Source organism: Rhineura floridana, chromosome 3 (assembly GCF_030035675.1).
Source record: "Rhineura floridana isolate rRhiFlo1 chromosome 3, rRhiFlo1.hap2, whole genome shotgun sequence".
Classification (NCBI taxonomy): Eukaryota; Metazoa; Chordata; class Lepidosauria; order Squamata; family Rhineuridae; genus Rhineura; species Rhineura floridana.
In genome coordinates, this window is record NC_084482.1 from 217916301 (window position 1) to 217988389 (window position 72089).

General features: G+C 42.9%; 1 protein-coding gene across 1 annotated transcript; it reads right to left on the bottom strand.

Annotated features, from left to right (window-relative positions):
- Window positions 1–5439: 5439 nt before the first annotated feature.
- Window positions 5440–41601, bottom strand: LOC133378976 (vomeronasal type-2 receptor 26-like). Its single transcript, XM_061613590.1, has 5 exons — window positions 41362–41601; window positions 12504–12743; window positions 9538–9765; window positions 8368–8494; window positions 5440–6350 (listed from the first exon to the last, which is right to left on the bottom strand). The coding sequence occupies exons 1-5, from the start codon at window positions 41599–41601 to the stop codon at window positions 5440–5442; spliced, it is 1746 nt and encodes a 581-aa protein (XP_061469574.1).
- Between the last annotated feature and the right edge of the window lie 30488 nt (window positions 41602–72089).

Sequence of the window (72089 nt, forward strand, 5' to 3'; positions counted from 1 at the left end):
TTCCCTCCCTAGCGAGGTTCGACTGGCTGCCTCACTTTCATCCTTTCATGCCCAGGTTAAGACTATTTTATTCAGACGGGCTTTTAACTAATATTGTCTTTTTTAACTTTTACTGATTTAATCTATTTTTAATTGTTTTAAACTGTATATTGCTTGTTTTTAATTGATTATGGTTTTTATTTGTAAGCCGCCCTGAGTTCCTTGGAAATAGGGCGCGGTATAAATATTTTAAATAAATAAATAAAATCTCAGACTGCTGTTTCATCTAGCCATGAAGGGGAGACGTACAAAAGGAGAGTTGCCTTGGTTTTATTTTTTCTCCCCCAAGGGAACTACTCTCTCCTCTGTCTCAAATGCAAAAGCAGTGCTAGGCCTGGCCATAAATTCTGCCAATACCTTTGACAGGCCCCACTGAAATAAGGGCTATATCTGGGAAGTATTATTATTATTTATTAAATGTATATCCTGCCCTTCCTTCCAGTAGGAGCCCAGGGTGGTAAACCAAAAACACTAAAACACTCTAAGACATCATAAAAACATTAAAATATATTAAAACAAAACATCTTTAAAAACATATTAAAACGTCTTTAAAAAAAATGCTTTAAAATATCTTAAAAAGCAATTCTAATGCAGATGCAGACTGGGATAAGGTCTCTACCTAAAAGGCTTGTTGAAAGAGGATGGTCTTCAGTAGATGCCAAAAAGATAACAGGAATGGCACCCGTCTGATATTTAAGGGGAGGGAATTCCAAAGGGTAGGTGCCACAATGCTAAAAGTCCTCTTCCTATGTTGTGTGGAACAGACCTCCTGATAGCATGATATCTGCAGGAGGCCCCCACCTGCACAGCAGTGATCAACTGGGTATATAAGCGGTCAGATGGTCTTTCAGGTATCCTGGTCCCAAGCTGTATAGGGCTTTGTACACCAAAACTAGAACCTTGAACTTACCCCGGTAGCTAATGGGTAGGAGCAAGCTTTATAAGTGGAGATACAGGATTTGAAATTATTTTTATATGTGCTTTTATTATTGATGTTTTAATGATATTTCATTGTTAATTGCTTTGGAATGTTTCATGGGAAGCTTTTGAAAAGATAGATAGATAGATAGATAGATAGATAGATGGATAGATAGATAGATAGATAGATAGATAGATAGATAGATAGATAGATAGATAGATAGATAGATAGATAGATAGATAGATAGATAGATAGATAGATAGATAGATAGATTCCCTCCCCTTAAATATTAGACAGACAACATCTCTGTTATCTTTTTGGTGCGTAGTGACGACCTTCCTCTTTCAACAAGCCTTTTAAGTAGAGGCCTTATTCCAGTCTGAATCTGTGTTGGGACAGACAGACAGACAGACAGACCGATAGATAGATAGATAGATAGATAGATAGATAGATAGATAGATAGATAGATAGATAGATAGATAGATAGATAGATAGATAGATAGATAGATATAGATAGATAGATAGATAGATAGATAGATTCCCTCCCCTTAAATATTAGACAGACAACATCTCTGTTATCTTTTTGGTGCGTAGTGACGACCTTCCTGTTTCAACAAGCCTTTTAAGTAGAGGCCTTATTCCAGTCTGAATCTGTGTTGGGACAGACAGACAGACAGACCGATAGATAGATAGATAGATAGATAGATAGATAGATAGATAGATAGATAGATAGATAGATAGATAGATAGATAGATAGATAGATAGATAGATAGATAGATAGATAGATAGATAGATAGATAGATAGATAGATAGATAGATAGATAGATAGATAGATAGATAGATAAAATTGGCAGATAGATGAGGAAGCATAACATCAGCCTGTAGCTAATTACTTACTCCTTTACCCTGGTTAAGGGAGGCTTGCAAAAAATGTACGGAAGTTGATTAGTATTAGTTTTTGGAGTTATGATCCCAGTAACGAGGAAGACTCCAGGCCTGTAATAATTCTGTGCTCCATTTTCATCCTTGATCAGATTCAAGGGGCATTTTGCCTTCTCCATCCCACAGACTCCATGAGGCATTACCAGAAGAAGCAGAAGCAGCAAGGATATAATTCTGGTTCTTTCTGCCAGTGGTAAACCTCTCCTGTGAGTGCTCCTCTCACCTCCATAGCCTTCAAAAACAGTTGCAAGACCAAAACTGAAATGGCTTTTGAAATATAGCTGGTATCCAGCTATGGCTTCAGAGCCAAAAAGAAACCCATTAAATTCTGGCAAATACATCCCATCCTCTCAACTTTCACCAGTCCTAAATCTTGGCCCAAGCAATCTCTGGCACAGGAGATATTCTGTGCACCAACCTTTTCAGGCGCAGTGGAATAAATAACTCTGTGTTGCCTTTCATTGTGATCTTTAGGTTACATGTCTCCAAGGCCATCTCCACAAATATCGTTTGAGCTTTGGCAAGAATAAATCACTATGATTTTGATAATTATAAGGAGACGAAGGTTCACCACAAAGGATGGATGCAGAGCTGAAGAAAAGTTGTTTGTGAGAAGCCACAGATGTGGCGGCAAAGTTTGACATGGATTGATGGGGGGCGAGTTTGGCTTGAACTTTTCTGACAAGAACATAAGAAGAGCCCTGAGGCTGGATCAGGCCAAAGGCTCATCTAGTCCAGCATCCTGTTCCCCTCAATGTCCAATCAGGCCCATCTGGGAAGCTTAGAAGCAGCAAGCATCATCTTGGCCATGGTGGTACCTTTCCTGATCTGCAGTATACACTCCAGGTGAACTTCCAACATTGTTTAACAACACAAGCATTTTGGAGCAATTTGACCCTCTTGACTTTGCCATTCAATTTCCTTTTTACCACCCCCCATTTTTTTTGAAGTTGCCTCTTTCGAAGTCAAATATGGCCATGTTGGACTTCTTTGGCCATTGGCCATTGACATGTATGTTGAATTTAATAGCACTATGGTCACTGCTCCCAATTGGTTTGATATCTCACACTCTGTCCTGGGCACCATTTAAGATTAACACCTTGGTCACCGCTCCTCTGGTCAGTTCCATGACCAACACTTTTAGGGCACAGTCATTTAGGATATCTAGAAATTGGACCTCTTTGTCGTGACTAGAAGACATATGTAGCCAATCTATGTAAAGGTAGTTGAAGTCACCCATTACTACAACATTTCCTAGTTTGGATGCTTCCTCAATTTCATTTTTTATTTCAATATCTCCCTCAACATTTTGATCAGGAAGATGATAAAATGTCCCCGGTACTAAATTACTCCACCCACACTGATTCTATGGAGGAATGTGCCTTTTTTGGGTTTCTATATTGCTGGATTCAATGACCTTTTTCACATATAGAGTGACTCTACCTCCAATACATCCTTCTCTGTCCTTCTGATATAGTTTGTATCCAGGAATAACCGTGTCCCACTAGTTTTCTCCAGGTTTCAGTTATGCTCGGTGTATCAGTGCTGTCCTCGAAGACCAAGCACTCCAGTTCTCCCATCTTGGCTCGGTGACTTCATGCATTAGCGTATAAACACGTACAAAGTGTCTTTGGCACTGTTGGTTTGGCCTGTGAAACTTTGGCCTCACTGTATTGCTGTCCTGTGCCCCTGTACTCATAATGCCTAGTTCCAGGTCTACTCCATTTAATTTTCCATCATTTTTGTGTCCCTCTACAGCTCTTGTCATCTTTTCTCCTCAGTCTGTTCAAAGCTGCTCTGCCATTCCATCCCAGTTCAAGCAGTCCCTTTTGCACAGGCCTGAATTCTCCCAAAATGTCCCCCAGTCTCTAACATATCCAAATCCCTCCTTCTAACATCTCACCCACACATTGAGCTACAACGCTGTGCTTATCTAGCCTTGTACATGGAACAGATAGCATTTCAAATAAAGCTACCTTGGAAGTCCTGGCTTTTGGCATCCTACCCAGCAACCTAAATTTTGCTTCCAGGACCTCACAACTGCATTTCTCCACATCATTGGTACCAACGTGTACCAACTGCACTGATTTCTCCACAGCACTATCTACCAAGCTATCTAGATGGCAGACGACACATGCAACCTTACAATTCTCTTTTCGAAGTAAATAAATTAGCTAATGGCCCATCAACATGTCCAGTGGACTGTAGATGCACAGGCTGCAATGCCTAAACACTGACAATGATATACCCAGGTCTGTCTCCTTGGGAACAGCATTCCACAGATGGGAGGGACACCAATTAAAAAGCCCATTCTCATTTAGCCATTCTCTGAACCTCCCTCAGATAAGGCCCATAGCCATCAGCCTCAGGGCCAAGTCAAATCCACACAATTCAAGCAAGGAGAAATCAGCCATCTCAGAATCTTCAAAATGATATTACTTAAGGAAGACGCACACAGGTACACAGCCAGTTGAGAACACAACACATTGTCAAGGACCACACAGATCTCAAGCTCCCATATCCTTTAAAGGCTCACTTCAGTGAGGGATCAGTTTAGTCACACCTTGGTTTTCTTCCCATCAAGGAACCCTTTGAACACCCAATTTCTCTCACATTCATTCTCAGTTTATTCAGAAACATCATTGCCCAAAACCTTCAACTTTTCTTTTTATTGAAGGTGCTACTCCTCAGTTCTACACCTTAGTTATATTTTACTGTAGCATTCTTAATCAAATTCCTCAAAAAAGCCACATTTCACTGAAAAAGTGAAAAACAAATTTAAAAGGACAACACAGCCACTAGTATAGACAGAAATAGCATTAGAATGCATGTGTGATCCATGGTTGGAAATTGGGTTTCCAAGGAGACCTCTCCCTTTTCACATACTATACATTAATAAAGAGGTTGCTCTGGGTGGTAGGAACCCCCCACATCCCACAACTCTAAAAGTACCTGCTGTGGAAGCCTCGATCCAAAGTCCCAGGAATGGGGAGGTTCAGAGACATAGTTCAGTGAAGCACTCATCTTTTTTTTAAGGTAGCTTATTCAAATTGTTTTATACAGTGCTGAGTGGATTGTTTGTATGCATTTACTTATGGATATCATGATTATTTCTAATTGTTTCTAAAAAAAATCAATTCTAATACTTATATTTCAATTGATATGTTGTCATCCTCTTTGGGCAAAAATTCGTGGAAAAGTGCCACACAGATAAACAGGTGATGGTGGTGATGTTAAAATGCGACAACTGTACAATATTTGCTAGAAAATAAGACTGCAAAACCAGTGAGGGCAACTCAGTATGAACATTAGCAGAACAAGGGCCAGTATGGTCGATCAAACATCTAGTGGGAATCACATGGTGATATAACAACGCATGTAGAACATTAAGTCTACAGGGAGTGTGGCCATTGCAGAGTTACTAGGTATTCATTTTCATCATTCATGGAAGAGATTTATATCTAAGGAGCTAAATTCCCAACACAAACATGTGGATTTCATTACTCCTGTGATGAACATATATTGCCAGAAATGAAGCATCAGATGCCATCTTTAGTTTTTGTTGTCACATACTCCTTTGTATTCAGATCAGGCCTGAGTACAATAATGTAGCACTTGGGCATGAAGATGCAGCCCAGGAGCCCAGCACTGGAGGCCAAGATAGAGAAGACCTGCACGGCTACCATGTATTTCCCCTTTGTGCTCAGGTAGGTGGGCACAAAGGAGACCCAAACACTGCAGAAGACCAGCATGCTGAAGGTGATCAGCTTGGCTTCATTGAAGGCTCCAGGAAGCTTCCTGGCTAGGAAAGCCACCATGAAGCAGATGGCAGCCAGGAAGCCCATGTAGCCTAGGGCACTATAAAACATGGTGACAGATCCTTCGTTGCATTGCAGAACAATCGCTCCAGGCTGGGAGTGCATGTCAGCATCTGGGAATGGGGGAGAAATTACCAGCCAGATGGTGCAGATGACAATTTGCACACTGGAACAGAAAATGACAATGGTGTTGGTCAGACTCTTCCCCAGCCATCTCCTCACCCTGTTCCTTGGCTTTGAGGCCAAGAAGGCCAACACCACAGTGATGGTTTTTGCCAAGACAGAAGAGACAGCAGCTGAGAAGATGATGCTGAAGGCAGTTTGTCGGAGAAGGCAGGTGGTTTTCCTTGGCTGGCCAATGAACAGGAAGGAAGACAAAAAGGAAAGCAGGAGGGAGACGAGGAGGATGTAGGAGAGGTCCTGGTTGTTGGCTTTGACTATCGGAGTCTCTAGGTTTCTAATGAAGATTGCTAACAGAAAGCCTGTGATTAAAGATAAGAACAAGGTCAAGGAAACCAGGAGGATCCCCAAAGATTCTTCATAGGCCAGGAAGCTGATAATCTTGGGTACACATTGATTTTGAGCTCTGTTTGGATGCTGGTCTTCTGGACATTTGCTGCATTGGTCTGCATCTGAATGGAGGAAGAGAGACTTCAGTAACTTGAATCTGTTTTTATGTTCTATCACATTCCATAAAAGAGATATTTGGGAGGGGGAGCTTACACTCCAGAATAAGCAGAGTGCAAACAGGACTAGGTATTTAAAATAACATATAAGCAAAAAAAAATTTTTTAATCTTTTTTAAAAAAGGTTTTTTAATACATACAATAACAAACACTAAATTCGTACATATAAAGTTTGTAAAGAGACAGGAAGAGTATCTCCCGAATCAAAAGTGTGTAAGTCTTTAGTCCATACTCATGAATGAATACATACATAGCTGCTATAGTGCTTTTTATATAAACTGCTGGTACTCTTGCTCGTAAACTTTAAATCTGTATCTCAATGGAGCAAGATGCTTATATTATGGCCAGATGCGTTTCGACTTGTGTGTCTTTCTCAATGGCCTTTCAAGCACGAGTAGAACCCCCATGTATTTTGAGGGGTTTTCTATATGAATGCTGCTGATAAAAACTGTCCAGAGGAACTGGATAAAAAATGAACTAATGGAAATGCATCTATCCTGCACTTATTACTTTTCATCCTAGTGAAAATCTGTTAATATGTGCTTGAAAGGCCATTGAGAAAGACACATAAGTCGAAACACGTCTGGCCATAATATACGCATCTTGTTCCATTGAGATACAGATTTAATAATAATAATAATAATAATAATAATAATAATAATAATAATAATAATAATAATAATAATAAATTTTATTTATTGGTCGCCTATCTGTCCAGGTTAGTGGACTCTCTAGGCGACTTACAATGGTAAAAAAATACATAGTATACAACATAATAAACCAATAACATAATCATAATCAGTTTAAAACAAATCCAGTTAAAACCACGTAAAAATCAATCCTCCCCCATTCCATAGGCCCGCCTGAATAGCCAGGTCTTTAAGGCTTTGCGAAAACCTGTCAGGGAGGGAGCATGTCGGAGATCGAGAGGAAGGGAATTCCAGAGGGTGGGGGCCACGCTCGAAAATGCCCTCTCTCTGGTCCGCACCAGTCTAGCTGTTTTAACTGGTGGGACCGAAAGAAGGTCTTGAGAGGCTGATCTTGTCAGGCGGCATAATTGGTGATTCTGGAGGTGCTCCTTCAGATAGACTGGGCCGAAACTGTATAGGGTTTTAAAGGTCAGCACCAACACCTTGAATTGGGCCCGGTAAACAACAGGTAACCAGTGAAGATCTATTAATACTGGCGTGACATGGTCACGACGACGACCGCGCTTAATCAAGTGCGCTGCCGCATTTTGTACCAGCTGTAATTTCCGGACCGTTTTCAAGGGTAGCCCCACGTAGAGCGTGTTACAGTAGTCTAGGCGAGAGGAGACCAGGGCATGTATCACCTGTGGGAGAAGATGAACAGGGAGGTAGGGTTGCAGCCTTCGTAGATTTAAAGTCTACAAGCAAGAGTACCAGCAGTTTATATAAAAAGCACTATAGCAGCTATGTATGTATTCATTCATGAGTATGGACTAAAGACTTACACACTTTTGATTCAGGAGATACTCTTCCTGTCTCTTTACAAACTTTATATGTACAAATTTAGTGTTTGTTATTGTATGTATTAAAAAACCTTTTTTAAAAAAGATTTAAAAAAAATTTTTTTTGCATAAATTGGAATTGTAATGACCATATACCCTAACTTTCTGTAAGACACAGTTGTATCTGTTACGGTTGATTTTGAACTTCAGATCCTATCAATAACGTATAAAGCAGAATGTGTGGATGCTGTGATTAAAACCAGAAAAGGGGCAGCATCCGTCAAACCTCTCCTTGCTTGGTCTCTTGAAGTTTGTCTGTCAAGGTCACATCTATTGACTGTGTGAAATTAATGATGAGATGAAAAATACAGTAGCCAAGGAAGGATCCACAGTCAGAAATGACCTTGGAATGTTGATAGCAAATGCTTCCTAGCGAGTCTTTCCCTTATTTATATTCTCCCAAGGAATGCCCTCTCCCTAGGACTCACCCACCTTCCTGAATGGAGATGGTCCCTTCCGCACACGGAGCACAAGCATAGCAGCAAACCAGCTCTCCTTCCTTAGCCACCTTCCGGTAACCAGGGCGACAGCTTTCAGTACACCTGGAACGAGGCACAGTCTGACCATAAGGAGAAGGAGCACAAAGGGGAAAGTTCTGGGATTATTTATGTCTGTAGAAATAGTTCATAGAGTCTGGAAAGTCCCCAGCAGGATCTTGAGTTCCAGGGTCCTAGCAGAGCTTGGAAAAGTTACTTTTTAAAACTACAACTCCCATCAGCCCCAGCCAGCATGGCCACTGGAGTGGGCTGATGGGAGTTGTAGTTCAAAAAAGTAACTTTTCCAAGCTCTGGTCCTAAGTTACCCCAGACCCCCTTCTGATGGAGTCACTTTTAATGCAGAAGAGCATGGCAGGGAAATCTCTTTGGTGTGCATTGAATGGCTGTCAACCTCAGGGGAAAGATAAGAGGAAGGGCCAGAGGCCTGGTGCCACAGGTAGGAAAGACTTGTTGAGATGAATGGGGGTACGTGGAGGATGTATTAGCAGTGGATGAGTGATTGCTGGGTTTTTTGTCAGATGCCAGCATGCCCAGAGCACTGTGTATCACACATTATTTCACAGGTTTCAAGCTGGAAATAAGGATCAACCGGGATGCACATTTGTGAAATACGGATTGATTTTTATCCTGCGTTTTAGCAGTAGCCTAAAATGTCATAACGCTGGGGCAGGGGATTGCATACTGGGTAACTTAAAATGGCAGGCAGCTGCTGCTGTATGAATCCGAAATGGGCTCCTTGTTCAAAACCGGCAGCACCACTGCCCAAACAACACTAAAACAGCTCTCAGAGAAGGTGGCATGGAGAGCAGTAAAGGCAGCAGAGCTGGGCTGGACTGGTGAGAGGCCCTTCTTTCTGGAGCCTTCAGCTCATGTTCAGCTATGGTGCCAGGCTTGCTATAAAATCTGGTTTTCCAGGGTTCCAAAATTCATCAGAGTTGTGTATAGGGTGAGGCCTCTTGGGCTGCAAATTCTCAGCTCCTGCACTGTATTCCACAGGACACACTCCATGGCAAGTACGCAAAGGGCTGTAGTTGAAATCCAATGTGAATCATGCAACAAATAATAAGAGTTTAACAGATATCAAGTGCAATAAAATTTCCCCTACCTTGTTAAACCACTCAGGCCACACAATGGCTTCAGGGTTAATGGTGAACTTGATGTCAGTGGATGCCTCTCTCTCTGTGCTCGCAATTTTCACCCTGCAACGAGACGCATTGGGAAACAACACCCAGTTCTCAATATCATAGTTGGATGGCAGCTTCCCGTTCTCATCAAAATGCAGCCCGCTGATTGAAGTATTAGAAAACTGGATGTCTCTTAAGAAAGGGTGAAGCTGGAATGACAGGAAAAACACCAGCCTTAGGAAACATGAAACCATGTTGGATATCTCAGCCCTGTTCACATTGAGCATGAATCTCCTCTGAATTGGGACCAGTGCACATCTCATCTGGACCTGTAAGCCCTATTCAGGCATTCTATTGTATTCATTGAACATTTCACACACCAGCTTTCAGATAAAATAACAAGATATTTTATACAATAAAACCAATTAAAAAGACAATAAAATTGTAGAATGCAAGGACACAAACACCCCAGAAATCCAAAGGGTGCCAGTACTAAAAATCAGTGCTCAGGAATACCCTTGCGAATAGATATGTTACAATGAGTTGGTGCAAGACCATCACCATAGATTTCTGCCATATCTCTAGTGGAAGGTTATTCCATGGTCTCAGGGTCCCTGCAGAGAAGCCCCCCATACTTCTGTTCATAGTTAACATTAGCAAAGGAGCAGGGGCTGTCCTGAGCAGATCCTCTTTTTGGTTCAAACAGCTGAAAGGAGAGGGAACTTTCTCATATACAGTCTTCCATGTGATCTGGAACCGCAATTGCTCAGTGTTCCAGATAGTGTGGAAACTGGAAATGCGAAGTCTTCTCCTTCAGGCTGGGGTGGACACTTACATTTCACCCCAAAAGAGGACACAATTTTGAATAAAATTGGCAAGTGCTGATTTATGCATATTAATTTTAATGAATAATTTAAATAAAAATACAGTATATCTTGCCATAGTAGGGAAGATTGTGACCAGAAAATCTTTGCACTTGCTCAGTCTGTCATCCAGAGGCTCACTGTTGACGGGCACCTTCAAGGTCCAGCAGAAGCAGAGGGGGAGATGAAAAGATCCCAACTTCAGCTAAGAAGACAAACTCTCAGGGCACCAGTGGAAAGCAGAAGATTCTTCTGACATAAGCATAGTGTGTTGGGGGGGGTTGGCCTCCTCCTTGAACCTCACATATTGGATTTGCCTCAGAAATAAGCAAACACTTTGCCTCACTACAGTATTTGAGTTTGGCTACAAGATAATGATGATTCCAAAGTTGGGACAATGGAGTACAGTTTGCAAACAGGGAAAGGAAATACCTGCCATGGCTGCAGCCTTTCAAGTTCCAACCTGCCTCTTCCCACCATCAACATCTGCTTTGATCTGGATGAATATGCAGCATTTAAGGCCTGAGCCACAGCTTGGATGCTATGGTACGTTCGGAAGCTGTCTTGAGAGAGGGCTCTCTCCAGCTCCTCTTGGGGCAGCAGCTCCAGGTCCTCCTTCTCTGTGCATCTTGTCCAACCTCTCATGGACAACAAGTGCTTTGAATATGAACAATGAAAAGCTTCCCTCCAAAACTGGTCAAGAGCAGGTGAGAATGGACTATAGTAGTCATGTTTTGTTCCCATTTGGGACTCCATTACAAAGGACAGAGAACCGTGGATGAACTGGAAGCTCTCAGGGAGGAAACTTAGGTTCAAGTTGATGTCCTGAAAAGCTGTTGAGATCCAGACTTTCCCCCCAATTTGTTCATCAAGTGTTATTTGTAGTGTTATGATTGGACCCCATCCCCCCTGAATGTGCTCATAATATACAAATACATTGACTTGTCTCCATATGACATTTGGTTTACTCAAGAGGGGCCTTTCATACAGATTCTTTTCTGGTAGTCTTTTTGATAATGCAATGCAAATGCCACTGTTGATCATCAGAGATGTCAAGGCATTAATGAATCTTTCCCCACTATCATTGTCTGGAGCAATGAGACCGATCCATGTCCATTCAAAATACAGGAGCAACTTGACAATCCCTGGGTACTGAGTTTCTTCTTTGGGGACCATCCGATAAACAAAAGGGAACTGGGTTTTATCATCAAGAACCTGATCAATAAAGCCATAGCTGATCTAGTGAGGAAAAGAAGAGAATACTTTTTTCCCCAACAGGATTTAACAGAAATACAAACATATCTAGCAAAGGGCACTTCCAGACTGTTGCCGTTGTCAGGTGGGATTCAATTGCATATTGTAGAATCATAGAATCACAGACCAGTAGAGTTGGAAGGAGCCTATAAAGCCATCCAGTCCAACCCCCTGCTCAATGCAGGAATCAAAGCATACCCAACAGGTGGCTATCCAGCTGCCTGTTGAATGCCTCCAGTGTCGGAAAGCCCACCACATCCTTAGGTCATTGATTTCATTGCCGTACTGCCCTAACTGCTAGGACGTTTTTCCTGATGTTCAGTCAAAATCTGGCTTCCTGTAATTTCAGGCCATTATTCCATGTCTTGCACTCTGGGATGATCGAGAAGAGATCCTGGCCTTCTTCTCTGTGACAACCTTTCATGTACTTGAAGAGTGCTATCTTATCTTCCCTCAGTCTTCTCTTCTCAAGGCAAAACATACTCAGTTCTTTCAGTCTCTCTTCATAGGGCTTTCTTTCCAGTCCCTTAATCATCCTTGTTGCCCTCCTCTGAACCAGTTTGTCTGCATCCTTCTAAAAGTGTGGTGTCCAGAACTGCAGGCAGTACTCAAGATGAGGCCTAACCAGTGCCGAAAAAAGGGAACTAGTTCTAATTCAACTAAGTCTTAGTTACAATAAACCCACTGAAATTAATGAAGAAAAGTTATCATGTTTATTAACCTCAACGGTTCTACTCAGAGCAGGACTAGCACTGAATACCACCAGAGAAAAAAAAGGAACTTTATGCAGCTGAACTTCTCTGCCCCCCAGGCTGCCCCTCCATTCATACCTGTGGGACTTTGTATATGTCTGATACGGTTGAAATCTCCTTTGAGATCACAGAATCAGCCTCTTCAAGAACAGCCAGCAGCCTATTCTGATTTCCACAGTTATAGTTTGGAATATTGCTTCCTCCGCCTGCAAGGAGGTCTATCATGGCATCAGAAGTCATCCTTGCATCTAAATTGTTCTCATAGATGTTGTATCCCAGGGTGATGTTGGGTAAGAGCTTGAGATCCCGGTTGATCTCCTGGATGGTGAATATGAAGGACAAGATGTGCCAGTATAAGCTAGAAGTAAAACTGATTGGGAAAAGAATGGGGGTGTCACACTTCTATTCATAACTCAGTGGAAACAAAATGTCACATTCATTATTTTATAAAAGTAAGGGCCTTACGAGGAAATCTTACAAGAACTGATATCCATATGTTTATATGTTTGTAGAAGGATGGGGGGTGGGGAGGACATATCCTTCTTGCAAGGTCAATATCCTTTTGCCTCTTAAGAATTAGATTGGGAGATGTGCACTCTGTTGTTCAAGAGAGAAGGCACACAATCTTCAGAAAGAAAATCAACAAAATTCCTTCCCCCCAAAGTTTGTGAGACATTGGGAAATTGCTGCAAAGGCTGTAGTAGCTTTATTGGTCTTTGCTGCTTCAAAACTATGTGTGTGCAGCAATGTCCCTGTGCTGAAACTGAGAGGTCAGCCTGCATGCTGGAAGGAGAATAGGTCAATAAACATCCCTTTCAGCCTGATGTGTGGGGAGTCCAGCCTTTGGGTGAAAGAAACCATCAGGAGGTAACAAAGATGTCTTGAGTCCTTGAGTCTCCCTTCTTTGAGATAAATCAGTTGAGGGGCACAACAGTGAGGAGGTCATCTTAGGGATATGGTAAAGTTATGCTGGGAGCCAGAGAAAAACTCCCTGGAGTCAAATTGTCACTTCAGATGCACCACACTTGCCTGAGCTTGTGATTGCATACATGGTTTGGGACCTGGGGAAAAAAATAGTTGCATAGTTTCTGTTGAAAAAAATGTTATTTCAAACTGTCATTGCATCCAGCTATGAAGGGGTGATATGCAGAAGGAGTGCCACCTTCTTTTTCATTTTTGTCCCCAAGGAAGCCACTCCTTCCTCAGTCCCAATGCAAGGGCAATGCCAGACAGGGTACTCTAATTCTGCTAACACCTTCCACAGGCTCCCCACTCCTGAAACAGAGTCTGTCCCTGATAACGAGGAACTAGTTTTTTAAAGTGGAGATTCTTATCCCAGGTTTTTTTAAAAGCTCAGAAACAGTTTTCAGTATAATACAGCAATAGGTAACTGAGGTTCATCATCACTTATTTTATTTGATTTTTGTCATTGCTATTATAACTGTTTATTTTGTTATTACTGTTATAGGATAGTGGGGGTGGGTTTGGATGATATCAATGAGACTCTTCTATCTTATAATTGCGTGGCCGTAAGAGATACAGTCTGCAAAGGAATGAACCTGCTCCACTGGTCAGAATAGTTTGTCAATCTAATAGTTTAACCAAGTCAGCCTGTGAGCTAATGGGCTTTTTGAGTGGTCAATCTGCATATCCAAAGGGATATGGCCAGGAGAAATCCTGTTGCTATTGGAACTCTTTCCAGGGGAGAGACCCTGCCCCCCCCAGGCCCAGCCTGGAGCCAAGGCAAGCCTGATGTCTTTTAGCTCATCTTGGGGGCAAAGGTGATGGACTGCTGAATGCTGTGAACCTCTCCATCTTAAGCTCAGGTTGTGCATATGTGTAAATAAACCACATCTCATAAAGACACCACAGTCTCTGCCGACCTTCTCTCCAAGGAAACCAAACCCTGAGTAAGCACTGACACCCCTTGAAGTCTTGCAGCACTTGGAAATTGGGGTGGTGCACAACACTACTATTACTATTAGTGCTTTTTTCTCTTTCCCCCTCCTTCTCCTCTACTTTTTCTTTTCTTCCCCCCCTTCTTCTATCTTCCCCTCCTCTGAGATTCTTATCCCAGTTTCTATATGCATTGGATTTGAAATTGTTTCTATATATGTCTTTATTGTGAATCTTTTGATCGCATTTTCATTGTTAATTGCTTTGGGATGTTTCATGGGAAAGGATTAAATAAATAAATAAACGTTGAAGTATAGATGAGGAAGAATAAATTCCACCTGCATGTAATTACTTACTCCTCCACCCTGGTTAAAGGAGGCTGTGAAAAGACATATAGATGTTGTCGATGAACATATCTTGGTGATATGATCCCGCTAATGAGGAAGTCTCCAGGCTGGTAATAATTCTGTGCTTCATTTTGATCCCTGATCAGATTCAAGGGGCATTTTGGCCTCAGCATCCCACCGACTCCATGAGGCATTAGCAGAAGAACCAGGAAAGTTGTCATTCTGGTTCTGTCCGTTACTGGTAAACATCTCTTGTGAGTGCTCCTCTCACCTCCATAGCCAGCTAATCAGAAGAAATCAAAAACTCTTGCGAGACCAAAACTGCAGTGGCTTTACAAATATAGGTGATGTCTCGCTATGGCTTCAGAGCCAAACAGGAAACCCATTAAATGCAAGCAAGCATATCCCTTCCTCTCAACTTTCACCAGCCCTAAATCTTGATCCAAACAATCTCTGGCACAGGAGATAACCTGTGCATCAACATTTTCAGGTGGAGTGCAATAAATAACCTTGTGATGACTTTCATTCTGATGTTTAGGTTATATGCCTCAAAGGTAAACGCAAATAACTTTTGAGTTTTGGCAAGAATAAATCACTATGATTTTGATAATTATAAGGATAAGAAGCTTCACCTCTTCAACATCCTGGAGTCTCTGGGTGGCTCGTGGGGCAGGTGCAGAGCTGGAGAAAAACATGCCTGTGAGAAATCGCAGATGCTGCTCCACAGTTTGACATGAATCAATTGGGGGGGTGTGGGTGGGGGGGTGAGCTTGGTCTGAACACTTCAACCTGTCCACTTTGTCCATGTTATTCATAACCTTATGCATCTCTATCATGGCCTCACTTATTTGTCATTTTTCTAAGTTAAAAAGGCTCAGACATTCTGACTGTCCTGTTCTACACTTGTCTGGAATGAAGTCTGCAATCAAAAAATATTCTTAAGTAGTTTTACAGTTTCCTTCCTCATTGTCCCGAACAGCAAGCACAGGAAAAATACCTTAGAAGGAAGCGTGCATATTTTACCATCTTATCGGTCTGGGGATTTGCTTGCTGGCCCTGATCCACAAACATTCCATCAAATTGGAATATGTTTTCAGCTGCCTTTGTCCCCCCCCCCAATAGCTTCGGGTTTGATCCAGTTCGGGTGACGGAAATAGGTTGAAAAGGCATTTAACAAGTTAATACTATAGAGACTGATTGGGAAGCCTAAGAGAGGCTTGCCTTAACATGGAGAAACCTATCTAGACTTCCCTTTTAATCTCTTTAATTAACCCTTTACTTCTCCACCATTAAAAGCAAGAGGGGGGGAGGAGGAAAGGATGTGTTCCCCCAGCTGAAAGGCTGCAGCTCCTTTGCAATGGGCTTGATTCCAGGCCCCCATCAGTGAGGTAAGAGTGGGCCCAGGCAAGGGAAGGAAAGGGTGCCCAATGATGTGGAAGTGGAGGCAGCAAATCCAGTGTCATGAAAAAGCTGATGAGTTTGTGGCAAGCATGTCCACTCTGCACCTAGACTGAGCATTCAAATTCTGTTTTTAAATCTGAAGTGGGTGGACTTCTACCCCATCACTACTGTGTTATCATGGAAGCTCCAGGGCCCAATCACTGATAATAGCCCTGTGCCTCCTTTCCTTTTCTCTCTTTGTCCTGGTCCAGCAGTCTGAGCTTTTAATTTTTCACAATGCCCCTGTCCTAGGGATGAAAGGTCTGTCAATAGTGATTCTCTCAGTTTCTCAGTTTTCCCAATCAATTTCAGTTCTCCACATTTCTACTAGATCAGTGGTTCCCAACCTTTATGAGCACGGGACTTCCTTTATAAGCTGAAATTTTTTTGTGGCCCCCTCCCCCCAGGGAGGCAGGCTGGCTGCCAGGAAGGAAGGGGGAAAGCAGCCTTTCTTTGCAGACTTGCTCCTTTTGGCTTCACAAAAAGCCCTCTCATTCTAAGGAAGGGCGTTGCCAGTAGCGGCAGTGCAAGGAGATGGGAATCAGTGCTAGTAATCCCCTCTTCTTCCTGGTAGCTCCACCCTCAGCCTCCTTCGGCATCTGCCATGTATTTTATAGGGAGATGCCTGCCCTTAGTGCACCTGAAAGAAGCTCTGGCGCTTCAGCAAAAGGCCTCCCCTCTTGTTTGGAGCAAGGGGGAGGTGTCATCTGCAGCACTAGTGGGAAGCAGACAGTGTAGGAGTGAAGACTTTTTAAAAATAATAATAAATAATTCATTTCTCTACTGTTCACGGCCCCCTCTGGATTACTTCACGGCCCCCCGGGGGTCCCGGCCCCCAGGTTGCGAACCACTGTACTAGATCTTGCAGTTATCCAAGGAAGCTTCAGGACAGACAATATTTCTTCCCACAGCACATAGCTTAACTATAGGTAGTGATGGCCACCAACTTGGATGACTTTAGACAAGGATTAGACAAATTAATGGAGGGTGAAGGTTATCAGCGGCTGCTAGCCAGGATGTCTATGTTCTAGGGATGGAAGGATCTGTCAGTTTCTCTCCATTTCTCATTTTTTCTAATCTTCAATTCGGTTCTTCACATTGCTGCAGCAATTTTTTTTAAAGAAAATACACAGTTTTGAGCAATGTACACATTTTTCACAAGCAATTTATCCTAATACAATGCATTTTTGCATGTTATTTTCACCAATATATTCATTTTGTGCACACTTTTCCCTAACATGCATTTTGTAGTGCTTTGTTGGATAATGGCACTGCAAAATTTGTATAAGTGTGAATTTTGAAGGATTGCTGTGTTTCGATTCTCATATTGTTTCAGAACATGCAATTTTGATAGGTTCGGCTTTAATGCAAACTGAATCAAATTTGTTCGCCATTCCCACTCTGTTCTACCTATCCAGGATCACACACTTCTGAATTTCAATTGCTAAGGAAGATGAAGGCTATTGCCCTCATGTCCTGCTGTGCAAACAGGAGCCAGGAATAAACAAGCCTTTGGTCTGATTCAGCAAGGCTTTTCTTCTGCTGTCTTTCCCAAGGAAGACTTTGACGAGCTCATCAATAGTGTTATTAGGCAGAGAATGGATTTTACCACCATCGATCGATTGATTGATTGATTTTTATTTACGGTCACAGACCAAACTGATTTTACCACCATCCCACATTTCTGCTTCTCTGACATAATCTTTCCCAATTGCACCAGCAACGGAGGTGCAATTACAAGGGTCAAAAAAAGGAGTGAGGTTGGGGAAAATCCTTCTCAATTGGAGCTCTTGAACAGTTCCTGTCTGTCAGAGTAAACAATACCGATCTTGGCATTTCCATGTTCTGATGCAGTCACATGCTCAGAATGTCCAGAAGTAAGTATTCCAGGGGTGGGGAATCTTTTCTGGATGGCAGGCCACATCCTTATCTCCACCCTCTTAGTTGGCCAAATTTGACAGGTGGAGAAAGCCATCCACCTGTCAATCTTCTGATGTCGCTATGACATCAGGTGATATTGTGCTTTGAATCCCTGATTGTCATTACTTCAAAGCACAGCCTTTTTGCCACTAGACCCATGCTACACCTCGGACCTCTGGTTTTCAGAGATTTGTGGTGCAGTGCTGGAAGGGAGAGCTACTATCCATTGAGACTGATGCTAAAATGAAGATTTTTCACCTCCATTTGAAGAGCTTCCCCCTGTAGGAGAAGGTGCACTCCTACTGCCCTTTGGCTGGTGAATGGTGGAAGCACACTTTGTTCTAAGAAAGGAACAATCAGGACACAGTAAGCTCCTGATTGTTCCTTTGAAGCCCTGCCCTTACCTGCCCCATGTCTGACATCATGCATGACATCAGGTATCTCCCCCGCTTCCCTCCTCCTAGCAGAGTGGGGGGAGGATTAACCTGGTAAAAAGGCCGTGAGGAGTGGGACAGGGAATTGTAAGAAGCCATAGCCAAGTCTAAAGGGGGTGGGGTGGGGAAAATAGAGGAAGCCTTAGCCAGGTCTAAAGGGGGAAACAGGGATGGCTTAGTCTGGTCTAAGTCTGTGTCTGTGTTAGAATTGCTTAATATGTTTTTAATAATGTTCTTAACCCTTTTTAAAGTTTTTAAAATATTTTAATGCTGTTTTGTTTTAATGTATTTTAAGATCTGTTTGCATGATATTCTAAAGTATTTTTAGTGCTTTTTTGCTCCCCTGGGTTCCTGCTCGGAGGAAGGGTGGGATACAAATTAAATAATAAATAAATAATAAATAAAGGGGTTGGAGGGGTCTAACCCCCACTTCCCCCTTTAGGATGCACACCTTAACATGGTGAGGGGGTTAGAGAGTGTTGAAGAAGCTGAGAGCAATGCCTTTAGGAGTCTAGACCAAGAGGCTAGACTCCTAGCAGGGGCACCCAAGGAGGAATGGTCAAAGCTGAGACACCAAACTAAGATGCATCCAAACTCAGAGGAAGACAATGGTAAACCACCTCTGAATACCTCTTACCACGAAAACACTATGAACAGAGTATCCAAAAAACAACACGAGATAGTGCTGGAAGATGAGACCCCCAGATCAGAAAGCACTCACTGAGCTACTGGGGAAGAACAAAGGACAAGTACGAGTAGTGCTGTGACTAATGATGCAGCTGGGTCAAAGCCGAAAGGAAGCCTAGAGGCTGATGCGCACAGATGCAAAAGGAGAGTCCAGAGTTGTATGACACGCACAATAGGAACATGGAATGTGAGAAGCATGAACCAGGGAAAGTTAGAAATTGTCAAGCAAGAAATGGAACGTATCAACATTCCAATACTTGACGTGAGTGAACTAAAATGGACGGGAATGGGACATATTCACTCAGGCAACTACAAAATATATTATGCAGGAAATGAGAAATCAAGAAGAAACGGGGTTGCTTTAATAGTGGGAAGTGATGTAGCAAAAGCAGGAGCTACAACACAAGGTCTGAGCTAGTTATATCAATGAGATTAAATGGGAAACCTATTAACATAGCCATCATCCAAGTCTATGCTCCAACGGCAAATGCAGAAGAAGAAGAATTTGAGAGATTTTATGCAGAAGTACAGGAGGAAATTGATCACACACCAAAACATGATGTGCTGATAATCATGGGGGACTGGAATGCAAAAGTAGGGAACAGACAAGAACTAGGAATTGTGGGGAAATGGGGCTTAGGAGACAGAAATGAAGCAGGAGAAAGACTTATTGAATTCTGTGAAGCCAATGATTTGTTTCTTGCAAACACATTTTTTGAGCAACCGAAAAGACGACTGTACATGTGGACATCACCAGATGGTCAATATAGGAATCAAATTGATTATATAATTGGAAACAGAAGATGGAGCCTGCTCCACGAGCTAGAGGGAGCCCCAGCTGACAAAGCGTCAAGGCGAGTTAAGCAGCAGAGCGAGTTCGGCAGCAGGGCGAGGAGGCCAGGGCCCTCACTCTGCCCGTCTGTTCCCTGACCTCAACTAAACCACAGTCTCCAACCCATTGACGTAATAAACCTTAAACAAAACTATGCAGGTAAGAAGCCAGCAGGTGTGTGGGGGCTTTCCACTGTTTTGCACCGCCTGCAGCATGTACTATCTGCCTGTTGGACAGAAGTCATGGGTATGCTCTCGGTGCAATGAGCTCCTGGCTCTCCGGGAACGACTTCATTTCCTTGAGGCCAAGGTGGCGGACCTGGAAAAGCTGAGAGAGGCAGAGAGGTGTGTGGAGGAGGCCTTCAGGGACGTTATAGCTGTGTCCCACTCCAACGATGATAGCTCTCCTGCTATCATGGAGAACGATGGTCTCGGGGAAGGAGAGCATCCAGCTGAGGAAGAGGGAAACGATCCCTTAGAAGGGACCCATTCCTTGGGGGATGAGCAGCTATCCTCTCGTGCCGAGGATATATCTCCAGGGGGTGGAGGGATCCTTGTAATGGGTGATTCGATCATTAGGAACATAGACAGTGGGGTGTGTGATGGGCGTGTAGACCGCAAGGTGTTTTGCCTGCCTGGTGCGAAGGTTGCGGATATCGCCCGTCGTTTAGATAGTTTGGTAGACAGTGCTGGGAAGGAGTCAGTGGTAGTGGTGCATGTTGGCACCAACGACATGGGGAAATGCAGCCGTGAGGTCCTGGAAGCAAAATTTAGGTTGCTAGGTAGGATGCTGAAAGCCAGGACCTCCAAGGTGGCTTTCTCTGAAATGCTACCGGTTCCACGTACAGGACCAGCCAGACAGGCCCAGCTTTGCAGTCTCAATGCGTGGATGAGACGATGGTGTCGGGTGGAAGGGTTTGGATTTGTTAGGCACTGGGGAACATTTTGGGACAAGCCGGGCCTGTACAAAAGGGACGGGCTCCACTTGAACCAGAATGGAACCAGACTGCTGGCACTTAAAATTAAAAAGGTGGCAGAGCAGCTTTTAAACTGACTGAGGGGGGAAACCCGACAGGAGCTGAGAAAGGTCCGGTTCGGAATAAACCTCCCCCCTGGGATAAAAACCAAAGAAATGATGAAATTTTAAAAGGGGTAGGCCTAGAAGTAGGCATTGTGAGAGCAGGGGCACAGGATATAAATTCAGAAGAGCAAAATTACCACAGGCCTAACCACAAGTGCCAAAGACACTTGAAGAGAGACACTGCTTACAAGTGCCTGTACGCTAATGCTAGGACCCTCCGAACCAAGATGGGAGAACTGGAGTGCTTGGTCTTAGAGGAGAGCATTGATATAGTGAGCATAACGGAGACCTGGTGGAATGGAGAAAACCAGTGGGATACGGTTATCCCTGGATATAAACTATATCGGAAGGACAGGGAAGGACGTATTGGTGGCGGAGTCGCTCTATACGTGAAAGAAGGCATTGAATCCAGCAAGCTCGAAACCCCAAAAGAGGCGGACTCCTCCACAGAATTGTTGTGGGTGGTGATACCATGCCCCAGGAGGGATTTAATTCTGGGAACGATCTATCGTCCCCCTGATCAAAATGCTCAGGGAGACCTTGAGATGAGATATGAAATTGAGGAAGCATCCAAACTAGGAAATGTGGTAGTAATGGGTGACTTCAACTACCCGGACATAGACTGGCCACATATGTGTTCCAGTCATGACAAAGAAGCAAAGTTTCTAGATATTCTAAATGACTATTCCCTAGACCAGTTGGTCATGGAACCGACCAGAGGGACGGCAACCCTGGACTTAATCTTCAGTGGGGACCGGGACCTGGTGCAAGATGTAAGTGTTGTTGAACCGATTGAAAGCAGTGACCACAGTGCTATTAAATTAAACATACATGTAACTGGCCAATTGCCAAGAAAATCCAACACGGTCACATTTGACTTCAAAAGAGGAAACTTCACAAAAATGAGGGGATTGGTAAAAAGAAAGCTGAAAAACAAAGTCCAGAGGGTCACGTCACTCGAAAATGCTTGGAAGTTGTTTAAAAACACTACATTAGAAGCTCAACTGGAGTGCATACCGCAGATCAGAAAAGGTACCGCCAGGGCCAAGAAGATGCCAGCATGGCTAACGAGCAAAGTCAAGGAAGCTCTCAGAGGCAAAAAGTCTTCCTTCAAAAAATGGAAGTCTTGTCCGAATGAAGAAAATAAAAAAGAACACAAACTCTGGCAAAAGAAATGCAAGAAGACAATAAGGGATGCTAAAAAAGAATTTGAGGAGCACATTGCTAAGAACATAAAAACCAACAACAAAAAATTCTATAAATACATTCAAAGCAGGAGACCATCTATGGAGACAATTGGACCCTTGGATGATAAGGGAGTCAAAGGTGTACTAAAGAATGATAAGGAGATTGCAGAGAAGCTAAATGAATTCTTTGCATCTGTCTTCACAGTGGAAGATATAGGGCAGATCCCTGAACCTGAACTAACATTTGCAGGAAGGGATTCTGAGGAACTGAGACAAATAGTGGTAACGAGAGAGGAAGTTCTAAGCTTAATGGACAATATAAAAACTGACAAATCACCGGGCCCGGATGGCATCCACCCGAGAGTTCTCAAAGAACTCAAATGTGAAATTGCTGATCTGCTAACTAAAATTCCATGCTAGCGATAATTAGGAAAGGTATTGAAAATAAAACAGCCGATATCATAATGCCATTGTATAAATCTATGGTGCGGCCGCATTTGGAATACTGTGTACAGTTCTGGTCGCCTCATCTCCAAAAGGATATTCTAGAGTTGGAAAAGGTTCAGAAGAGGGCAACCAGAATGATCAAGGGGATGGAGCGACTCCCTTACGAGGAAAGGTTGCAGCATTTGGGGCTTTTTAGTTTAGAGAAAAGGCGGGTCAGAGGAGACATGATAGAAGTGTATAAAATGATGCATGGCATTGAGAAAGTGGATAGAGAAAAGTTCTTCTCCCTCTCTCATAATACCAGAACTCGTGGACATTCAAAGAAGCTGAATGTTGGAAGATTCAGGACAGCCAAAAGGAAGTACTTCTTTACTCAGCGCATAGTTAAACTATGGAATTTGCTCCCACAAGATGCAGTAATGGCCACCAGCTTGGATGGCTTTAAAAGAAGATTAGACAAATTCATGGAGGACAGGGCTATCAATGGCTACTAGCCTTGATGGCTGTGCTCTGCCACCCTAGTCAGAGGCAGCATGCTTCTGAAAACCAGTTGCCGGAAGCCTCAGGAGGGGAGAGTGTTCTTGCACTCAGGTCCTGCTTGCGGGCTTCCCCCAGGCACCTGGTTGGCCACTGTGAGAACAGGATGCTGGACTAGATGGGCCACTGGGAAAGGAACCGTGTCAGAGTACACTAACGCCTTTAAAATTCTGTCCCAGGAAACTGGTTATAATGATGCAGCCTTGATGTTTATGTATAGGAGTGGACTGAGTTCTGAAATCTTGGATGACTTGGCTAGAACTACCCCCCCCAAATAATCTGCCTGGACTGATTAGGCTGTGCCTGTAGATCGATCACCAGTTGGAAGGAAGGAGCCTGGAAAAGAAACAGGAGGTCCAGAGATACTCAGTTTCAGCATCTCGCAGCAAGACCCATTCAACCCCAGGAACATCAGGCAATGCGACCAAAGGACGGGAGGGGCTAGGCTGAAGCTGTCGGAAGAAGAAAAGGAGAGGCAACTGTGATGTTCCTATATATTAGTGTATATATGGTAAGTGCTGGTTGTTTAGAGTATACATGGTAAGTAGTGAAAGAGGAGGGGGAGTGAATGGGCAATAGAATGCTTGATGATTGGCTGAATGTTTAAAATGGCTGACAGTATAAATGAAAGGATGACAGGTAAATTTGGGTGAATGTGAGGTGGTAAATTGTGGAATCTGGGGGGAGAAGAGAAAGAGTGGATTGCTTGGTGGGGTTTGAGAGAGTTGTTTGCCAGGAGAGAGTGAAGAAGGAGGGGGGTGGAGTTCAGATTAGTATTGAGTAAAACCATATGCTTATGTGCCTTAAGAAGAAATCTTGTTAATCTTGTTAGCTTTGTTATCTTTAATAAATACTTAATTTGGTTTACCAAAGGCCTGATCCTTGGCTGGGGTTTCACAGACCAGAAGGGAGGGTAAGGTAATGACCAAGGCTGAAGGGGAACTGTAACAAATGGTGGCAGCGGTGAAGAGAATAACAATACCAGTATTCAGAGTCTCTGGGAATACTAGTATTGGGACGTTACTGGTGGTTGCCTAGCAGGGGAATCTGTTGAGATCTGTGCTAGAGCGGGGAGAGAAATCAAAAGAGAGAGCGGTCCGGACTGGTGGAGTCCCTGGTGGTGCCTAGAGACAGGCAGTAACCACAAGCAGGTAGGAACCTGACAGGGAGAGCCAGGGAAGGACGCCTCACAGCGACGTCGAGAACGTCTATGCTTCTACTGTTCAAAGCCGGGCCATGTGGCTAGGGATTGCAGACTGAAAGGGGGAAAAACAGAGCCGGCGGGAAACTAACGAACCCAGTCCACGTACAGGCTGGTGGACTGGGGGCCGCGTTGTACAAAGGGCCTCCGGTGGCAAAACCTCCTTCAAAAGGAGTCTTGGTGCTACCAATTCGGATTATAACTCCCAAAGGAGTAATGGTTAACTCCACAGTGTTAATTGACAGTGGAGCAACCACAAATTTTATTGATGCAGAGCTAGCAAAGCATTATGGAATTTCCCAATGGAAATTGGACACCCCCTTGTCGGTGGAGACCATAGATGGGAGACCCTTGAAATTGGGAGGGGTAACGTGAGCCACGGAGGAATTGAAACTACAAATCCCGGGGCATGAAGAGTTCATTTCGCTGTATGTGTCAGACCTCTCGAACTTTGATGTGATCCTGGGAATGCCCTGGTTAGTCAAGCATGATCCAAAAATAGCATGGAAGGATGCGGTGGTGTGGTTCACTTCTCAGTACTGCCAGGAAAACTGTCAGCCAGAAGGAACCACCAACACGCTGGCAGGGGCAGTGCAGGAAGCCGAGCAAGTGACCCTTCCCTCAAAGTATGTGGAATTTAAAGATGTATTTGATGAAAAAGAGGCAGAGATCTTACCCCCCCACTGCCCTTATGACTGTGCAATTGACTTAGTGCCAGGAGTAGCATTCTATCGGGAAGAATTTACTCTCTCACAGAGAAAGAGAGAGAGGCACTGAGGGAATTTCTGGAGAAAAACCTGAAGCGAGGATTTATACGTCCCTCGTAGTCCCCCGCTGGAGCGCCCCTGTTGTTCGTGAAAAAGAAAGGAGGTGAGCTCAGACCCTGTAATGACTACTGTGCCTTAAATCAAATCACTATTCCTAACAGCTATCCGCTGCCCCTGATTTCGGAGTTGTTAGACCGACTGCACTCTGCAAAAATCTTCACGAAACTGGACTTAAGAGGAGCATACAATCTGATCAGAATGAAGGAGGGAGATGAATGGAAGACAGGATTTCTGACCTCCTATGGTCAATTTGAATATTTGGTAATGCCATTCGGACTTTGTGGAAGTCCTGGCGTGTTTCAAAATTTCATGAACGAAGTGTTTAGAGACCTCCTGGACAAGTATGTAATTTGTTATTTAGATGATATTCTGGTGTTTTCAAAGAACCAAGAAGACCATGATCAGCATGTGAAAACTGTGTTGGGAAGACTGAGAGAGAACCATTTGTATGCTAAGTTAGAGAAATGTGGGTTTGACCTATCATCTTTGGACTTTCTTGGATATCGCATCTCAGCAGAAGGAGTGGAAATGGACCCAGAAAAAGTGAGTTGTATATTGGATTGGGGGCAACCGGCCACTAAAAAGGATGTACAACGTTTTTTGGGATTTGCCAACTACTACAGAAAGTTCATTCCAGGCTTTTCCAAGTTAACAGCCCCTCTCACTGACTGTTTAAGGGGAAAAAGGAAATTTCAATGGATAGAGGACGCTGCAAGCGCCTTCGAAGAGCTGAAGGGAAAGTTTTCCTCTGAGCCCAGTTTGCGTTTTGCCGACCCTACCCATCCTTTCGTTGTGGAAGCAGATGCTTCGGATTTTGCCATTGGGGGGGTTCTCTTGCAGCTGAATGGGGAAGGAACGGAGCTACACCCCTGCACGTATTTTTCCAGAAAACTAAAGGATGCTGAAAGAATTACATAGTGTGGGAAAAGGAGTTACTAGCCATCAAGGATTCTTTTGAGAATTGGAGACAGTATTTGGAGGGAGCTCAGCATCAGATAGAAGTGCATTCAGACCACAAGAACCTGGAGAGTCTACAGACGGCCCGAAAGCTGAACCAGAGACAGATACGCTGGTCGCAGTTCTTTACCAGGTTTAACTTCAAGATTACTTACCATGCCCATGCCAAAAACCAGAGAGCAGATGCTCTATCCAGGCAACCACAATGCAAAGGAGGTGAAATTGACAACCAACCCCAGTACGTTATTCTGCCAGAGAAGCTGATGTTGGGATCATGTCAGCCTTCTTGGGAAGAAGAGCTCAGAAAGGCTCAAGAGGAGGATCCATGCATGCAACAGTATATTCAGGAGATGGAACAGAGCCAGGACCCAGAAGTAAACTTCCATTGGAAAGATGGACTGTTGTGGTTTAAAGCCACCAGATATGTGCCAAAGGGGGATCTAAGACTCAGAATCTTGTGTCAATGTCATGACTCTATCACAGCTGGGCACTTTGGCATCTTTAAGACCATTCAGAATGTAGTCAAGGACTTTTGGTGGCCCCAAATGCGCAGAGACATTGAGAATTATGTAAAATCCTGTTCTGTCTGTATGCAGGCGAAAACAGACATGGGAAGACCACGAGGACTGCTGGAGCCTCTCCCTATTCCAAACGAACCCTGGAATGACCTATCCATGGATTTTATAACTGATTTACCGAAGTCGCAAGGAATGATGGCCATATTGGTCATCGTGGACTCCCTTACAAAGATGGCACATTTCCTCCCTTGCCCAGGGGCCTTAGAGGCTAAAGAGACAGCCAAGCTGTTCATAAAGGAAATCTACCGGCTGCATGGTTTGCCAAATAGCTTAGTCTCGGATCGGGGAACTCAATTCACAGCTAAGTTTTGGAGGGCAGTTTGGAGACAGTTGCAGATGGAGTTAAAACTTTCTTCGGCTCATCACCCCCAGACGGACGGGCAGACGGAGAGACTGAACGCTGTTTTAGAGAGGTATTTACGCTATGTGTCCTATCAACAGATTGACTGGGTTTCCTATTTGTATTTCGCAGAGTTTGCCTATAATAACTCCTTGCATACCAGCACTGGGCAAACACCCTTCTTTGCTAACTATGGATTCCATCCCAAAGCCTTCCCCAGTAGTACAGAGAGTGTGCTTGTGCCTGCAGCAGGGGAATTTCTGCAGGAACTACAGGCCGTGCAGCAGGTACTTAAGCAACAATTAAATGATGCCAAAATTGAGTATAAATGAATTGCTGATCAGCATCAAAGAGAGGGGGGGCCCTCCAACCAGGAGACCAGGTGTGGTTGTCCACTCGCTTCCTTCAGATGCCGGGCAAGTGTAGGAAGCTGCAGGATAAGAGAGTGGGGCCCTTTGAAGTAGAGGCACAAATCAATCCCATGGCTTATAGACTGAAATTGCCAGCTACTTTCAAAATACATCCTGTGTTTCATCGCTCCTTGTTAACGAAAGCAGCCCCTTCCAGCAATTTACGACCAGTGGAGGTTCCGGGGGCACCCATTCTAGTGGATGGACAACCAGAATTCGAAGTAGAACAGATTCTTGATTCCAGAAAGAGGCGTAATCAATTACAATACTTAATTCACTGGAAGGGTTATGGGCCAGCTGACAGATCATGGGAAAATGAGAGGGATGTGCATGCTCCAGATTTAGTGAAAGAATTCCATCAACGGTTTCCCCATCGCCCTACACCGACCAGTGGGGGGAGGGCACAGCATGAGAGAGGGGATGGTGTCAGGATGCAGGATTGGGATCCTGGCACTTCAGAGGATGAGGAGGGGGACGAGATCATTTTCCCAGAGTTCTGTGAAGAAGAACCAGAGGAGGGGGGAGGAATCCCAGAGTTAGTGTTGCCCAGCAGTAAAGACCTTGAAACTCTAGCCGACACAGACACAGACACAGACTCTTCCCAGGAACTTCCCACGCTCACCCCCTTCCCAGGTCAGAGCAGTTAGACACGGAAGGAGGGGGAATTCAACTCCCTCCTCAGCCAGAGAAAAGCCCGCCTGATGGGCATGGCGTCCACCCCCTCTTTCCCCAATACCAGAGGTAGAATCCTCAGAAGGGGAGGGGGCAGCGCTTCCCCCTTCACCATGAACCCGGAGAAAACAAAAAAGAGCAAGGGGGAGAGAGAGGAGGGGTGTGGAAGAGAGCACCTTGAGGCAGAGTGAGAGAATTCACGCCAGAGAGCCCCCTTTATAAGAGTCAGGGGGAGCAGGGATTCCTTGTTCTGTCAACTCTCTTGCATGTCGCAGGACACGTGTATTGTGTTGCTCCATGAGAAGGCGTAGCTTCTGTTTGGATATTACTTTAATAAAGACTGAATTGCTTTCACCAACTGGTCTGGTTCCTGAGTCCAGTCCTGGACACGAGAGCCAGCCTCGTGGAGCACCTTGAAAGTTAAAGCCAGGATCTTAAATTTGGCCCTAGCAACCACTGGTATCCAGCGCAGTTCCTTAAGTACTGGGGTAATATGATCAAGGCGGCGGCAGCCCTTAATCAGGTGAGCTGCCACATTCTGCACTAGCTGCAGCTTACGGACCGTTCTCCAGGGAAGACCCACATATAACACATTACAATAGTCCAACCGGGACAGAACCAGAGCATGTACCACATTCGGGAGCAGGTGGCTCAGGAGGTAAGGGTGCATCCTATGAACGAGGTGAAGTTGGTAAAGTGCCACCAGACTAACAGCTGCTACCTGTGCCTCCATGGATAGCTGGGAGTCAAGAATGACCCCCAAACTCCAGACCTGGTCTCTTAGGGGCAGTTGTATCACATTAAGCACCAAATCCGTAATCCCCAGCTGCTCTTTATCACCCACCAACAGAACCTCAGTTTTATCGGGATTCAGTCTAAGTTTACTCCTGCTCATCCGGTCCCTCACAGCCTCCAGACAATTTGATAGCCTTTCTATCACCACCGGTGGAGGGGACTTAAATGAGAGGAAAATCTGGGTATCATCTGTGTATTGATGGAATTGCAGTCCAAATCTCCTGATGATATCTCCCAGTGGCCTTACATAGACATTAAATAATGTCGGGGAGAGAATAGAGCCCTGTGGTACCCCACATGTAAGAGGCCAAGGTTCTGAGACCTCCTCTCTGAGTACCACTCTCTAGTTTCTCCCAGAGAGGAAGGAGCGGAACCACCATAAAATGGTGCCTCCAATCCCCAGAGCCTCAAGGCGATCTAACAAGATATCGTGGTCAACAGTGTTGAAGGCCGCCAGAAAAGGTCCAGGAGAACAAGGAGGGTATGCTCCCCTCTATCTAGTGCCCTTTGCATGTCATCCACCAGGGCTACCAGGGCTGTTTCTGTCCCATGTCTGGGTCGGAATCCTGATTGAAATGGGTCAAGGTAGTTCACTTCATCTAAGTACGCCTGTAATTGGATCGCCACCACCCATTCGACCAATTTACCCAGGAATGGCAGATTTGAAACTGGGTGGAAGTTGTTTAAATCCTTTTTCAAAATTGGGGTTATTACTGCCTCTTTAAAGGCAGATGGCCTTCATCAAGAGACACATTCACCATTGCCTTAATCCACTTGCCAAGTTTGTCTTTACAGCTCATAAAAAGCCACACTGGGCAAGGATCAAGTATACAAGAAGTTGGTTTAAGTGAGGATAGGGCCCTGGTGATTTCCTCAGAGGAAGGAAGCTGGAAACTATCCCAAGGCCCTGAGAGTTCAATGGCCATTTCTGGTTTCATTACTGAGGCTGTGGCAGGGGGAATAGAACTCTAGATGTAATCGATTTTGTTCCCCAAAATGAACAAAAGATTTTTTGTTAAGAACAAAACTGGGGAGATGTAAGCTCCATTGCTGGAGAAGCACAAATCCTTCAAAGAACATATAAAATAAACAAATAAAAATCTTTCTTTTCAGAGGCTTGTGGAATTCTGGGAAATTCCTGCAAAGGATGCAGCTGCTTCAGTGGTCGTTGCTGCTTATGAATACTTAAAAATATCCCTGTGCTGAAAATCAGCCCTTTATATTGTAAAGAGAGAGAAAAGGGCTGCAATCCTATCCCCCACTTACCTGGCAAAAAGCCCCACTTAATTCAATAGGACTTACTTTTCAGAAGACATGGTTAGGATTGAGCTGTAAATCAGTAAATGGCACTTTCAGCCCAGCTAGTTATGGACTGTCCAGCTCTGGAGCGAGCCAAAGCATCAGGAGGCCACAGGAACTTTTTGTTGTGCCCTTTCTGCGAGTGAAATCATTTGGGAAAGGGTTGCAAGATTGATGTTTACTCTTAGGCTTGTGCTGGGGGTCAGAGAACGAGTCTCTGGATCCATAGAATCTTAGAATAGCAGTTAGATGGGGCCTATAAGGCCATCAAGTCCAACCCTCTGCTCAATGCAGGAATCCTAGTTATTTATTAAAATTTATTATTTATTTATTATTCTGGGCACCAACTTTTTCAGGCACAGTGGGCAATACATTCTCTCTTTGTATGCTCTTGATTTTGATGTTTAGGTGAAAAGTCAAACTCCAGAAATATCTCTTGTACTTTGCCCAGGATCTCGGGGTAAACCAACACTTGAATTTCTGTACCTTCAACAATTTGTTACTTTTTACCCATAAATTTTGTAATCTTGCTTGTTTGACTCTCAGGATGATGAATCTGATTAATATATCTTGAGGTTCATTCGGTTTTGGACAAACTATGGACTTGGGCAACCTATTCTACATGCCATTTCTGTAATGTGAGTAGGAACTCAAGTGAATTAGAAATAGTTGTATGGGGGAATCAGTTGGGGTAGGGACCAGCAGGAAAATGAAAGAAGAGCTCTCTGTCTGGGTTGGAGCATTACAGCTCTTGATTCTGCAGCAACACACTGTTAAGTAAAGTTTGTTCCTTCTAACCAGTATTTGTAGTTCATTTCAAATCTTGTAAATATTACATGGTGTCAGAAGACTACCTAAAAACATAAGGCAGTGAAAAAATGGACAAGCTGAAGCCTCCAGGAAAGTTGGTGTTTGAAGGAAATGCAGCAGAGAACTGGAGAAGATGGAAGCAAGGGTTTGAATTGTACTGCATTGCAGGTGGAGCAGATAAGAAAGATGAGAGACTCCAGTCAGCATTATTTCTGCATGTGGCAGGTGAAGAAGCAAGAGAGGTATTTAATACTTTCCAGTTTGAGGATGATGCAGATAAATATAAAATTCAAGTTTTGATGAATAAATTTGAAGCATATTGTGTGCCCAGAAGAAATGTTACTTATGAAAGGCACAGGTTCTTCACTAGAATACAGAGTGAAGGAGAAAAGATAGACCAATATGTGACTGAGTTGAAGCTTTTGGCTCAGACCTGTGAATTTGGGGAGCTGTGTGATTCTCTTATTAAGGATCGCATAGTGTGTGGCATTCAGACAGACAGATTGAGAGCCAAGTTACTGAGAGAGAGTGATTTAACCCTTGAGTGTGCAGTGAATATATGCAGGGCAGAAGAAGTGGCTGCAAAACAGAAGAAAGATTTTGGGGCAGCAGAAAAACAAATGGATGCCTTACAGGGCAAAAGTACCTTTGAAAAGCCAAAAGTAAGCCAGTCTCAGATGAAATGGAGCTTTGGCACTACTACATAAGAACATAAGAAGAGCCTGCTGGATCAGGCCAGTGGCCCATCTAGTCCAGCATCCTGTTCTCACAGTGGCCAACCAGGTGCCTGGGGGAAGCCCGCAAGCAGGACCCGAGTGCAAGAACACTCTTCCCTCCTGAGGCTTCCGGCAACTGGTTTTCAGAAGCATGCTGCCTCTGACTAGGGTGGCAGAGCACAGCCATCATGGCTAGTAGCCATTGATAGCCCTGTCCTCCATGAATTTGTCTAATCTTCTTTTAAAGCCATCCAAGCTGGTGGCCATTACTGCATCTTGTGGGAGCAAATTCCATAGTCTAACTATGCGCTGAGTAAAGAAGTACTTCCTTTTGTCTGTCCTGAATCTTCCAACATTCAGCTTCTTTGAATGTCCACGAGTTCTAGTATTATGAGAGAGGGAGAAGAACTTTTCTCTATCCACTTTCTCAATGCCATGCATAATTTTATACACTTCTATCATGTCTCCTCTGACCCGCCTTTTCTCTAAACTAAAAAGCCCCAAATGCTGCAACCTTTCTTCGTAAGGGAGTCGCTCCATCCCCTTGATCATTCTACTACCAGCCCCCAAGAAAAGGAACTGCCACAGAGGCCTGTAGAAGCAGCAAAGGCATGCTGCAAGTGTGGTATCAGTCATCATGACATAAATGTTTGTCCTGCATATGGGAAGGAATGCAGAAGATGTGGCAAACTTAATCATTTTGCTAAAATGTGTAAAAGTAGAGATAGAAAACTTCAACGCAGACAAATGTTCTCAGTAGCAGATACAACTAAAAATGCTCATGATTTCTTCACTGGCACATTGAATTCTACAGCTCTGGAAGATGAATGGTGTGTGGATCTTCTCATAAATGATCACAAATATGTGACCTTTAAGATTGACACAGGAGCACAGGCTAATGCAATGTCTTTAGAAACATACAAAGCCTTGCAAGCTGAACCACTTCAGCATTCAAATGCCAGATTAATAACCTACTCTGGAGAAAGACTACATGTGTCTGGTAAATGTAACCTGGATTGCAAATATAAAGATCAAAGAGTTGAGTTGGAATTTCACATAGTAGACTTTGATGCATGAGCTGTACTCAGTCTCCGGGCTGTGACTAATTTAAATTTGGTGCAAAGAGTTAATTTAATGAAAAGAGCTCCAGTAGATCAATGGGACATTGCAGTTGAATACAAAGAAGTATTTGAAGGCTTAGGTTGCTTACCAGAGAAATATGCCATCAAAATCAACCCACAGGTTCCACCTGTAATTAATGCACCTCGGAAGGTTCCAGTGGCACTAAGGGATAAAGTCCAAAAGGAACTGACTCATATGGAGCAATTAAAAGTCATAGTTAAGGTAGAAGAACCTACAGAGTGGGTGGATTCCATTGTGGTTGTAGACAAGCCTGGCTGGGACCAGATAAAAATATGTTTAGATCCAAGAGATATGAACAGAGCAATTTTAAGAGAACATTTTCAATTGCCTACTGTAGAAGAAATTACCAGTAAGCCAGCAGAAGCAGAATTGGTTACTGTACTTGATGCCAGTAGTGGATTCTGGCAAATTCAGCTAGATGACAACAGTTCCAGGCTATGTACATTTAATACACCTTTTGGCAGGTACCAATTTACAAGAATGCCATTTGGTATCTCTTCAGCTCCTGAGATCTATCAGAGGATGATCCAAAAGACATTTGAGGGTATTGATGGGGTCACATGCTACATAGATGATATCCTGGTGTGGGGGAAGACCAAACAGGAACATGATGAGAGACTGAAGAGAGTTCTGGACAGGTGCCGAGAGAGGAATCTGAAACTGAACAAAGTGAAATGCAAATTTGCCATCACTGCAATAAAATATCTAGGACACATCTTAACCAAAGAAGGACTAAAACCTGATTCATCTAAAATAGAGGCCATCACTGAAATGCCCATCCCAAGTAACAAAGCTGATCTTCAAAGATTTCTAGGAATGGTGACTTACCTAGCAAAGTTTATCCAAAATTTGGCAACAGTAACAACCCCTTTAAGACAGCTGTTGGCCCAAGATTTTGGATTTTGCTGGATGTCACTTCATGAAACAGCATTCACACAGTTGAAAGAACTATTAACAAAAACTCCTGTTTTGAAATATTATAATGTGAAAGAACCTGTAACTCTGTCAGTGGATGCTAGTTCTACAGGCTTAGGTGCTGTACTGGTGCAAAGAGGTGCACCTGTTGCCTATGCTTCTAAAGCAATGACTGCAGCCCAACAGAATTATGCTCAAATAGAAAAGGAAATGTTGGCAATAGTGTTTGGATACACAAGATTCTGTCAATTTCTCTATGGCAAAAAAGTGACTGTGGAAACAGACCACAAACCATTGGAGGCAATTTTCAGAAAACCTTTGCATACTGCACCTCCAAGAATTCAAAGATGGCAGTTAACACTGCAGAAATATCAATTACAAGTGGACTATAGACCAGGCAAAGAATTAATCGTTGCTGATACCCTGTCCAAGGCATATCTTCAACAGAGTGAAGGAATAAGTTCTGAAGAAGCTGAGGTTGCTGTTAACCTCATGTTCTCTTATTTACCAATCTCTGAATCAAAACTGAAAGAATTTCAGGTGGCTACTGAAAATGATAGCATTTTGCAAATCCTGAAAAATGCCATTTTGCAGGGGCGGCCAGATAGAAGAGTAGAAGTTCCAGAGTGTATACGTGTTTATTGGAATTACAGAGTGGAATTAAGTGTTCATGATGGACTCATTTTTAAAAGTGATAGAATCGTAGTACCATGAGATTTGAGGAAAGAGATATTGAATATTATACATGAGAGTCATCTGGGTGTTGAATTATGTAAAAAAGCAGGCACAAGAAGCTGTATATTGGCCAGTCATGTGTGCCCAAATTGAAGAATTGGTGCTGTCGTGTACCACATGTCACACCTTCAGAAATAAAAACCAAAAAGAACCAATGTGTCGTGTCCAGGACTGGACTCAGTAACCAGACCGGGTTGTGAAAGCAGTTCAGTTTTTATTAGAGTAATATCCAAACAGAGGCTGCACCTTCTCATGAAGGAACACAGTACACATGTCCAGCGACATGCAAGAGAGTTGACAGAACAAAGAATTCCTGCCCCCCTCATCCTTATAAAGGGGGCTTTCTGGCGCGAATTCTCTCACTCCGCCTTAGAGTTCTCTCTTCCCCACCCCTCCTCTTTGCTCGTTTTTGTTTTCTCCGGGTTCTTGGTGAAGGTGGAGGCTCTGCCCCCTCCCCTTCTGATGATGTTACCTCTGGGATTGGAGACAGAGGGAGGTGAACGTCATGCCCATCGGGCGGGCTTTTCTCTGACTGTTGAGGGAGTTGAAGCCCCCCTCCTTCTTGTTCTAACTGCTCTGACTCGAGAAGGGGGTCTGGCGTGAGAAATTCCTGAGAGGAGTCTGTAGCTATGTCTGATGGAGCTCCAAGGCCACGGCTGCTGGGCAACACTATCTCTGAGAGTTCTCCCTCCCCCTCTTCACACAACTCTGGGAAAGTGATCTCCTCCTCATCCTCTGAAGTGCCAGGGCCCCAATCCTGCATCCTGACACAATGTTACCTCATGAAATTCCAAGAAGAACTTGGCAGAAGCTAGGAATGGACGTGTTTGAATTTCAAGGAAAGGACTATCTACTTTTGGTTGATTATTATTCAAAATATGTGGAAATATGTTTTCTTGAGGACACTACAAGTAGATCAGTAATTTTACACTGCAAATCTATATTTGTAAGACATGGTATACCTGAAGAAGTTGTCAGTGATAATGGCCCTCAGTTTTGCTCTAGAGACTTTAAAATGTTTGCCAAAGATTGGGATTTTGTTCACACAACATCCAGTCCACTATTTCCTCAATCAAATGGAATGGCAGAAAAAGCGATCCAAACAGTAAAGAGGATTCTTAAGAAATCTAGTCTGAATAACACAGATCCTTATCTTAGTTTATTGGATTACAGAAATATGCCTACAGTAGATACAGCCTCACCTGCACAACTTTTAATGGGGAGACGTTTAAGAACGAGGTTGCCTACCTCAGCACCATTGTTACTACCTCAGATATTTATCTCAAAGTGCTAAATTGCCATGACAAATATATGGGTTCCATTACTCCTGTAATAGACATCTACTGCCAGAATTGAATATTTTAAGAATCAGATGCCATCTGTAGTTTTTGTCATTAGGTGCTCCTTTGTATTCAGATCAGGCCTCAGGACAATAATGTAGCATTTGGGAATGAAGATGCAGCTCAGGAGCCCAGCACTGGAGGCTAAGATAGAGAAGACCTGCACGGCTACCATGTATTTCCCCTTCGTGCTCAGGTAAGTTGGCACAAAGGAAATCCAAACACTGCAGAAGACCAGCATGCTGAAGGTGATCAGTTTGGCTTCATTGAAGGCCCCAGGCAGCTTCCTGGCTAGGAAGGCCACTGTGAAGCAGATGGCAGCCAGGAAGCCCACATAGCCAAGAGCACCATAAAACATGGCAACAGACCCTTCATTGCATCGTAGGATGATCTCTCCAGGCTGGGAGTGCATGTCAGAGTCAGGGAATGGGGGAAAGATTCCCAGCCAGAGAATGCTGATGACAACTTGGACACTGGAACAGGAAATGACAATGGAGTTGGCCAGACTCTTTCCCAGGCATCTCCTCACCCTGTTCCCTGGCTTTGTGGCCAGGAAGGCCAGCACCACAGTGATGGTTTTTGCCAAGATAGAAGAGACAGCAACTGAGAAGATGATGCTGAAGGCCATCTGTTGGAGAAGGCAGGTTATTTTCCTTGGCCGGCCAATGAACAGGAAGGAAGTCAGAAAGGAAAGCAGGAGGGAGACGAGGAGGATGAAGGAGAGATGACGGTTGTTGGCTTTAACTATTGGAGTTTCTTTGTATTTAATGCAGATTCCTAAAATGAAGCCTGTGGCTAAAGACAAAAATAGAGCAAAGGAAGTCAAGAGGAGCCCCAGATGTTCTTCATAAGCCAGGAAGGTGATAATCTTGGGGACACATTGATCTTGGGGTTTGTTTGGATGCTGATCCTTTGGACATTTGGTGCAATGTTCTTCATCTGGGAAGAGGAGAGAGTTTATCAGTCCAGACATCAAACTTATATGAATACTATGCCACGTACTATTCCATTCCATAAAAGAGATGTGTGGGAGCTAAAGTTTATAGTCCAGAACAACCAGAGTGGAAACATCTTAATCTGTCACAAACATCTACATCTTAATCTGTCACAATCACTGAGTATGAAGGCTGTGATTAAAACCACAAAAGGGTTGTGCAGTATGGGTGGTATCCATCAAACCCTCTCCCTGATTTTCATCGGGCAGTTTGTCTCAGATTTATGTCTGACAACTGACTGTATGCAATTAATTATGGAGGTGTGTGATGCGTCCTTCCCTGGCTCTCCCTGTCAGGTTCCTACCTGCTCGTGGTTACTGCCTGTCTCTAGGCACCACCAGGGACTCCACCAGTCCGGACCGCTCTCTCTTATGATTTCTCTCCCCGCTCTAGCACAGATCTCAACAGATCCCCCTGCTAGGCAACCACCAGTAACGTCCTAATACTAGTATTCCCAGAGATTCTGAATACTGGTATTGTTATTCTCTTCACCACTGCCACCATTTGTTACAGTTCCCCTTCAGCCTTGGTCATTACCTTACCCTCCCTTCTGGTCTGTGAAACCCCAGCCAAGGATCAGGCCTTTGGTAAACCAAATTAAGTATTTATTACAGATAACAAAGCTAACAAGATTAACAAGATTTCTTCTTATGGCACATAAGCATATGGTTTTACTCAATACTAATCCGAACTCCACCTCCCTCCTGGCAAACAACTCTCTAAACCCCACCAACCAACCCACTCAGTTCTCTTCTCCCCCCAGATTCCACTCTCACTCTTCCTTTTATACATTCAGCCATTTTAAACACACAGCCAATCATCTCGCATTCTACTGCCCATTCACTCCCCCTCCTCTTTCACTCCACTTACCATGTATCTTCTAAAACAACAACACTTACCATATATACATTAATATAGGAACATCACAAGGTACAAAACACAAGCCAAGAATGGATCCACATTATCATTCATTTTCATTCATTCATTCATTCATTGGACTTTATGCAATTAATTTGGAGTTTAAAAATACAGTAGCCAAAAAAGGATACACATTGAAAATTTGTCTTTAGAATCTTCAGTGAAAATGTCTCTGAGTGAATCTGAGCCTTAATTATATTCTCCCAAGGAATGCCCCCTCACTTGGAGTCACCCACCTTCCTGAGTGGAGATAGTCCCTTCTGCACATGGAGCGCAAGGATAGCAGCAAACCGGCTCTCCTTCTTGAACCACCTTCTTGTATCCAGGGCGACAGCTTTCACTACACCTGGAGCGAGGCACGGTCTAGCCATAAAGAGAAGGTGCATCAAAAGGAATATTTCAGGAATGTTTGTGTCTATAGAAATGTCACACAGAGTCTGCCAAGGCCCCAGCAGAACTCCAAGTGCCCCCCAGGCCCAATGGAGTCTTTTTGCTGCAGAATGGCATGGCAGGGAAACCTCACCGGGATGCATCAAAGGGTTGTCAACATGAGGGCTGGGAGAACAGGAAGGACTGGAAGCCTGAAGCTATAGGCAGGAAAAGAAAAGCTTACTAAGATGAGTGAGGGTACATGGGAAATGTTTTGGCATTGGATGAGTGATTAATTACTTTTGCGATCAGATGCTAAGATGCCTAGTGCAGTATGCAGCATACATTATTTCAAGCTGAGAATAAAATCCAAGAGAGATGGAGATGTGGTACATAAGGTAAGGCTGTGCACTGGAATCAGCCGAGGCAAATTGGGCCCATTCAGACATTTTTGGCCTTGGCCAAGTCAGATTTTTACAGCCGTGGATCACTATGCATTGGATTCTATGTCCCAGAGTGACCAGGGGCAGTCAGGGAGCAGGTCATTGGGCAGGAAGAAGAGGAAGCCTTGGCTCTTCTTCCTGCCTGATGAACGGACGCAGCATTCCTCCAGGTGTGTGTACTCTGTTTCGCAAAACAGCATTGCACAGGAGTGCTTCCTCTGCTCACGAACCAAGCAAACAGCAGCAGCAGCACACAACCAACACTAAAGCAGCAGTCTGGGGGCCCAATATGGAGGGTGGGAAAGGCAACAGGGCTGGTTTGAGCTGGTGAGGGGCCCACTGGTGCCTGCTGTAAACCCTGATTTTCCAGAGTTCTAAATTCCAACAGATATATGAAACTCCCCTCTTCACACAGTTGCTGCGTGAGATGTGTAGAGGGTAAGGCTTCCATGGGCTGCCAGTTCCCAGCTCTGCACTATGTTCAATAGGACTTACTCCCTGGTAGGTGTGCAAAAGATTGTCGTCAAAGCCCCGTATGAATTAAGTCCACAAATGGTTGGAGTTTAACAGGATGTCACATGAAACAAAATGTCCTCTACCTGGTTAAACCTTTTGGGCCACACAATTGCTTTTGTGTTAATGGTTAACTTTATGTCAGTGGATGTATCTCTCTCTATAGCCCCAATTTTCACTCTAACACGGGATTCATTGGGAAACATCACCCAGTTCTCAAGATCAAAGTTGCCTGGCAGCTCCCCATTCTCATCAAAATGCAGATCACCCATGGAAGTGTTCAAAGACTGGATTTCTCTTAAGAAACGGTGAAGCTAGATTGACAGGGGGGAAAGCACCACCAGTAATTAGAGAACATCAAACCAGGCTTGTTTCTCAGCCATGTTCACAGTAAGCTCTAATTTCTTTGAACTGGGACCAGCGCACATCTCATCTAGACTCAGAAACATGCTCACACAAGTGCCACAGGAAATGTTTAATGGAACCAGTACTAAAAATCTGTGCTTGGGGATGCCCTTGTGAATAGGTATACTACAAACAGCCAGCAAAAATAGGTGAGTAATGTATGTCTAGTGGACTGCTACTCCATAGTCTTGGAACGCCATCAGAGAAGGTCCTCACAGTTCTATCACACTTAACATCAGTAGAGGAGCAGGATTTGGGGTTATCCTGAGTAGCCCCACTGCCTGGTTCAAACATCTGAAAGGACAGAGAGCTTTCTCACAGAAAAGCTTCCATGTGATCCAGAACCCTGATTGCTCGGGGTTGCAGATCATGTGGAAACCTGCATGTAGTAAGGCTCCCTCTTCCTTCAGACTGGGGTGGCCACTTAGACTTCACGCCAAAAAGGGGACAACATTTTGTATAAAATTTTTGTTGTTATATGCCTTCAAGTCGATTACGACTTATGGTGACCCTATGAATCAGCGACCTCCAATAGCATCTGTTATAAACCACCCTGTTCAGATCTTGTAAGTTCAGGTCTGTGGCTTCCTTTACGGAATCAGTCCATCTCTTGTTTAGCCTTCCTCTTTTTCTACTCCCTTCTGTTTTCCCCAGCATTATTGTCTTTTCTAGTGAATCAGGTCTTCTCATTATGTAACTAAAGTATGATAACCTCAGTTTGATCATTTTAGCTTCTAGTGACAGTTCTTTCTTCAGACTGGGGTGGCCACTTACAGTTCAAAAGGGGACAAAATATTTACTCTTGCTAATTTCTGGGTTTAAATGCAAATATAGAAACAGGAAATACGATTTTAATTTAAAAAATACAGTACATCCCATCATGGGGAAGATTGTGATGAGACCTATGAGCCTGCTCACTCTGTAAACCAGTTGCTAATTTTTAATGGGCAACTTTAAACCCACCAGAGACAGAGGGGGAGGTGAGAAGAATCCAACTTCAGCTGTGAAGGCAGGATCTCACTCAGGGAAGCAGGGATGAGCCACTGCAAAGACTCTTCAGACATAAACATAGTGTGTGTCGGGGGGGAGGTGTTGACCTCTACCAGGAGCCTTGCAAAATGGATTTCCCTCAGAAATAAGCAAATGTTTTTGCCTTTATACAATATTTGAGTCTGGATCCAGGAAAATGATGGTTTTACAATTGGGACAATGGACTGCAGTTTGCAAAAATGGTAAGGAAATACCTGCCATGGCTGTAGCCTGTGATGTTCAAACCCATGTTTTCCTCTCACCATCAATGTTTGCTTAGATCTGGATGAATATGCAGCACTTAAGGCCTGAGCCACGACATGGATGCTGAAGTAAGTGCTGTAGCTGTCTTGAGACAGAGCTCTCTCCAGCTCCTCTTCGGGCAATGCCTCCAGGTTTTCCTTCTCTCTGCATCTTGTCCAACTTCTCAAGGACAGCCCATGCTTGGAATATAAACAATGAAATGCTTTCTCCCAAAATTGGTCCTGAGCATCTGAGAATACATAATAGTAGTCATGTTTTGTTCTTATTTGGGGCTTCATTACAAAGGAGAGAGAACCATGGATGAACTGGAAGAGATAAGGATCAAAAGACAAGTTAAAGTCCATCTCCTGAAAAGCGGTTGTGATCCAGACTTTTGCCCCAATTCGTTTATCAAATGCTTGTAGTGTCATGATTGGATCCCATCCCTTTTGAGCATTCTCATAGTAAACAATTACGTTGACTTCTTTACACATGAGAAACGGTTTACTCGGGATGGGCGCTTGGTACAGGTTCTTTTCTGGTATTCTTTCTGAGAAGGCAACACAAATCCCACTGTCGATCATCAAAGGTGTCAAGACACTCAAGAACCTTTCTCCTGTGTCACTGTCTGGAGCAATGAGACCGATCCACGTCCAGCCAAAATGCAGGAGCAACTTGACAATCCCCACGGGCTGAGTTTCATCCTTTGGGACCATGCGGTAGACAAAAGGGAACTTGGTTTTATCATTAAGAGCCAGAGCGTTTAAGCCATAACTGATCTAGTGAGGAAAGGAAGAGACTAGTGTTTTGTTTTGCTTTCAGGAAGAAATACGAGGTATTTATTCACATGAAATGATTAATATCTAACAAAGGATCCTTCCAGACTGTTGCTGTGTTGGGGTGGGTGTCAATCACATACTGTCAAATTCAGGTTGTTCTATTATAGTTGATTGGGTGGTCTTGCACAACAAACCTGCTTCCCCAAAATATTGCCCTTTTCATAAAAAGGAGTGATAGGAAAATGCACTTCAAAGCGTGGGACAACAATTGCTTTGATGTAATGTCATCTAACCTCCCCACAAACAAATCAAAGTGAATGCTTATTAAATAGCCAATATTGTGGAGAAACCTTCTAATGCATTTAAGTACCTCAACGTCCCTTTGCAGTCCAATGCAACCACTATGAAATTTGCATCAATGATGGCCACCCAACCGGTGTCAAACAAAGCATCCCACACTATCTCTAGCAATGAACACTATCTTTCCACTTAACAAGTGGCTAGTCAAGTACATGTGTACACAAACATATTCACATGTGCATGTGAATGAAGACACAAAATAACAGTTTTTTGGGCCTATCTAGAACTTTTACCTCTTTGTCATGCTCAGAACATGCATTTACCCAGTCTGCATGAGGGTAACTGGTTAGAGTTTTTGCTAGACACATATATATTGCAGTGGAGTGCAGAAATAACTGGTCTGTTAAGACTAATCGTTGAAAGAATAAAGAAACTTAAGGTTTATTATTACAATGAGGTAAATCCATACATGCTGAAACAGCCAGACTGCCTGCATTCAGGGAGCATTACTAAGTACCTGAGAAAAAATACAGAAGGAGAAGGGAGGAAGGGGAGGAGCAAAGCTTGCAAAAACAACAAACACTTTAGAGGAGGAATCAGCAGAGGGAAGAATAGATTGTCTTTCTGTTCATTATCCCTTCACCAGTGATTCTGTTTTGGAGAAAATGTTATAAGAACATAAGAATGTGACACTTTCTCCTTTGGAAGCCCCCCAGTTTCATCCTCCATCTCAAGACCACCAAGAATAATTTGATCAGGGGGTGATATTATGTCCCCAGTACTAAATTATATCTGGGGCCTAGTTTTGCCACCCACAGTGACTCTTTAAAAAAAAAAAATTCCAATTTTATTAATTTTCAAAGAGAAAAAAATAAGTCATACATCCATTTGAGAGTAAGGGGTAAACAACATATATATAAAATAAGATTTCCTGCACTTAAATATGCAAGCAAATACTCAGTTATTATTATGTGGTCACCTTCATAGATTCCACAAATTTTGAAATGTCTTGGGAACCTTTTGTTTATTGCCTGCTACGTTAGTATATGCAATAAAGCGCCCCCACTCTACCACAAAAGAGTTTTTACATTTCTGTCCTTTCACCATCCTTAACTTCTGTGACAATTTCTCTATTAAGGCTGATTGCCAGACTTTACTATACCACAATGAACAGATATACCTTTCAGATCCTTCCAAAATTGTGCTATTAATAACTGGGCTGCAACTAAAAGAAACCTAATCAATTGTTTATCCTTAAGAGTCTGGTTTCCATTCAAGAATAGATTTAACAGGGCTAATTCTGAGGTTTTATGTATCACCTGCTTTGGGATTTTGTCTATTTCTGTGAACACCGAGTCCCAAAATTCAGCCACCTTAAGCCTGGCTGCAAGTCCAGAGTCTGTGAGTTCAAATCCCTGTTTGTGTCTCCTGGGTGTCAAGGGCCAGCTAAAGATCACCCCACAGTGAGTGGCTCAGAGGTTATGTGCCCTGCCACCTGTGCAGCCGTGGGCAGGCTGCATAGTCCCAAGGAGCCCAGTTGCCCCCCAGCTGGCAGTTGCAGACAAGGAAGAGGCTGGCTTGTGCAGCTGTGGCAAGCTGAGCAGGCCCTAACCAGCTGGGGAGGACTAGCCTCAGAGGGAGGCAATGGGAAACCCCCTCTGAATACCGCTTACTATGAAAACCCTATTCATAGCCATAAGTCGGGATCCACTTGAAGGCAGTCCATTTCCATTTTCCAAATTACCCCCGCAGCATCAGTCTCTCAGTAACTGAATATTCCTATTTCATGTAAATCCTTTAGATATTTGACTCCCAGGAGACACGAGCGGGGATTTGAATTCACAGGCTCTGGACTCGTAGCCAGGCTCTCCTTGCCACTGTGCTATACCAGCTTCTGGGGGTAAATTAAAACACATTAAATCTGATTTTGCAAAATTGATTCCCAGGTTTGCCATATTCTCAAATGCTTTCAGTTCCTGTATCAATTCTGGGACTGCTTTTTCTGGGTCTTTTAACCTCAAAATCACATTGTCTGCATAGAGACTGATCAACTCTGATTCCTTCTATGGCTGGATTGTTCCTCAGTCTAGTTGCGAAGAATTCTATATCCATTATAAATAAAAGAGGTGAGATAGGGCAGCCTTGCTTTGTTCCACTATATACAGAGAAAGATCTCAAATTATGATTATTGATCTGAAGTTCAGCTGTTGAGGGGGGATATATTGCTTTCATAGCATTTAAAAATTGTGGGCCAAATTTATAACACCGAAGAAAGTTTAATAAAAATTCTCAATTAACACAGTCAAAGGCCTTAAACAGATCAAGTGCTGCCAATACTAGAGAGGAGTTTGTACTCTTACAAAAATTTATAATGCTAAATGTTCGTCTAACCAAATCGGCTATATCTCTTTTTGGGATAAAACTAAACTGATTGCCTGCTCGATATTTCCAATTACCAGTTTCAGTCAGTTTGCTAACACTGAAGTGAACAATTTATAATCTTGGTTTAATAGTGCTATAGGTCTATACGACTCCTTTCCAACTGGGTCTTTATGTTGTTTTAAGAGCAATATAATTTTAGACTGTGTCCAAGGAGCCGGGAGCAGAGCATCCTCTAAAATATTATTGAAAACTTTGTGTAAATAATGTGAAAGAATATCTCAAAAGTGCTTATAAAACCCTCCTGTGTAACCAGCAGGGCCTGGGGATTTATTTGCTTTAATCTTTTTTATGGCTTCACCTATTTCTTCTATAGAGATCAGATCATCTAATATCCTACTATCAATTTCTGTGAGAGGGGTAACATTCACACTATTTTGATACTCTCTAATTTCTGTTAAATCAATAGCTGTTCCTTTATAGATATTTTTGAAATATTTAGCAAACTCTCCATTTATGTTGGAGGGATCAAAGATCTTAGAACCCTTCCCTGTGATAAGAGAAAAATCAACTCATTTGAAATGTGGTGCTGGAGGAGAGCTTTGCATATACCATGGGCCGCAAAAAAAATAATCATTGGGTGTTAGAACAAATTAAACCAGTACTATCATTAGAAGCTAAAATGATGAAACTGAGGTTATCATACTTTGGACACATAATGAGAAGACTTGATTCACTAGAAAAGACAATAATGGTGGGGGAAACAGAGGGGAGTAGAAAAAGAGGAAGGCCAAACAAGGCATGGATTGATTCCATAAAGGAAGCCACAGACTTGAACTTACAAGATCTGACCAGGGTGGTTCATGATAGATGCTCTTGGAGGTCACTGATTCATAGGGTCTAGAGCGACATTGGCGGAAGACTCGGAGCAAAGCTGATTGATCTCGGGCTAGAGCCTATTTGAAGGCCTACTCCGAGGCAGTACGGGCTAAGAAGAAATATTTCTTCTCGGCCTCCATTGCGTCTGCTGGGAGCCGTCCAGCGGAACTGTTTCGAGTGGTTAGGGGGCTTTTAAGTTCCAGCCCCCGTGAGGGTAATTCTGACCACTCAACAGACTGCTGTCAAGAATTTGCACTGCACTTTGCGGACAAAGTCGCTCAGATTCACTCTGACTTGGATGCTAAAATTGATACAGTCTCTGAGGATGTAACTTCGGCGCCTGTTTGTCAAATTAAAATGGATTCTTTTCAACTTGTTTTGCCCGAAGATGTGGACAAGATCGTTGGAGCGGCGTGTGCCACCACATGTGTACTGGACCCTTGCCCTTCCTGGCTCATTAGAAGTACCAGAGGGGGACTGGTCGATTGGGTCAGGGGAGTAGTTAATGCCTCTCTACAACAAGGCAGAATTCCATCATGCTTAAAGGAGGCAGTTATAAGACCACTGCTGAAAAAGTCCCCCCTGGATCCCTCTTTACTAGGTAACTACCGGCCAGTCTCCAATATTCCATTTTTAAGCAAGATAATACAGTGTGTGGTGGTCGCCCAACTCCAGAGATTCCTGGATGATACAGATTATCTGGATCCATTTCAATCTGGTTTCAAGCCTGGCTATGGGACAGAGACGGCTTTGGTCACCTTGGTGGAGGACCTATGCAGAGAACTGGACAGGGGGAGTGTGTCTCTGCTGGTTCTACTGGACCTCTCAGCAGCTTTCGATACCATCGATCATGGTATCCTTCTAGGCCGCCTTGCTGAGATGGGACTTGGGGGCACTGTGTTACAGTGGCTCCAGTCCTTCCTGGAGGACCGAACCCAGAAGGTGGTACTGGGGGACTCCTGCTCGACCCCCTGGCCATTGACCTATGGGGTCCCTCAGGGTTCCGTTTTGTCCCCCATGTTATTTAACATCTACATGAAACCACTGGGAGAGGTTGTCTGGGGTTTTGGTGTTCGGTGCCATCAGTATGCTGATGACACTCAACTCTATTTCTCTTTTCCACCTGAAGCCAAGGAAGCCATACAGGTCCTAAACCAGTGTCTGGCATCAGTGATGGACTGGATGAGGGCAAACAAGTTGAGATTAAATCCTGACAAAACAGAGGTACTCCTGGTCAGTCGGAGGGCAGATCAGGGAATAGGGATTCAACCGGTGCTGGATGGGGTCACACTCCCCCTGAAGTCTCAGGTTCGCAGTTTGGGTGTACTCCTGGACTCAGCTTTGAATTTGGAGGCCCAGATTGCTGCTGTATCCAGGAGCACATTTGCCCAATTAAAACTGGTGCGCCAGCTGCGCCCGTTCCTGGAGCTGCCTGAACTGACTAGGGTGATGCATGCCTTGGTTACATCCTGCTTAGACTACTGTAACGCACTCTACGTGGGGCTGCCTTTGAAGACTGTTCAGAAACTAAAATTGGTACAAAGAGCTGCAGCCAGAGTGCTAACCGGGGTTGGTTACAGGGACCATACAACTCCCCTGTTACAACAGCTCCACTGGCTGCCAATTTGTTTCCGGTCACAATTCAAAGTGCTGGTTTTGACCTCCAAAGCCCTATACAGCTCAGGTCCAGGCTATTTGACAGATCGTATCTCCCTACATGAACCTGTCCAGGATTTGAGATCTTCAGGTGAGGCCCTTCTTGTGTTCCCCACACCTTCGCAAGCACATATGACGCGGACATGAGATAGGGCCTTTTCGGTGGCCGCCCCTAGGCTGTGGAACTCCCTTCCGAGTGAGGTGCGATCAGCTTCCTCCATGCCGTCTTTCCGGTGACAAGTAAAGACTGTTTTATTTCAACGGGCATTTGGGATAGAGAACGACCAGGATTAAGTGTCCTAGGATTGGTGACTACATTATATAATTTTACTATTTTAAATTGTCCGCTGTTTTTAACCTATGTTTTATGGTTTTAATTTTTCTCCTGGTCACTGTTTCATTCATGTCTAACAGGTTTAATTCCATCCTTTCCTTTTCCAGCTCTTGCCATACTGTTAATTCCCCTGTTTCCTGAATAGTTAATCTAGCAATTTCTTTTTCTAATTCTAATATTTGCACCCGCCTCTGATTCTTGACAGTACTGAGTACTTTTATACATGTTCCCTTAATTACAGCTTTCATTGCCTCCCACTTTAGTTCAGGATTGATCTCCTCCACCTACAGTGATTCTATGTTGGAGTCTGTTCCTTCTGAGATTTTTAGTTGGTTTGACTCGATGTCTTCACTGATGTAAAGAGCTACATCCTCAGTGTAACCTTCCCTGTCCTTCCTATAGAGTTTATGACCAGGGAGAACTGTATCCCGCTGGTACTCTCCAAGCATGATTAAAAACTATGTAGGTTTAGTCCACTCCTTGGATTCAAAATGGCATCCAATGGCATCCAATCATCGACAAAAATCTATTGCTCCATCTCAGATGCCCTCATGCAAATGCCATGCAGACGGGTCCATTTTGGCAGGTGAAGAACTGCCCCACCAGCCTCAATTTGCCCTAACCCAGCCCCTACCTGTCTGCCTTCTTTCATACAACCAGTTCAGTGCCGTGGTGGCACTACTTATCTGCTTTCTCCTCCTCAGTCTCAGTGTTGCCCTTGTAGAGCTCAGCAGGGAGGCAGAGGATGGGGAGAAAACTAGAATGAGTTGGCTCTGCCTGGTCATTGGCTATGGCTCCCCCTACTCTTTGGGCTGCCTCCATCCTGCCCCACCAGTCTCAATGGGCACCAGCCACCTCTCTGCAAATGCACAGAGAACAGAGAAAGAGACAAATCACTTTCCAAAAGACAGATTTGGGCTGTGTACTGATGGCTTGGGAAGCGGTGTACACACAACATTAGACACATTCCATATCTATACTGTCTTCTTATAGCATACTGGGTTTTGGTGTGTTTTTCCGCAAACAAGCGTCCATCTGAACTGAGAGAAAGAGCAACCTAGCTGCGTCTTATGCTGGTAATTTGTACACAACTATAGACTCGTAAAGCCTATGTTCTACCTTTAAAATAATATTTACATAGGATTTTTCTTAATTTATCATAAACTTAGGTGTAACTGATCTACAGACCTTCCTCATGGCAGGTCTACAGACAGCGATCTGTGGGTTTTGTTTAACAAAAATCCTCATGAAAATTCTCCACTATTTTAGTGCGAATTTCTCCAAATAAACACATTTTTGTAGGCAGTTCTGACAAAAGGTACACATTTTCGCAAGCAATTCCTCGTCATATCATCCTTTTTTGCATGTGTTCATTTTTATGCACACTTTCCCCTAATAGATGCATTTTTGTAAATGTTGTTTAGTTGGCGAACTGCATCCCAAAATTCTAATGAATGCACATTTCGAAGGATGGCTGTGTTCTGGTTCTCATATTGTTTTGGAAAGTGCGAATTTGATAAATTCTGCTTGAAATGCGAGCTGAATCTAAATTCTCACCCATCCCTAGTAGTGAAACAGTTCTCCAACTAACCAGTATTTACAAAAATACATGTTGGGGGAAAGTATGCATAAGAATGAATATGAGTGTAAATACCATACAGAAATGCATTACATGATGAGACCTTGCTTGCAAAAGTATGCACATTAGTCAAAGCTAATAAACAAAAATGTGTTTATTAGGAGAACGTCATTCTAAAATGCGGCAGAATTTCCATGAGTTTTTTATTTGATTGCAAAATGCAGCAGAAATGTGGAGAATTGTATTTAAATTTGGGAAGAGATTAGAAATGGAGAGAACCGATACTGACAGATCTGTCCATCCCTATCACCCGCTGACTTTCATGGTGCCCAGCTCTCCATATATTTATCCCATTTTTGACATTTTCCTTAATTCTTTCACTGTGTTCTTTGGCCATTGCTGCTGCAAGGTCTCACATCTTTGCTGCCCACCTTCTCATATTAGTCATTTCCAATATTTAGCATAAACTAGTTGAGTGTCTGCCAGGTCTCTATGTTCTTGTCTTATGTCATTTGTATAGGGTGGAAGAGCTTTCACCAACCTGGTAGCCTCCAGCTGTTTTGGACCACAACACCCATTATCTTCAAGCACCCTTTGCCAATGGTCAGAGATGATGGGAATTGTAGTCCAGCAACATCTGGAGATCCCAAATTAAAGAACTCTGGGAGAGGTCAGCTTTTGGCAACCTGGTGCACTTCAGATGGATGGGCTGGTTTTGATGGGAGCTGTAGTCTAAAATATCTAGAAGGTGTCAGGTCGGAAACCTCAGGATTAGAAGAAAGAGTCCTGGATCTAGTCTTATTCTATAGCTCAGGATTTTCTCACTTTTTGTTGCCCCTTCTCAACTCCCCATAGAGGAAGTGAGCTTTTATGCAGCTGAACTCATTCACTCTCTTTCTCCCCCCCCCATTCATACCTGAGGGATTTTGTAGATGCCTGACATGGATGAAATCTCTTTGGAGATTGCAGAATCAGTCCCTTCAAGAACAGCCAGCAGTTTATTCCATTTTCCACAGTTATAGTTTGGAATATTGCTCTCCCCGCCTGCAAGCAGGTCTATCATCGCATCAAAAGTAATCCTGGCATCAAAATAGTTCTCATAGAGATTGTAGCCCAGAGTGATGTTGGGTAAGAGCCTGGGATCCCGGTTGATCTCCTGGATGGTGAACAGAAAGGACAAGACATACCATTTCTTCCTGCCTGTAAAACTTAAAAGAAAAAATCTTTTTGTCACACTGCCATTCACCTTTCAGGAAAACAAAATATCACATTCATTCTTTATAAATCTTGGGGTCTTTCCACACAACATAAATTCCACAAAAGCTGATTCCCAAATAATGGACTGTTCATATGTGTGCATGTGGAGAAGTGAAACATGTTCTTGTTGTAAGGTGAATACCCCTTTGTCCCTTAAGAACAAAACTGGGGAGATGTAAGCTCCATTGCTGGAGAAGCACAAATCCTTCAAAGAACATATAAAATAAACAAATAAAAATCTTTCTTTTCAGAGGCTTGTGGAATTCTGGGAAATTCCTGCAAAGGATGCAGTTGCTTCAGTGGTCGTTGCTGCTTATGAATACTTAAAAATATCCCTGTGCTGAAAATCAGCCCTTTATACTGTAAAGAGAGAGAAAAAGGCTGCAATCCTATCCCCCACTTACCTGGCAGAAAGCCCCACTTAATTCAATAGGACTTACTTTTCAGAAGACATGGTTTGGATTGAGCGGTAAATCAGTAAATGGCACTTTCAGCCCAGCTAGTTATGGACTGTCCAGCTCTGGAGCGAGCCAAAGCATCAGGAGGCCACAGGAACTTTTTGTTGTGCCCTTTCTGCAGGTGAAATCATTTGGGGAAGGGCTGCAAGATTGATGTTTACTCTTAGGCTTGTGCTGGGGGTCAGAGAACAAGTCTCTGGATCCATAGAATCTTAGAATAGCAGTTAGATGGGGCCTATAAGGCCATCAAGTCCAACCCTCTGCTCAATGCAGGAATCCTAGTTATTTATTAAAATTTATTATTTATTTATTAAATTTATATCCCTCCCTTCCTACTAGAAGGAGCTTAGGGTGGAAGTTAAGGCATACCCAACAGCTGGCTGTCTGGCTGCCTCTTGAATGTCTCCAGTGCTGGACAGCCCACCACCTCACCTTCATGTCATACTGCTCTGTTAGGAAGGTTTTCCTAATGTTTGGTTGAAATCTGGCTTCCTGCAACTTTATGTATTTATTATTTGATTTATATCCCACCCTTCCTCCCAGCAGGAGCCCATTATTCCGTGTCCTGCATTCTGGTATGATTGAGAAGAGATCCTGATTTCCTGTGTGATGACATTTGAAGTACTTGAAGAGTGCGATCATATCTCCCCTCAGTCTTCTTCAGGCTAAACATGCCCAGTTCTTTCAGACTCTCCTCATAGGACTTTGTTTCCAGTCCCCTGATCATCCTTGTTGCCCTCCTCTGAACCCGTTCCAGTTTGTCTGCATCTTTCTAAAAGTGTGGTGTCCAGAACTGGAGGTAGTACTCAAAGCCTAACCAGTGGCGCTTCACATGATTTGGAAATGATACTTCTCATAACGCAGCCTAAAATAGCATTTGCATTTTTTGCAGCCACATCACACTGTTGGTTCATATTCAGCTTGTGATCAGCAACAATCCCAAGATCCTTCTTGCATGTAGTATTGCTGAGCCAAGTATCCCTTTACTTAGAACTGTGCACTTGGTTCCTTTTTCCTAGGTGTAGAATTTTGCACTCATTACTGTCCCAGAGCAGCTTGCAAATGCGATTGTTAAGACAGTCCTGGTCTTCAGGCTTTAATTTAAAAAAACTCAAAAGAAAAATAGATTGGGAGGGAGGAGCAAAGCTTTAACTTAGCTTTCTAAAGTTAAAGAACCAAAGATAAGAGGGATATATGAAAGAGTTTCTGGGTTAGGAAGGAAGCCAGAAAACAGGACAGGAGTGGGTAACTCTCATTGGCCCCAACCAGCATGGCCAAAGGTCAGGGACTAAGGGGTCTCTAGTCCAGTACCATCTGGAGGTCTGCAGTCTCCTTATCCCTGAGAGAGGGCCTGTCTTTGGCAGGACAGAAGGATCTGTCAGTTTCAGTTCTCTCAGTTCCTCGTTTTCCCAACCTTTCTGCAGCAGCTTGAGAAGTTTCTTGTTCGCTTTTGTTTTTATCTTCATGGAAATTCTTCAGCATTTTAGAGTGAATTTCTCCCAACACACATTTTTCTATGAATTTTTGACTGCTACACCCAATTTTGAAAGCAATTTCTCCTAATATAATGCATGTCTGTATGCTCTTTCCACTAATCTATTTTGGGCCTTTTTAGTTTAGGGAAAAGGAGAGGAAGAGGTGATGTGACAGAGGTGCATAATATTATGCATGGCATGGAGAGAGTGGAGAGGGAAATGTTTTCCTCTCTCATAACTCCAGGAGTCGTGGACATCCAATGAAGCTGAATGTTGGAAGATTCAGGACAGACAAAAGGATGTACTTCTTCATGCAGTGTAATTTGCTCCCACAAGAGGCAGTGATGGTCACCAACTTGGATGGCTTTAAAAGATTAGACAAATTCATGGAGGATAAGGCTATCAATGGCTACTAGCCGTGATGACTATGCTCTGCCTCCATAGTCGTAGGCAGTATGCTTTTAAATACCAGTTGCTGGAACCTGCAGGAAAGGAGTGTGTTCTTGCACTCAGGTGAAAAAGGATAAATTGGAGAAATAAGGAGGCAACCAAAATGATCAAGGAGTCAGAGTAACTCCCCAGTGAAATTTGCAGGGTGTTGTAATTTAGAAAAAGAATGCAGAGGCTGTGGCTGTCACAACTTACTGGTCATGGTGGCCATATTACTGGCACTGCTGGTGAAGGTTTGCCTCTGTATACCAGATAATGGGGAGCACAAGTGCACAAAGTGCTAATGCACTCATCTCCACTTGTGGGCTTCCCATTGGCATCTGGTTGGCCACTGAGAACAAGATGCTGGATTAGATGGGCCACTGGCCTGATCCAGCAGCCAGGCTCTTCTTATGTTCTTAATATATTAATTTTTATGCACACTTTTCATGTATATGTGCATTTTTACAAGAATGCTTTCGTTGGGGAGATGCATTGTGAAATTCAGGTAAGTGCAAATTTCAGAGGATGGCCTTGTTTCATTTCTCTTACTGCTTTGAAATGTGCAAATGTGATAGATTGAGCTTTAAATGCAAACTGAATTGAACATATCCCCCATCCCTACACTGCAGGAACTAGGAACAATGGGAGGGAAGGTGAAGAAGCATAACAGATACTTGCATTTAATTACTTACTCCACAATCCTGGTTAAGGGGGCCTGGGAAAAAATGTATGGAAGTTGTTCAACAAAGTATTTTGGAGAGATGATCCCGCTAATGAGGAAGTCTCCTTGCTGGTAATAATTCTGTGCTTCATGTTGATCCCTTATTAGATTCAAGGGGCATTTTGCCTTCAGCCTCCCACAGACACCATGGGGCATCAGGAGCAGAACTACCATCAGAAGCAGCAGGGAGATCATTCTGGTTCTTCCTGCTAGTACTAAACTTCTCTTGTGCCACCTAACTAGAAGAAGCCAAAAACTCTTGGAAGATAAAAGCTGCAGTGGCTTAACAGATAGCATCTAGTGATGTCTTCAAACCCAAAGAGGGATACCATTAAACTTCAAGCCAGCAAATCCCACTGAACTCCCTACATTCATCTGCTCTAAATTTTGGCAGAAGCTATCTCTCTTTGTATGCTCTTGATTCTGATGCTTAGGTGAAAAGTCTCAAAGACAGCCTCCAGAAATAACTCTTGTGCTGTGACAAGGATAAATCACTATGATTTAGGATAATTATAAGGAGAAGGAAGTTCATCTCTGCCACATCTTGGAGTCTCTGTGTGGCTCGAAGGGCAGGTGCATACTGGAGAAAAACATGTTTGTGAGAAATCACCCATGCGGCTCCAAAGTTTGACATGGGCAATTGGGGATGGGGTAGTGGGAGATGACTTCGGTCTGAACTTTAGTAACAAAAGCACAAGAAGAGCCCTACAACTGGATCAGGCCAAGGGCCCACCTAGTTCAGCATTCGGTACCCCACAACCCCCCAGTTACCAATCAAACACCTCTAGGAAGCTCAGGCATGAGGGCAATAGCTCTCTCGTTGTGGTGTTTCCCAACAACTGTTATTCAGGGATGTGCTGCATCTGGTCTTGGGATTCTCTTTTAAAACCATCTAAATTGGTGATCTTCCCCACACCTTGTGGCAGCGAGTTCTACAGTTCAACAATATGCTCAGTGAAGAGGTGCTCCCTTTTCCCCATCCAGAACCTCCCAACATTCTGCTTCATTAGATGAGCCTCTGGGTTCCACTTCTATGAGAAAAACTTTGCCGCTTCCTTCACACTCCTTATACACCTCTATCATGTTGACATTTTTCTTAGCTAAACAGACTCAAACATTTTGGTTGCCCTTTTCTGACCTTATCTGAGATGCTACCACCACAATGAAAAATGATTCTTAAGTAGTTTTACAGGTTCATTTCTAATTGTCCTTAACTCAGTTGACTCTTTCCTCTTATTAAAACGTTCCTCTGTCCATCCTTAGAAAAGGTCCAGAGGTGGGGATGTCCTTGAGATGGGACTGGAAGAGGGGCAAGCAGCCGCTTCATGATCTCCATAATGGAGAGGGTGCCAGGAATACCTCCCTCCTCTCCTGAAGAGGTGTGGCATGGGGAGGAGGGGAGAGGTGGAATTAAAGCCATCTTTCCTGCCTGCAGGGTAAGATCGCCTAATAATGACAGGCACAGGAGCCTGATAACTTATATTTCCTGCACATTTCCTGACTTTCCCTTATGCAGATCATAAGATCAATTGTAATTAATAAAGTGGCTCCAATTTAACCCCAAACCTAATGTTTATTTCCAGTCTCCCCACACATTGATCTTAAGAGTGTTCAGTTTGTCTAAGAGTTCTGGTTTGTGAGTTTAATTGTATTCTTCTTTTATGATTTCTGATATAAGAACGTTCGATTAGTTCTTGGATTATATTTCCAGATGCTTTTCTACATTTCAAATGAGTTGATCTTTCTCTTATCTGCTTTTTTTCCAAGGAGCATCCAGAACCAATGCTAGAGGTGCTTTGGGAGCTTGGAGAACTCAAGAGGAGAGGACCATACGGTTATCTACCACCCCTTGACCCCAATCTACTTGTGACAGGTGAATTAGGGAATTCTACATGTTCAGAACTAGGTGGACTTGGCAGTAGTTGTGGCCTATCCTGGTGCAACAACCCATGGAGTATTGTGCACATATGAGATAGAGAGGCTCAACAGCCAGGGCTTTAGAAGGTAAGATGGCTGTTTTGTCTTTTCGGGCAGGTCCAAAAGTGAAGAGGATTCAGCATCTGGCTCCAGGATCAGGAAAATGTTGGAGGAATGGCAGAGAGAGGAGCTTCATGAAACTCCAGTTGCCGCTTGTCTTACTAATGTATTATGTAAAAAACTGTTGTCATATTTTTCATAGCTCATAATGACAGGATTTCTAACTATGATTGCTTCTCTTGGCCTTTTCCCATTAAATATAAGTTTTACCCAACCTGTAATTGTTCCATATATTTTCCATATAATGTATTTCTCATCTCCCTGTTCAATATGAGCTTCTTATAAGAAACAGATGCTCCATTTTTCTTGTTTCAATTATTTGGAGTATTCCTCCTTTTGTTAGGAGAATTTAGGCCTTTATGATATTTTAAAATACATATTTTTATTGGTTTTATCCATAGAAACCTGCAAAAAATGTAATTTAAAAAGAAATAAAGCTATATTCTGGAGAGTAATATGCACACCAAAAATCACACAAGAATTACTCTGTACAAAGTTCAGCAGAAATTCAACAAATGTCTCTATCATTCTTAATAATTTGCTGTTGTTATGTGCCTTCAAGTCGATTATGACTTACGGCCACCTTATGAATCAGTGACCTCCAAGAGCATCTGTCATGAACCGCCCTGTTCAGATCTTGTAAGTTCAGGTCTGTGGCTTCCTTTACGGAATCAATCCATCTCTTGTTTGGCCTTCCTCTTTTTCTACTTCCTTCTGTTTTTCCCAGCATTATTGTCTTTTCTAGTGAATCATGTCTTCTCCTCATGTGTCCAAAGTATGATAACCTCAGTTTCATCATTTTAGCTTCTAGTGACGGTTTTGGTTTAATTTGTTCTAACACCCAATTATTTGTTTTTTTTCCACAGTCCATGGTATGCGCAAAGCTCTCCTCCAGCACCACATTTCAATTGAGTTTATTTTTCTCTTATCCACATTTTTCACTGTCCAATTTTCACATCCATACATATATATTGGGAATACCATGGTCTGAGTGATCCTGACTTTGGTGTTCAGTGATACATCTTTGCATTTCAGGACCTTTTCTAGTTCTCTCATAGCTGCCCTACTCAGTCCTAGCCTTCTTCTGATTTCTTGACTATTGTCTCCATTTTGGTTAATGAATTCTTAATAATGCTACAGTGAAAATAAACTATGAGTCTCACAAACTAGCACACTGAGTTGATGGCAATATATCATTTATTCGTTTTTTTATTCATGTACATTACAAAATCAATCCCTTCAGATCCAAAACCATCCCTCTTTTAATCCTCCTAGCCAAATTTATTTTTGTCAACTTTTCAATCAAGCTGTATCCCAAACCTTTTTATACCAATATTCTTTCATAGCTCCTACCAAATGCTTTCAAAAATGAGAAATTCTTAGTTTGGTGTCATTAAAAGATGACTTATCAACACTTTACTTCTCAGAGTCTTATTGCTGTTTAAATATTTAATACATCTAGACAACAATCTGGCTTTATATGTTGATTAGTTGTATTCTCAATTTCACAAAAGACTAAATTCTAAAAATACTTCAGAAATACTGCACCTTCAAACATTACCCTGATGATATGTCCCTCTCTCCATACAACCGCTACCAGTTTGGAGAAGGTTCCTGTTTAATTTTCAAAAGATTCAGCATACCACCCACAAGCAATTTCTAACACACTGTAGTTTCTCTAGCCATACCCAAATTGAAGTCCAATCATCAGCAGCAATTATCCTCCATTTGTTAGGAGAGTTTCGGTCTTTAATGTTAAGGGATATGATTTTTAGTGGATTCATTTAATAGTTGTTAAAATTGCACAAGACATATATTTCAAAGAGAGGAACCAAAAAGAATAGTAGTGATAAATGCCTTCCTCTTTTAAAAAATAGAAAAGGTATTGAAAATAGAATAGAATAGAATATTTTTAATTCTTCAAATATTACATGCCAATCTTGGAATCTTGAAGGTGATAGTTCAGTTCTAGCTTTTCGCTATCATTCAATGATCTAATGCCAACCTATTCATTTTTGTGAAGAATTAATTGCAGCAGATCCCTAATGAGCGTAAGTTTAAAGTTAAAAATTGAAATTATCTTCTTTTGCCCAGGATCTCTGGGTAAATCAAAACTTGAATTTCCGTGCCTTTAACAATTTGTTTCTTTGTCACCCGTGAATTTTGTAATATTGCATTTTTGACTCTCAAGGTCTTGAATCTGATTAATACATCTTAAAGTTTATTCAGTTTTGGCCAAATGACAGACTTGGACAACCTGTTCTAAATGCCATTTCTGTGGGGTGCTCTAGGTTCAGATATTTTACGAAACTTATTTACTCAGATTAGCTAAGGTTTGAAAGATTTTCATTAGTTTTTTTGATTGACATTGATTGTCAAAATTTAATGTTTTAAGACCAAAGACTCCTGAGTAAGCTTAGCAGTCATGGAATAAGAGGAGAGGTCCTCTTGTTGATCAGGTGTTGGTTAAGTAGCAGGAAGCAGAGAGTAGGAATAAATGGACAATTTGCCCAATGGAGGGCTGCAGAAAGGGGAGTCTCCCAAGGATCAGTATTGGGACCTGTGCTTTTTAACTTGTTCATAACTATCAGGAGTTAGGGGTGAGCAGTGAGGTGGCCAAGTTTGTTGATGATACTAAATTGTTCACGGTTATTAAAACAAAAAGGAATTGCAAAGGCTCCAAAAGGACGTCTCTACATTTACTGAAAGGCTAGTAAAATGGCAAATACAGTTCAATGGAAACAAGTGGAAAGCTGTACATATTGGAGCAAGATATCTTAATTTTACATATACGTTCCATGGTGTCTGAACTGGCGGTGACTGATCAGGAACTAGACTTTGGGGTCATAGTGGATAGCTCGATGATGATATTGACCCAGTGTGCAGCAGCTGTGAAACAGGCAAATTCCATGCAGGGATCATTAGGTATTGAAAGACATCTCATTGATATAAACAGTATAGAAAATAAAACAAAACTGCTGATATGATAATGCCATTATATAAACCATAGGCTACATTTGGAATACTGTGTACAGAATCAGCCCCTTCAAGGACAACAAGCAGGTTATTCTCTTTTCTACAGGTATAGTTTGGAATATTGCTTCCCCCGCCTGCAGGCAGGTGTAGCATGGCATCAGAAGTCACCCTTGCATCAAAATCACTCTCATAGAGGTTGTAGCCCAGAGTGATGTTGGGTAAGAGCCTGTGATCCTGGTTGATCTCTTGAATGGTGAACACAAATGTTAAAATGTGCCAGTAATCCCTAGAAAAGTAACTATATGGAAAAAAGAGGTGGAGGGAGTGTCAGACTGCTTACACTGGAATCACAATGTCACATTCTTTCTTTTACAAATCAAAGGTCCTCTCCAGGCAATATAAATCTTACAACAGCTGATTCCCAAATCATGGACTGTATGTTTGTATTGGGAGGCAGGCTTATCCTTAATGCAAGGACAATATCCACTGAATGGATGGATGGATGAATGAATGAATCTTTATTGTTCAGAGCCATAGGCCGCCACAATTAAATTCATTTAAAAGGAAAATACAAAAAAAATGTTAAAATACAAATCATATTATAGTAAAATTCAGTTCAACAGCATAGAGTAGAAACATATAAATACATTTAAAATAAAATTTCCACTCCTGAGCGGGAGATACCCTGACCCACCTCAGGTCTTAATGTATAGATGCTACAGTCAGGATAATACTGGGGCACCCTCCTGGTAATTTTGGTATCTAGGTCTTACTTTTCCTGCAGCTAGAGCAAATTTTGCCACCTGAGTGGTTATAAATATGTCATGGCCTGCTAGCAGAACGCATAGCTGCTCCAGGGGAGGTCTATTTGACAAGGGGCGAAGGATGCAGGAAAGAAATTTCAACCTTGGAGACTTATATAAGGGGTAGCTTAGTAAGTAATGTATAATATCCTCAACTTCACCAGATTGACAGATACAAAGTCTTTGTTGGATTGGAATGTTAGCAAACCTCCTATCCAGTAAAGCAGAGGGCATAGTCTGAAGGCGTAAAGCTGTGAATGATTTTCTCAGGGGTGCCACTGTTAGGAATGTAAAATATTGCTCCATGCCAAATGTTGTTTTATATAGTGGGAACCAAATAGAATATGACATTTGTGTAACTGAGTAAAGGTCCCACTAGAAGGTCTGCTTCTGGCAGAATTGTTTAGATCAAATCCTGCCTGGTGGTCCCCAGTTTTTGCTAAAATGTTTACCTATAGAAACCATCATGGAAAAACGCCTCAGGGCTGGGGAGTAAGCACAGTGGTGCCCATTTATAAAAGAGGTTCTAAGGTGGATCCAAAATTTTTTAGACCCATCAGCTTGCTCAATGTTGTTGCTAAATTGTATTCTAAATACTTGCTATGCAAATTGGAATCTTGGGCTACCGAGAACTCAGTCATCGCCAAAGAGCAGTCAGGGTTTATAAAGGGAAAGTCTACAATAGACCAATGCTTTATTCTTCACCACCTGATTCAGAAATATTCCCAAAATGGCAGAAAAGAGCTTTTTGTTACCTTTGTGGATTTTACTTCTGCCTTTGATCTTATTGACAGAGGCCGATCGTGGCAAAAGTTATCTGCCTCTAACATTGACAGAAGGTTATTGTATGGAGAGAGGGATGCAGTGTACCATCACATGACAGGGTAATGTTTGAAGGTGCAGTATTTCTGAAGTATTATTTAGCCCTTTGTGAACTTGAGTATATAACTAATCAACACATAGAGCCAGACTGTTGTTTAGCTTTATTAAACTTTTTTTTCAAACAGCAATAAGAATATGAGAAGTAAAGTTCTTATAAGTCATCTTGTAATGGCAGCAAAACAAATGATTGCCCCTTTTTAAGAGTTTGGAAGGAGCTACAAAACAACATTGGTATTAAAATAGTTGGCATGCAGCTTTCATTGAAAAGCTGACAAAACAAAATTGGCTACAGGGACAAAAGAGGTATCATTTTGGATCAGAATGGTATGGTTGAGTAAGAAAACCCAGCGGGATAATCCATGTTTTCCATATTCAGTTTGTCATCTGACAGTCCTCACTTTGCCTGTTTGTTCGCTCTTTCCTGATTAAAAAAAATGCTTTTTTTTGCGCCCACACACGCAGCGGTAGGATCTATACTTCTTCTTGCTTTTTCCCAGCTCCACCCATAACACTCCCCCTATCAGCCAATTGGTCCGCAAAATATGACATATGCTCCTCTCCCCCTTTGCAATGAAGCACAATAAGGCGCATGTGCTTGAATGTAAGAGCGCCAAAGTTTGAATTTCCTGTGGCTGTAATGGAGTTCCTTGCTGCTCGCCGCTCTGGAGCAGGGCCGGCGGGGGAAGGGGTCTCCAAGTGCCTATATGTCAATAATTCCTGTTTTTTGGTTTGCTTGCATTTGCAATATTACGCAAAAACAAATGTATGTGTTTTTGCCTTTATGCATAGTAAACATTCTGGAGATACACAGGGCTGGCAATGCCACTTATTTCTCCAGAACAGCAAGTAATGACGTGTCATGTCTAGGAAGGTAGACCACCAGTCTCTATGGTTGCGGGCGTCCGAGACGCTCTAGCAAACCACTTATATGCCAATAATTCCTGTGTTTTTATTTGCTTCTGTTTGCGATATTTCGCAAAACCGACTGTATGCTTTTCTGCCTTTATGCATATTACAGTTTCTGGAGATACACAGGGCTGGCAATTGTACTTATTTCTCCAGAACTGAAAGGGAAGGTATTGGTGCACTGAGGAGCTGCTACTACTTGCTTCTTTTGTAAAGAATGGCAGGAAAGCTGAGCTTTTAGTGGGGAGCACCCCCAAAGCTTTTCTAGAGTGTAGCGCTCGGTGGCAGCTCCCAGCTCCTCCCCATTCTCTCTCTCTCGCTCTGCCTGCCTCTCGTTCTCTGCGTAGGCGGCGGTGGCAGCAGCAGGGAAAATCCCCAGAGAGAGGCTTCCCAGCAGCTTCCCAACCACTTCAGGCAAAACTTTATGCTCCGTTGCCTTCACCCCCCTCCTTCTCCCTTTCCTTCCCGTAGCCCTTTGCAAAGAGCCAGGGTCTTGCTTTTCTCTGCTGTGTGTGCCTGTGTGTGTCTGTCCACCTCTGAGTGAGGAGGAAAGAGCAAAGCAAGCTCCCTGCACTAACCAGCTGCACTTGAGTGAGACCAGACAGGAAAGGGGGGCTTTGCAAACAACCACAATTGCAGATCTCACCCTGAACGGCTGCCCAGTTCACACACTGGCTAAAAGTTAACGGCTGCTTCTGCTTCTGCACAAATGCACTTTTTTGCATCTGTGAAGTAGAAGTTGCAGAGACCCCCCCAACACCACCCCATTGCTCTGATTGGTTCAGTTTTCCCGGGCTTTCCTTGGTCATTTTTGGACATGCGCAAAAGTGGAAATACATGATTGGCTGTGAATGAGAGAAGGGGTATGGGGAAATGCCCAAGCACCACCTACGGAACACCTCCTGCTCTAAAGTCCACAGTATTGCATCCAAGCACCTGAAGGTACAGCGGATGATCCCCAGTTTAAAAAAGCAAATTGCATTTTTTGTGGTAATGCCAAAGCTGATTTAACAGCAAGAAAGTGCGCAAAAATGGGTGATGTCGTATGGACCATGGAAAATTAATGAACACACAAAGCGATCATATCACAGATTATACAGTCGTCTGGATGAGCCCTTAGTTGTTTGTTTTTTGCTGTAGTTTATTAAGAATTGAGAGCCAGTGCAGTGTAGTTGTTAAGGTGTTGGACTACGACCTGGGAGACCAGGGTTCGAATCCCCACATAGTCATGAAGCTCACTCAGTGACCTTGGGACAGTCACTGCCTCTCAGTCTCAGGGAAAGGCAATGGTAAAACCCCTCTGATTACTGCTCACCATGAAAACCCTGTTCATAGGGTCACCATAAGTAGGAATCGACTTGAAGGCAGTCCTCAATCCAGACCATTTTTAATGAAAATGTTAATTCTAGCCAATCCCTAATAAGAATAAGTTTCGAGTTAAAAATTGTAATTCTCTTCTTTTGCCCACAATCTCTGGTTAAATAAACACATGAATTTCTGTGCCTTCAACTATTCATTTTTATGTTGCCCTTATATTTTGTAATATTGCCATTTTGACACTCAAGGGGATAAATCTGATTAATACATCTTGAGGTTTATTCACTTTTGGCCAATCTGTGGAGTTGAGCAACCTACCCTTATTGCAGTGGACTTGGCCAACCTATCCTATTTGCTATTTCAATATCCATTTCTGCAGAGTTGTCTAGGTTCAGAAATTGTATCAAAGTTGTTTATTCAGAATAACTAAGGTCTTAAAGATTTTCATTATACCTTTGATAGAAATCTATTGTTAAATATTAATATTTGAATAATCCGACACCATGTTTAATTTTGATTGTCAGGTGCTCCTTTGTATTCAGATCAGGCCTGAGTAAAATAATATAGCACTTGGGAATGAAGATGCAGCCCACAAGCCCAGCACTGGAGGCCAAGATGGAGAAGACCTGCACGGCTACCATGTATTTCCCCTTCGTGCTCAGGTAGGTGGGCACAAAGGACACCCAAACACTGCAGAAGACCAGCATGCTGAAGGTGATCAACTTGGCTTCATTGAAGGCCCCAGGCAGCTTTCTGGCTAGGACAGCCACTGTGAAGCAGATGGCAGCCAGGAAGCCCATGTAGCCAAGGGAACCATAAAACATGGCAACAGACCCTTCGTTACATTGCAGGATGATCTCTCTAGGCTGAGCGTGCGTGTCAACATCAGGGAATGGGGGAGAGATCCCCAACCTGATGCTGCAGATGACAATTTGGACACTGGAACATGAAATGATGATGGAGTTGGCTAGACTTTTCCTCAGCCATTGCCTCACCCTGTTTCCTGGTTCTGTGGCCAGGAAAGCCAGCACCACAGTGATGGTTTTTGCCAAGACAGAAGAGACAGCAACTGAGAAGATGATGCTAAAGGCCATTTGTCGGAGAAGGCAAGTCACTTTCCTTGGCCGGCCAATGAACAGGAAGGAGGACAAAAAGGAAAGCAGGAGGGAGATGAGGAGGATGAAGGAGAGGTTCCGGTTGTTGGCTTTGACAATGGGAGTGTTTAGGTATTTAATGAAGATTCCTAAAATGAAGCCTGTGGTTAAGGAGAAGAAGATGACAATGGAAGCAAGGATGATACCCAAATGTTCTTCATAACCCAGGAAGACGATAATCTTGGGGAGACATTGATCTCTGTACTTGTTTGGATACTGATCATCTGGACATTTGGTGCAATGGTCTGCATCTGAGAAGAAGAGTATCCAGAATAACCAGAGCTGAAAGACAGAGATATTAGCCTATTCCCATCAAAGATATGAATGGAGGCTCTGACTAAAAGCACAAACAGGGTACATAATGTGGGCAGTACTGAGTAAACCCTCTCCCTGCTTTCAGTCTTGCAGTCAGTCTTCCCAGTCCATTCCTGACAACTGACTTTATGCAATTAAGGACATAAACAGTACAAACCAAGAATGGATCCATATTATTCATTCATTTATGTCATTTGTGGATTGCTTCTCATGAAGCATTCAAAAGCAATTTAAAATATAATAACATATATAAGAACTATATATATATTGTTTTAAAAGTATAGATATCAAAACAGTTATAACAATAGCACAGCCATAAAATCAGTCAAAACCATCTGGAATAAAAAATTTAGAAGGTTGATCGAAGAAGGAACATCTTTTGCAGGTATCAAAAGGCGCTTGTCTGATATGCAATGGGAGGGAATGCTGAACACTAGATGCCACCACATTAAGGGACCAGTTCCGGCATTGTGCAGAATGAGTCTCCATACAGGATAGTATCTGCAGGATGTCTTCTCCTGCAGAATGCACTTACCAGTTGGGGATGTTTCTCCTACTGGCAGGAAGGATGGGATATAAATCTAATATTCATTGGTGATCACTTGGGGCCGAGTAAGATTGTCTTCCAAGATAAGGTCTTTAACGGTGGGTCTGTAAGTGACTGTGGAGGACAATTCTGGATCCACACAGCCTCCCACAGTGAGGACATAGGTTTCCAGATGGAAAATGATCGCAATGAGGATTTGCTTCATGTGTCTTCCGCTTAGCTCATTTGTCCCATTCGCCCTGTATTCATGCTTCTTCGAAGTCCACGGCACCTTTGATAGTAGCTGACTCCATTTGGGATGTGCAGGGGCCAAGACTTCCCAGTTCTCTATGTTCATGTTACATTTTTTTTAGATTTGCTTTAAGAACATCTTTAAATCTCTTTTAATGTCCACCTATATTCCATTTTCCATCCTTAAGTTGGGGGTAAAGTAGATGCTTTGGAAGACGGTGATCAGGCATTCGAACAACATGGCCGGTCCAGCGAAGTTTATGTTGAAGGATCATTGTTTCAACACTGGTAGTCTTTGCTTCTTCCAAAATGCTAACATTAGTCTGTCTTCCCAAGTAATTTGCAGAATTTTCCAGAGGCAGCATCGGTCCATGTTTCACAGGCATACAATAAGGTTGGTAGTACAATGGCTTTGTAAATAAGCATTTTGGTGTCCCTGTGAACATCCCGATCCTCAAACATTCTACGCTTCATTCGGGAAAGTGAGGCACTCGAAGAGCTCAGACGATGTTGAATTTCAGCATCGATGTCAACTTTTACAGAGAGATGGCTGCCAAGATAGGGGAAGTGATCAACACTCTCCAGTGTCACACCATTAAGCTGGATTGATGGTGCTACAGAGGGACTAGTTCACATCTTTTGATGAAGCACTTTGGGTTTTTTAATAGTAAGGGAGAGCCCAAGCTTTCCATATGCTTCTGCAAAGACATTTAGGATAGTTTGAAGATCTTTCTCTGAATGTGCGGAGACTACCATATCATTGGCATATTGAAGTTCTGCGAACAGAGGTTGACATTACCTTACTTTTAGCTTTCAGCCTACTGAGATTAAAAAGCTTTCCATCTGTTCAATATATGATTTCCACACCAGTAGGAAGTTTCCCCTCAATAAGGTGTAGAATCATAGCAATGAAAATAGCAAATAAGGTCGGAGCAATGATACATCCCTGTTTTACGCCTGATCCAACTCTGAATGGATTGATCTGAAAGCCATTGTTGTCCAAAATTGTTGCTATCATGTTGTCATGAAGGAGTTGCAAAATATTCACAAATTTATCAGGGCATCCACTTTTCAGAAGGATGGTACAGAAAGCGGTTCGATTCACAATATCAAAGGCCTTAGTCAGATCAATAAACACCATATGTAAAGGTTAATTCTCCTCCTGGCATTTTTCTTGAAGCTGTCGTGCAGTGAAGATCATGTCTACTGTCCTCCTGGAAGGGTGGAAACCATTTTGAGATTCAGGTAGGACATCCTCTGAGATTGGCAGGAGGCGATTTGCGAGGATCTTACAAGGATTTTACCTGCTGTAGCAAGAAGAGAAACACCTCAATAGTTCCGACAGTCTGTTCTATCACCCTTCTTTTAAAAAGTGATAATTATGGCATCCCTAAAGTCTTCCGGGATCTCCTCCCTCATCCAGATTTTTTTGATGAGCTTATGAAGTTGTTGAGTAAGTTCAGGTCTTTAAAAACTTCAGCAGGCATCCCATCAGGTCCACTAACTTTGTTGTTCTTCATTTGATTGATGGCTTTACTGACTTCATCTAAATTAGGGGATACTGCGAGCTCATCTCTAGTTTGTTGTTGTGGAATTTGCAGGAAGACCTCACCAGCCACAACAGTTACAATTAAGGAGGTCGTGTTAATACTCATTCCAATGCAGTGCAATAATCCTTAAGAAGATTGGTACCATCCATTGAACATATCATCGACAAGAAAAGGAAAGCCTTCCAGATGTGGCAGAAAGACATTCTTTGCTGCTAAGAAAAACATCTATGCCAGTGCAAAGGCTGAGGTCCAATGAAGAACTAGAGAACTTAAAATGCCTGGTGGATAAAGAAAGGTCAAGGAATCCAGCACTTTGCAGATGCTCACGATGCACAGGGCTTTTTTAATGCCAGAATGGCCATCTATGGACCAGCAAATAAATCTAATAATAACAATGATGATGACGATGTAGGGAATGAAATGATCTGCTACTTATCATGGTCCCAAGCTATATCAGCCTTTGTACACCAATATCAGCATCTTGAAAGACTAGTAGCTAATTGGAAGCAAGTGTAATTTTTTTCAGAAGTGGAGCAATGTGGTGATGATATTGAACCCCAGTGAGCAGTCAAGCCACCACGGTTTGCATTAGCTGCAGCTTCTGGATCAGCCTGAAGGGCAGCCCCATGTCGAGTGAATATCAGAAAGCCAATCTGGAGATTACCAGCACATGGGAATTCAAATATTTATTTATTCATTTATTTAAAATATTTCTATCCCACCCTTCTACCCTACAATAGGGCACTCAGGGCATCTACAATAAAATCACACACATTTATAATAAAATACACAATAGAAACACCAACATTACAGTAAATTAAAATGCATAAAATACAATTAAAATACAAAAAATGCATTATGCATACACATACATACATGTATATATGTGCATATACGTATAAGAAAGTGGGAATAAAAGATAAAAAATAAAAGATAAAAAACTTAAAACAGTGTCAGGCTGACCCGTCAGTCCCAACCAAAGGCTCTCTGGAACAGAATAAGTTTCCGGAATAATTATATGTTTATAATTTTCAATGAACATTTCAGTGACATTTTGCCCTATTTCTGTTCTCCCATGGAATGCCCCCTGACTTGGGGTCACTCACCTTCCTGAGTGGAGATTCCTCCTTCTGCACATGGAACGCAAGCATAGCAGCAAACCGGCTCTCCTTCTTGAACCACCTTCTTGTATCCAGGGCGACAGCTTTCGGTACACTTGGAGTGAGGCACGGTCTAATCATAAAGGCAAGATGCATCAGGAGGAAAGTCTGAGAGTATATGTGTCAGCTGAGCCTCAAGTGACCCAGACCCTTCTTCATGGAATCATTATTATTGTTGTTGTTTGTATTGTTATTGCTGCCTGTCCTTCGCCAGTAGGTCCCAGCACTACAGAAGTTTAAAATATAGTATTATAGCCATTAAAACACATTTAAAACTCATGAGTGTGTGATGCAGAATGGCATAGCAGAACTCTGATGCCACAGGTAGAAAGGGAGACAATTGTGAAGACAAGTGTGGCTATGCAGAGGACGCAATGGCACCGTATGAGTGATAGATGACAATTCAGATCAGGTGCCAGGACACCCAGAGCAACATGTAGCATACCTTATTTCTCAGGTGTCAAGCTAACATTGAATCTCAGGTAAACGGCAGGCAGCCTCTTCAGATTGAAACTCACCCAGACTCCTGTTCAAAAGCATCGGCAGCATCAAGGGTCACACCAAAGGACAGCCAAGTCGTGTTCTGGCCAATGACCCCTGGGGGACCCCTCGATAGGGTGAGAGAGTAGCGCTCCCCTTCCACAATCCTCAGCAGGGTCACGGCTGCGGATCGCTGGGAGGAAGCTTCCAAGCCACCTGCCTGTTTGTTCTCTCCACTTACCTCTCTCTCCTGTCTTTTCCCTCCCTGCAATCCACGGCAGCGACGCTGATATGGATCAAGGAAGGAGAGCGCTACTCTCCCACCTTGGTTGATGGCAGGCCAGGTAGGTATTTGTGGTGTGATTGTGGATTCTGGGGCTGTCTGGGGCCCCTGGCAGCATCCAATCCACACCAAAATGGCAGTCTGGAGCTCTGGCATGGACAGTGGTAAAGGCAAAGCACCTAGAGCTGAGCTTCCGGGGCCTTCACTCCATGGCTTGTCATTGTGCCAGGATTGCTACAGGTAGTGGGTGAGGAAACTGCAGGAGGGGACGGTGGTTTTTGCACTCAGGTCTGCTAGGAGGTTTTCCATAGGCAACTGGTTGGCCACAGTGAGAACAGGATGCTGCACTAGATGAGCCATTGCCTCGATCCAGCAGGGTCTTCTTATGTCCTTTTGAGGCCCCCTGGCTGCCACTTTGCAGACCTGCACTACATTCAATGGGATTTACTTCCTGGTAAGGATGTGAAGGACTGCATTTGAAATCCCGCACAAATTAATCAACAAGCTATTAGAGCTTAATAGATGGCCTGTTGAATAAAGTGTCCCTTGCCTTGTTAAACCACTTGGGCCACACAATGGCTTCCGGGTGTATGGTGAGCTTGATGACACCGGACACGTCTCCCTCTATACTCCCAATTTTCACTCTAACATGAGACTCATTGGGAAGCATCACCCAGTTCTCAATATCATAGTTGCCTGGCAGCTCCCCATTCTCATCAAAATGAAGGCCACGCACTGAAGCATTCAAAAACTGGATTTCTCTCAAGAAAGGGTGAAGCTGGAATGACAGGGAAAACACCAGCATTAAGAAAACATGACACCAGGTTGGATATCTCACCCCTGATTAAGTTGAGCATTAATTGGGACCAGTGCACATCTCATATGGACTTGTAAGCTATATTCAGACTTCCTATTGTATTTATTAAAAATCTTATAGACCGCCTGTCATATAAATAACAATGTGGTTTCAAGAATAAAATCAGTACAAAATAATAAAATCTTAAATGCACGAAAACAAATACCACAGAGATGCAATTTTTTAAATGAAGTCAATACTAAAAAGCAGTGGTTGGGAACAATCTTCTGAATGAGCAGTTGGTGGAAAATCACTGCTGCAGGTATCTACCATATCTCTAGTGGAAGGCTATTCCCCAGTCTTGGCTCCCCTGTGGAGAAGACCCTCACAGTTCTCCTCATAGTTAACATTGCAAACAAGTAGGACATGACCTCATCTTGAGTAGCCCCTCTGCCTGCTTCAAACATCTGAAAGGAGAGGGAGTTTCCCATGTGATCTGCAACCTTGATTGCTCCATGTTCCAGATCGTGTGGAAACCTGAAAATGTGAAGGCCCCCCTTCCCTTCAGAATTCTATGGACTTCACATTTCACCAAATAAGAGGACACAGTTTTGCATAAAATCTTCATCTGCTAATGTATGGGTAGAAATGCCAATTTAGAAGCAGTTAGTATAATTTAAATAGAAATACAGTACATGTCTCCACAGTGGGAAAGTCTGTGGCAAGGAGACCTGTGTGCTTCTCAGTCTGTCTTCCAGGTACTCACTGGTGGCAGGCATCTTAAAGGACCAACAGAGACAGAGAAGGAGGTGAAGAGAGTCTAACTTCAGCTATGAAGACTGGATCTCTCTCAGGGAACTGGAAAGAATCCTTGGAAACTGATTCTTCTGACATAATCAAAGTGGGGGGAAAGGTAGGCCTTCACCAGGAGCCTCACAAACTGGATTTGCTTCTGAAGGGGGAAGGAGCCTCACTGCAATATTTAGGTATAGATGCAGGATAATGATGATTCCACAGTTGGGACAATGGATTGCACTTTGCAAAAAGGGAAAGGAAATACCTGCCATGGCTCCAGACTTTGATGTTCCAATCCATCTCCTCCATGCACCATCCACAACCACTTTGATCTAGGTGAATATGCTGCATTTAAAGCCTGAGCCACATATTGGACACTGAAGTAAGTGTTGTAGCCATCTTGAGACCAGGTTCTCTCAAGCTCTTCTTGGGACAGCATCTCCAGTTTCTCCTTCTCTGTGCATCTTGTCCAACCTTTCACAGACAACCTTTGCTTTGAATATGAACAATCAAATGCGTTTTCCAAAGTCTCGTTGAGAGCAGAAGATAAAGGGCAATCATAGTCATTTTTTGGTCTTCTTTTGGGCTTCATTACAAAGGACAGAGAACCATGGATGTTCTGGAAGATTTCATCAGGATAACACAGGTTCATGTTCATGTTCTGAAAAGCTGTTGTAATCCAGACTTTGCCCCCAATTTCTTTCTTAAATTTGTCTTGTAGTGCAATGATTGCTATAAATCCCAACAGGGAAATCTCATAGTACACAAATACATTGACTTGTCTCCATAGGAGAGATGGTTTACTCATCAAAAGCATTTGGTACGCATTCTTTTCTGGTAGTCGTTTTGATAAGGCAATGCAAATTCCACTGTTGACCATCAGATGAGTCAGACCACTCACAAACCTTTCTCCATTTTCATTATCTGGAACAATGAGACCAACCCACGTCCATCCAAAATGCAGGAGCAGTTTGACAATTCCTTGGTACTGAGCTTCTTCTTTGGGGACCATCCGGTAGACAAAAGGGAACTGGGTTTTATCATCAAGACCCTGAGGAATAAATCCGTAACTGATCTAGTGAGGAAAGGAAGAGACCAGTGTTTAATTGTGCTGTCAGGATTGCATGTCAGGAAAAAGGTGCATGCTAGAACTTTTAGTATGAGCATTTAAACTGTTTTAAAGGACTCTGTTTCTCTAGTGCAACAAATCCACCCGTAAAAAAAACACTACAGATATCTTGCAGTATGGAATGTGATGGGTAAATGCACCAAAAGTGTGGGAATGAATGACTAACAGAAAAATGCAAACCAGGAAAAAATGAGGACAAATGTTCATGGTCATACAAGCTTCTTGCAAACAAATCAGAATGAATACTTAATAAACAGAACTCATACTCTAACTCCCACTTAAACTTTGTGCAATCAAGTCAGGAATGCTGACTTAACAGGTTGTCTGGACATGATATTACAGACGATTGTTTCTCTCTGTCCTCACCAATTTTTTTTAAAAATGACTATACCATTTCTGCTATTTATTTTCAAAATCACAAGTACAAAGGAAACAACATAAATGTTAACAATAGCTACATCAGGTATATGTCAGCCTTGTAGAATATTTATAAAGCCAACAATCTTCTATGTTAAAAAATAATATCCACCTGAAATTGCTGATATAACAAAAATGTATAACTTGTCCCTCAGATCTGCCACCATACCTGAGGACTGAGAAGTGGCCAATGTAACACCAATCTTTAAAAGGGGATCCAGGAGGGATCCAGAAATTACATGCTAGTTAGCTTAATGTCTGTCCTGGGAATAGTGGTAGAAAACTGGTATCTTTATCTTGTTAAAAGACAAAATAAATGAGCATACAGAAGAACAAGCCTTGCTGAAGCAGAACCAGCATGGCTTCTGCAAGGTTAAGTCATCTCTCACTAACCTACTACAGTTCTTTGAGATTGTCAAAAAGCATATTGATAGGGGAGATCCAATGGACATAATGTATCTGCACTTTCAACAAGGTACCTCACCAAAGATTCCTGAGTAAGCTTAGCAGTCATGGATCCTCTTATGGATCAGGAGTTGGTTAAGTAGCAGGAAGCAGGGAGAAGGAATAAATAGACAGTTATCCCAAAAGAGGGCTGTACAAAGAGCAGTCCCCCAAGGGCTGGTATTGGAACCTGTGCTTTTAAACATGTTCATAAACTATCAGGACTTAGGTGTGAGCAGTTAGGTGACCAAGTTTGCTGTTGATACCAAATTGTTCAGGGCAGTTAAATGAAAAAGGGATTGTGAAGAGCTCCAAAAGGTCCTTGCCAAACTGAATGATGGGGGTGGTAAAATGGCAGATGCAATTCAAGGTAAACAAGTGGAAAGTTGTGCATATTGGAGCAAAAAATCTTTATTTCACCAATATGGGGTCTGAACTGGTGGTGACTGACCAGGAATGAGACCTTGGGATTGTTGTGGATGAAGATGTTGACCCAGTGTGCAGCAGCTGTGAAAAAGTCAAATTCCATCCTAGGTATTGAAAAATATCTCCCAGAGATTGTTGTGATGTACTCCTCACTAGGGTCATGATGGGTGCTGGTGACTGCTGGACAGATCACTGATTAATTTGATCCACTATGGCCATTAATATTGTTCCTCAGCATAGGCTACAAGGAGAAAACCAAGGCGTAAAAGGAATATCCATGCCCTTCAAGATTCTATTAAGCGAGCCT

Excerpts from the sequence above, each read along its gene's own strand:
- LOC133378976 (XM_061613590.1), bottom strand. The coding sequence starts at position 41,601 with ATGGTCCCAAAGGATGAAACTCAGCCCGTGGGGATTGTCAAGTTGCTC. Across the intron at positions 12,744-41,361 it reads TCATGTGTAAAGAAGTCAAC|GAGATCAACCGGGATCTCAA; the intron begins GTAATTGTTTAC and ends TTCACCATCCAG. Across the intron at positions 6,351-8,367 it reads GACCATCTCCATTCAGGAAG|ATGCAGACCAATGCAGCAAA; the intron begins GTGGGTGAGTCC and ends TCCTCCATTCAG.